Source organism: Phoenix dactylifera, chromosome 4 (genome assembly GCF_009389715.1).
Source record: "Phoenix dactylifera cultivar Barhee BC4 chromosome 4, palm_55x_up_171113_PBpolish2nd_filt_p, whole genome shotgun sequence".
Classification (NCBI taxonomy): domain Eukaryota; kingdom Viridiplantae; phylum Streptophyta; class Magnoliopsida; order Arecales; family Arecaceae; genus Phoenix; species Phoenix dactylifera.
This window is the reverse complement of record NC_052395.1, coordinates 31,328,335-31,395,639: the sequence shown is the minus strand read 5'-3', so window position 1 is coordinate 31,395,639 and position 67,305 is coordinate 31,328,335. Positions and strand designations below refer to the sequence as shown.

Here is a 67,305-nt window from a genome sequence, read left to right as displayed (position 1 = left end):
CCCTAGAAATATACAAGATGTGAATATTTATTAGAACCTCAATATTACTGAATAATAATAATTTTAATTTATAACAAATAACAAAACTTGTACAATTTTAAAATTTAATCATCCGACCAATATCAGTAATGGTTTCTATCTATTAATTCTTTCACCCATGATCCCAACCATAGCCAAGTACTAAATATCCTGCAACTCTGAAAGAAAAAGAGAAGAGAAGATATAAGCTTTACAACCTAGTAAGCATCTCTATACATCTACACCAACATAATAATATAGGTTTAAAAATAGAAAGTAATTGTTACACAAACATGATGAAATCATAAACCGATCATAAATCGACTATAGACAATGCTCGATTAAACAATATACCTATGTACATCAAATATCAATAAAAACCCAACCACTCGAGTGATATATAATTTGATATCTCATAAATCTTCAATAGTATTTTTAAACAACTTATAATTTCATTTTTTTTAACTCGATCTGGATTCAAAATCAATTATCTTTTCGACTTTGGGCCAAGTTTCGATCATATTTTCTGCACGTGATGGGGCAATCAATAGATGTCACACTTTCCGCCCGTGACAAGGTAATTGATAGTGGCACATTTCTAGCCTATGATGGAGCAATCGATGATAACGAGATCAGCCCAGGATCCTTGTTCATTTAATCAAGTTCATATCCGCATATCAAATATTTCTATTTTTGGCTTTAGATTAACCATGATTATATTTTTCGCCTATGACATGACAATCGATAAGATTCACATTTTTCGCCAGTGATAGGGCAATTGATAAGTGTCACGTTTCTCATCCATAATGGACAATCTATATAATATGGTTAATCCAGGACACCACATTCATTAATCCAATTATGTAAGTGTAAGTTATACTCATATATGCATCCATCATACTATCAATCATAAGTATACATGATCAAAACCTAATTTTATATAGAAACCATCATACAACTTACTTATCTTGATCATTAGCATATCATATGTATATGTATATAAAATATATATAAACATGTAGGCAGATTTATAAGAATTCTTACCTCTATGCCGACAACCCAGACAAACTAATTACATGTTCGCACTGCGATCTACGAACTAGGATGTACAGAATCCTGCTCGTCGTCCTCTTGCCCAAAAAATTGTTCTCCTATAAAGCCAATTTCACATCAAAATTTAGTCAAGATAGTCGACAACCCAGAACCCTCTACTGGTCCATAAGGGGTCCACAACTATGTACTAACCTAGGATCATCTATTGATTCTCTTTAACCAAAAATTTTCCCCAATGAAGCCAGAGAGAAAATACCAAGATAGAGAGAGAAAAGAGGAAGAAAGAAGAAAGAGAAATAAGAGAAGTAGAGTGAGGAGAGAGAGAATAAGAGAATAAGAGAGAACCAAGAAGGCTCTCTTTCTCCTTTTCAAATGGATGAAGGCTGCCTCAGGCGGCAGCGATCGCCAGTGGACGGTGAACCCTAGTGGCTGGCAACCCTTGGCGGAGACAGCAAGCTACACCCAACGACGGTCGGCAAAAACAAAAGAAAAGGAAATAAAATAGAGAAGACCCTGTTCACTATTAATCTGGTGACTCGCTAGCTAGATTCAAGGGAGAAAAAGTGGCCCAAGAGTCGAAAGAAGTTAAAGAGAGAGTTTTAGCAACCAACTCACCTTCGATGAGCTCTCATGATCGAATCAACAACAACAACTCCAAGCAATCCTGATGAAAAATCTAGAGATCTATGGCTCAATTCAAAGATCCTCAAGATGCATTACTAGAGAGGAACGTGGAGGTCTCTTTTATAGGTGGAATCAAGGGTTGGGAAGAAGGGAAATTACAACCAAGTTCTTTTCGCCCGATGGAGTCAGGGAAGGAGACGGACTTCGGATAGGAGTCCTCTTCCTTTCCGGCTCACGTACGACACATGTGAGTTAAACTCATATTAGGCTGATGAGCCCAATATGAGCCATGTTGGTTGAATTGACCAAGCCCAGGCCAAAAAGAGCCAAGTCTTATATATTAGACATGGAAACATAAGACTATTTTTGGATACTAGTTTGAAAGTAGATAACATAAGACTATACAGCTAGCCAGCTAAACACCAAAAAACTAAAAAGGATGTGAATAACCTTATCCACTCAACGGGTCAAAAAGGTCGATAATCAGGTTAAAGATATTTGAGAGAAAGGGTGAAATAACTTTAACCATTTCTCCAACCTGTATTTTCTCTACCACTTTTACACCTGGTTGCTGTCTTTTACTGTTTCTTTTTTTCTGGTTAATATCATTACTTTACTTTTTGCAAGATGACATTATTCATTTCTTCACTTTTAGCAAGATGACATTAATGGCAGGCAATCAGTACCAACTAAACAGCGAATAAATTTTATCCATTCGCTGGTTTTCTGGTTAAGGGGCGAATGCCAATGATTAAAGTTTTTTAGAGGTGATTAACTATTTAGTATCCAACACATGCTTGCTAAGATGATTTTTTTTTTTTTTTTGAGCAATCAAATCGCTCTTTCTTGAACTTTTTACAAGGCATGGAATTCAAAGAGTTTGTGTCTTCTGATTCTTTCCGCTTTCAAGTAGGGAGGAAGAAAGATGAGGAAAATAGTACAACAACAACCTACAGCCACACAATGTGACAACAAAACTAGGGAGATGGAGAAATAGGTATCTTATCCTAGTCGTCCTTCACAGAATGATGCCCGGTTTGGACCGCTAGCCAATTAGGTTCCAGCAATATGAAGCCCTCCCTCTTTTTCCTCAAGTTGTACAAAGGGCCAGCTGATCGCGACTGCCACCAAAACCATGTAGTCTTATGGAACTAGCAACATTGCTATTGCCAATGTAAAAAATCATAGAACTTTGGCCATCCAAAAGATGTTTAATTAACAATCACAATTCTGAATGCTATTGTCAAGGCTAGAATGCAACAATCATAAGTCATCTACAAACCCTCAACCCTATAAATATTATTGGCTAGATTTATAGACTATTAGTGTTTAACATATGCAGCGGCGCACTTACATGCAAGGAGAGTGACTTGGTCCATCCAGATAAAATGCAATAAATTTTATTGCAAAGCTGTGTCTTGCATGGAAGGTCATGTTTATGCTACTAAAATTCTAAAGGCAGCCTATATTCTCCTTAAAGAAATTCTTAAACGGTCGTTAGATGGTTACCTAGAGCATCATCATTAGATATTGATTCTCATTCGCTTCGTCAAGACTGCAGAAAAATGAGGGTATACCGACTGTATTTTGCACATATTCATATGGAGGCTAATAGAACCTATGTGGTCTTATATTATGTGCTATTTTCTTTTTATTTTCAAATCTAAAAGCTTCTAGCAGTGGAGAACTAGTGTTTGGTTTACTACATCGACATGAGAACAATGGTGGATGCCATTTGTCTCACTTCCCAATCAAAGGCTAGTTTGTGAGTGGAGAGACCCTTGGAATAAAGTTCCGACAAGGAACTTTGAAAGTCAAAAACCTATATCTTTAATTGTTCTTTATATAAGGAAACAAATTCACTATTGAAGAGACAAAAATGTTAAACTTTTAATAACAAAGATCTCATAATTAAGCAACAATTATATATGAATAACAAGGAATGATTCTGAAAATTTATGTTCTTCATATTCAATTCAATCCATTATCTTATTATATTTTTCCTTCTTTAGCAGACTAGAGTACGGATGTTAATGGGCTACGCGACCTGGTTTACGAATGCATAAATGACGGCGATAGCTTGCAAAAAAATTGCTCTTGTACTTCACTGTGTTGAATTGACCAATTTTACTTTGAAAATTAACTCTAGAAATTACTCACTTCTGAGGTGATTGATTTTTTGTGATTGACCTAATCTGTACAAGGCTGGGGGGGGGGGGGGGAGGTAAGTGTAAAAAGGAAGGAAAAGACGGCCCCATCGGAGCTGGGCTGCATGTCAGCGGACAAAGCCTTGCTTCGCAAAAAGGCGTGGCCAGAGACGCCACGTTTCGACACCGCATGGGCGCAGGCGATCTTTGGCCGCAATCACTGACCAAAAACGTACACTTATTTAACCTCGCCGGCCATCTCTTTTTTTTTTTTTTTTTGCTGAAATCGCCGGCCATCTCTTCGTTAAAAGCTCATACCGCGTAAACTACATGTGTATGGTAAAGTTTCAGGATACGTAGAAAAATATTTTTTCTTCGTGCTTTTGATGCACTACAAAATAATAATAATAATAAAATATAATAATTGTAAAATAAAATTTTCATGTTTTTTACTTCTTTTTTTTTTTTTTTGTTTGGGGGGGGGGGGGGGGGGAATTTTAAAGTGTTTCCTTTAAATTTTTCTTTGCTTACACATCTACACGTGTAATGGTTGTTCTATCATAGGATTCAGGCAGAATAAGAATAAATTTTTGCAGATGTTTCTTGTAGAGCTTGTCATATATTGTTGATCTTGTCTCTATGTTGTTAGATCGAATATATTTTGCCAATATTTTTGTATAAACTTAACGAGATTAACTATTTAATTAGTGTGGTATTAGAATGTAAGTTTAGTGGAGCCCACAAGTACAAATCAACTCCATACCAGTTATTTATATTTTATCGGGTTTTCATGCATGTTGCATGTGTGGCCAATTAGCTTACGAACGAGTGCTCTCAAATGGTGCTGCTAGATTAGGCGATCCTTTCTAGTGACAAAACTTAGCATGGCTTGGGAAGGTTTTGATGTTGTCATGCGCTCACTTTCTACTTCAAGTTGTTTGGTTGGAAAGGGATTCTTCCATTGTGGTTACATGGATCAATTGGCTACCTTATTTAGGCCTTAGATCATTCCTAAGAAGGACTTCTTCATGTGGAAAGGAAAGGTCCAAAGTTTGAAGGCTTTATTTACATCTTGGGAGGCAAATTTTGTTGCTTTCTGGCTTTCGAATTGGGACTCTTCTATATAGGGCTATGGTGAATGTGCTGCTAACTTTCTTTTTGATGTAACTCTAAAAGCCTAAGTTAATGCGGCAGAACCTCATATGAAAACTTGAAATTTAATAGCATCTACCTTTCCTCTTTTAAGTTGTGGGCTAGTGATTTTTCCTGCATGGCTTTTAAGTTATTCCGAGACCCAAACTTTAGGGAGCCATAGTGTTACGCCCCAAACTCATTAGTTGGGCTAGTGCTTAATTAGTTCCACTTGGATTTTTATATAGGGCTAAATAAAGTAAATAATATTTTTTAGCTAGCCTTTTTGGGTAAGGTCATATGTCATCCCCCAACCTATAGTCCATGTAAACTAAGAGACGCCGTAGCATGGGCTTATTTGGACTGACCACGAGCTGATTGTGGTGTTTGTGATTGGATTTAAATTCTTTGCCTGGCGAGAATGCTATGGCTTAAATGAAAAGCGTATGTGAGAATCCGTACAGGCATGTGTTTGGTCTTACATTAGCCATGTATTGGTAGATCTTAGATATTTATACAGGCCTAAAGAAACCAAATAATACCTTTCCAATCTTTTTGGATGAGGTTTAGATCATTATACATAGCTCTATTTTGCTTAATGCTTCAAAACAGAAAAGAAAAAACAAATATTTGATGCTTTAATCATGCTTGTTGTGATATTTTTCGGTAGGGGAAACAACATGCTATACAAATAATCTTGTTGTCTCTCTTGTTTCTTTATTAATAATATCTAGACTAGTCTAGCAAGTTATATCTTACATTTTTGCCTAGATAGGTTGCATGTATGTAACACCTACAGGACAATATATTTGCTATGTTTGTGTTCAACAACTTAAAAGGGTGTTATGCTTGTTCCCTTGTTTTAAGTAATGGCCAATGACACAGTTATTTATGGTGGACAGTTATTTTCAATTCCATCCCAAAAAATACAACTTTTATTCTGGAAATACATAGCAATTCAATATCTACTAAAAGATAATGTGAAAGGGTTGAGGTAGGGTTTACCAGCTGCAAATAAGTAAAGCCATGCTTTATTTATTTTTTAGAGACATGTAAAGCTGCATGGGCTCTTCTAAGCCATCTGGATCAAACCGAGATGGTATCATAACCATCCATCTAATATGCGCCTTTTTTATCATGCACGCACGGTGTACATAAGCAAATAGATTAGGCAGCTTTGTAATTCATGTCGACTCATAATTAAATAATCAACTGGCATCCTTGGACCCAATCAACTTTCCAGTTTATTGGACTCAATCATCTGCCATTTAATACTCCAATTAATTTCAAATAAGCAAGTGTAGTTTAATTGGAAGGACAAAATGAAAACATTATCCTGCATCTAAATGGCCACACGATATCATCCCTGTGCTCCATTAGTATTAGATAAGTGCTTACATTGTGTCAAGCTTACTCCTTTTCTTTCCTGCAATCGATTCTCGGATCACTTAGATAGAAAAAGAACATGATGCTGAGAAAATGTCTAGAAGAATTGAAACCATGATTAAGAATCTAAATGACAGCAAGATATCACATCCGGCTCCACGAGAACGGATAGAACCTTCTATTTGTGTAACAACAATCCACATCACGCTTCATACCTTTCAGCATTATTTTTTTCTTTTTTCTTTTTACCCTTTCCTTCTTAGGGCATCCTAAAACAAACACGACCAAAACGACTTCCTTTGAAGAAAAGATCTAAGAAAGGAAGTAAGATATAATTCTTACCAATCTTCGGTAGTATGATAGCGATATCCAGTATCTTTGGCAGGATATCCCGAGGGTAATAGAGAAGAACCAAAAATAAAAAACTCCTATCCGAAAATTACAACGACGTCCTCATACGTACCATATTCTTTTCCTTCTTTCCTGGAATGGTCTCTAAAATGGCACAATTGCCCTCGTACTCCCTGCACGCCCCTCCCTTCTTTCTAGGTGCGTCGGTCCGTGGAATCTTGCGTGTGACGTCTATTTCGGGGGGATGGATTCATACGGGTCTATGACCAACTCGTACGTAGCACCCAATAACCAATCGGTTCTCTGGCCCAGGGACTCTTGTATAATGGAGGGTCACGTCAATTTGATAAAAATACAGTAACAATCTTATCAAAAGGGTACCGAGGGGATCGACCGCACGGCGTTTGGTCAAACCGCCAGTTTGTTATTCTTTTTCTGAGATTGGTCAGTTTACTATTGCTTAAAACAATTTTTTTGAGGTAGTGATGCTATGTGACTCTCTCTATGCCCACGTAAATGATTTCCTGGCCACAAAGCAAGAAAGGGATTAATGTAACTTAGAGGTTTGTTGCCAGAAAATGATTCAATGTGAAACGGCCAACACTATAATAAAATTGAGAAGGAGATGTGCCGGTAATTTTAACTCTGACGCTAAAATTTGCTGATGCTTCTAAAAAGCATCGGTAGGTATAAAGAACAGGTGACGTTTAAAAGTGTCATCGGTGTCGTTTAACCTCAGATGATGTTTATAAGCATCATCAAAAATCTAGACTTAAGATGGCATTTAATCATTGTAGATTCGATGAACATTTTGGTGTGTGCTAAATGGTGCTCAACCGTCCATGTTTTGTGCGCATGAAAAATTTTCTTCTGTCTGCTACAAGGACTATTGTAACTTGCAAAAAGTGGTGCATTACAAACGAGATAGTCAAATATTGAGATTCCTCAAAAACCAAACAAAAAAAAAAAAGAAAAGAAGATGGTTAAATATAGAGCTGAGAAGCTAATATTTTATCATTAAATTTTTATCTGCATTAACTAAATGGTTACTCAAACCATTCGGTCTCGTTACTTCCAGCAAATTCTTAAACGCGTTTCCCTGGAAGAGACTACGAGATGTTGCGTGACTGACTGGGATTGAAACACCAAGAGTAGTAAACCTTGCAGGCTCCATTAAATCACCAGTCATTTCGTAATACAGGCTGATTGTTTTTTTCCCTTTTTTTTTCGAGAGAGAAACAGTAGCAGATTCAAACTTAGAAGGTAAGGGGATTACATGTAACAAAGAAAACCAGAGAAGAAGTCAGAGATCTCAATTCTAATTTTGCTACTCTCCTCAAAACCCATCCTTCCACATCAAATCCCGGACGTCGCGATTCTTATCATCTTGTGGAAACGTTGATTGGCTCTGGTCTCTTTCTCCGGAAGAAGAACCGGCCACGCCCCCAACAATCTCTTAATTTTCTAATCGATCCATCGAAGAGAGTCTGTATAAAGTTGCTGAAGATTACTGTTTGCTTCCAACCATAATTCTCAACACAAAGCCGCAACAAGCACAACCCATCCTTCTCCCGCTTCCCTAGACTTACTGAATGGCCTTGGGTCTCTGTCTATCTTAAGCAGAAACCAGAAGTGATTCTAAATCCTTGAGATTGTCCTGTAGGTGATAAATACATGCCCAGCAAATTCCTTTTTTTTTTTTAAGGGGATATAGAGGATCGAACTGAGAATTGAGCATGTATGTCATTGAATTTATAATAACAATATATGATTCTATATATCATCAAGTACTTTTATCCGGTCGTTCTAGTAGTAGTATTTTGTTTTTCGATTTTAATAGATGTATCCATACTCGTTAGGTATGATTCATCTGCTTTAGCAAAAAAAAAAAAAAATTAAAAGTTACAAAGAATCAACATGAGTAAGAGTATAAGGTGATTATACTCTCTTGTACTTCGCCATCACAAAGATTCCTCACTGTTGGAAGGCAAGAATAGTCTTTTGAAGGAACCCCGACGATGTGTATCAAAAAAAAAAAAAAAAAAGTGTATCAAAAAAGGACCCCCGATGATGAAGCTTTTTTGTCAAGAAAAATTCTAGCATTTCGTTCTGCCGACACATGTATCCAAGGTCCACTTCGAAAGATTGCATCTCTATTATTCCAAACTACAAAACCTCTTCACTTCTTCTCTAATTCAGCATTGTATTGGCAAGGTCCACTGTATAACTACAAGCGCTGTACAATGTTTGTGATTAAAAAAAGTCCCACCTTTGTACCAAAAAAAAAAAAAAAAGTCCCGCCGGGTCCACAGGACAGCTTTGAACGATGCAACGGGACACTTTCGAACCACGTGATATCGCGTACGGACCTCGTTAATCATGACCATTGCATAACACACAAGTGGCTGTGATTAAGGGAGAGGAATTTTATTTAGATTGGATAGTCCACTTGAAAAAGAAAGAAAGAAAGGAAGAAGCTGAACGTGAGACGGCACCGTGCTCACGTTTAGAGGAAATCCCTAAGCTGACCTATTCGAGTGAATGTCAAATTGCGTAATATTATCCGAAACAAAGGGGAGATTTAATTCGCAGCTATTTACTGTAGGGGTCTGGCCTTGTAGATTGTAGTACTCGCGCGCCGTCATCAAAATTAATAATAAGAGGGAAAAAAAGAAAAGAATATAATAAGAAATTCGACGCTGGGGGGGCTGTCTTTTTTTCTCTCTCTTCTCTTTTCCATGACACTCAAACTTTTAACGACGTCAATCCTCCTACAACCAATCACAGCTCGACAGCGTATTCCTCGATACCGCCTTGTTTTTCAATACCGCCCATCGCCTCCCCGCACATACACTCCCCCCTTCCCCTTCCCTTCTTAGCGGGCTCCTGCCTCCTCCCTCCATAGCACAAGCCCGGACTCTTCAGAAGACCCATTTCTCTTTCTCCGCTTTCTCTCTCGCTTCTTCTATCTACTATACTCTTACCAATTCTTCTCCTTTCCCTCGCTCGCGGGGTGGTGGTGAAGGAGAGAAGAGGAGAAGGGAAGGATGGGGAGAGGGAGGGTGCAGCTGAGGCGGATCGAGAACAAGATAAACCGGCAGGTGACGTTCTCGAAGCGCCGGTCGGGGCTCCTGAAGAAAGCCCACGAGATCTCCGTCCTCTGCGACGCCGAGGTCGCCCTCATCATCTTCTCGACCAAGGGCAAGCTCTACGAGTACGCCACCGACTCCTGGTAATGAATCTCTCCTTTTTATCTCTCCCGATCTGTTTCCTCTGTTGCTTAAGTGAATCTTAAATTTCGTGTCCTTTTCTGGGATGGAAAGTAGGAGAGTTCTAACGGTAACTTTTCTAGGATGCACGCTTTTTTTGTTTTGATTTTTTTTTTCTCTTGTAAATTAATCTCGGTTCATCATCCCATCAGATCTAGAAATTTAGTACTAATCTCCTCAGATTTCACAGGCGGAATGCTAAATTTTGCTTGCTTTTCTGGTTTCCGGGTAAGAAACTCTTTTGGTATACCAATTGTCATAAGTTTCTTCTTTCTAAGTAGAGCTCAAGTAATACCAGGAAAAAAAAAGAAATTTAAGACGGTGCCCATTTGTGCTGTTCGTATTTTTTCCGATCTGGGTTGGACTGCACTCGGCCTTCGAGAGCGTTCTGAAATCAGACGCTCCTTTTGGTATGTACGAGATGAATCCCTAGATATCACATGAGGATCACTTTGCTACTCCAGTGCAGGTCCGCAAGCTTACTATTTCTAGTTTTAACTCTTCGATCCATGCTCTGACGTATCCTGCCGGCACGTTGGAAATAGATCTATTTTTCTCCTTCTTCTCCTTCCTTTCCTTTTTTCTTCTGGTGGTGTTTTGCACTCCATTGATTGATAAAAGAAGCCAGGATCAGTCAACTCCAAAAAAATGTGGAGATAAAGGTTCTTCTCTTTCGTTTGTGATCGTTCATGCTGTTCTTGGTTCTTCACGTCTTATCTTTTCACAAGCCATCACGTATTTGTTCATTATCTCCGTGGAAACCTGAACAACAAATCCAGATGCTGGAATCTGTCTGAATGATCAAGGCATAATTTCTCCATTTGCATACAATCATTTGAACAGTAAGGATCACAGCATCGTGGTTATTGTCAGGAGCAGGTTTAAAACTTCATAGTAGGTGAAGCAAGAAGCTTCTTACGTTTTCACCAGCAACTTCCGGCCTCCTTCACTCATAGGAATCTCCTTGCAAAAATATACTGTCTTTGAGCTCAGTTTTTCTTGTTGCTCCTCATATGTTGTTGTTTCTCCTGCGCGCTGGAATATTTTCACGCCAGAAACTTGGAGAAATGGAGGAAACCATAAATTTTGTGTCCTCTCTTGCCTTTCAGATCATACGATCAAAAAAAGCAGCAGAAAGACTTCAATCGGAGGCACTAAAAACTATCCACCAGCGTCGTCATTATGAACTTTTAATAGCTGTTACGTCCATTAACGACTCGGTGTATAGTTCGGCTCGCACCAGATTTGCTTCAATTAGCACGCACGCGAACACGCGTGGCGACTGTACAGTGCCGCAGGATGACTGTTGGACGTTACTGGTAAGATGGATATTTCATGGCATAGAGAAATGTGGGTGTAGATATTTAACCTCTCGATATGTGCATCTTTGGACCTGGGGGATGGCAGTGCTGAAATTGGCTTTTAGCTTTAATTTGAAAATGCGAAGTTTGTTTGGGATCTGATAGCAGGAAATTATTTCCATTGGATATATTTGCAGAAGGTTTTAGATAGACACTGAAAACTTTTTTGGGTAAGGAGGTCAAACAGTTTCATTTGCAATAAATTTTTGTTTCATAAAGTGAGGAAAAGGAATAATCATTAGTTTTGTTGTTGATGTGATATTTAATATTATCAAAGAGCTTATGGCACATAGGTGGTCCAAGTTTAAGTATACCAATTCAGCCTAAAGTACTCCCCGGGCCCAATTTTGGCTTATTTTTGAGCCTTTTTCTTGCTGATTTTTCATTTGTGGACTGTTGTTTATTGTCAATTCTAGTTCCAAACTTCTCTTGAGTTAAAAAGGTGGGTGATAGTTGAGCATGTCAAATTACTTCTTGAACTTGCTTTCTGGAAAATGAGGTCATAGACTGGACACTTATTCTGATGCATGTATTGAGAGCGTGACTTTTTCCCTCCTCTGCAGGATGAAGTACTCCATGCATGTTGTAGTGAGTTTTTTTTAACTATCCAGTCTTGTCTTTTGGAGGAGTTTTTCTTGTGCAACTATCAATCTCATCCTTTAGGTGGATTCATTGAGGTGAAGAATGCTTATGCGAGGGTTCATTCTGATGCATGAGGCCAAGCCCTAACTGCCCTGCTTGCCCACCACCCCAGGCATAAAGGCCACCTTTTGAGGTTACAGCACATGTATGTACACCGCAGGCAACATCTTTAACAAATATTCCATCTAGGGCGACCGCTCGCCTTGGAAGCAGCTCTTTATCCCCGGACAGAAGAGAGCAATGCCCAAGTTGTCCCATACTTCCTAGCCCCAAAGTATACCTAAAAACAGCAAAACCCCATCAGAGCTCAACAGTCAACTTCAATAATTGACTAAAAAATTCTAATCATATTGGACCATTAGGACTTCAATAAAATAGGAAATATGCAGATGTAGACAAATGTAATAAAAACTCCGGAGCACTCCTATACTAACTATTACAAAATCCAGAAGATTTTTGCATGAGCAATTTTGGACCAAGGTGGCCGGTCAGATGCAGAGAACCCGCTGTTATACTGTAAATGACAAATCTGACTAGGTAATATTGCTTTCAAAAATCCTTAAGGTCTGTTTGATTTCAATAAGAAAGGTGTTAAAACTTGTTTCCCTTGCAAAAGGCTTTCTAGTTGTTTGTTTTGCAGGAAAATTTCATGCTCCATATTTGTTGGATATTTAACTCCGTTGCTTTATCAAAAAAAGCATCTAAAAGCAAAAGTTTCAACTTTCCAAGAGTGCAGCAGCGGCAACTTTTTACTTAACCCCTCAAATTTTCCAACAAACCAAAGTCTTACCAGGAAGAGGTGTAAATTCTTCCTCTCTTCGTGGATGACTAACTATTATTAACAACTCCTAATTCAATAATGATGAAGTCTTTTGTTTTTAGTAGTGTAATTGGATTTGATACATATCCAATTGCAAATGGGCCCAAAAGAAAATATAAATTGGTGTAATAATGAAACCTAATTAAAACAAAAATAAAGTATGATATTTATTGTTGTTGATTTTGTTTTGTTTGGCTGCTAATGTTTTTGGAGCCCCAGTCCACCCGTGAGTTCCTCGACTTTGACTTATTAATGCTTAGGAAACAGAAATACTTTATTTCACATAAAATATACATGGGATATTTTCCCTGATATATCCCCCCCTCCAGGGGAGGGCTGCTTTCTATCTTACCTTTTAAATATGAACACCAATTTTGGAATTTTTGTTATTAATTTTAAATATTAAGAGGTTTTATGGATTTGAAAGATGACTGTATAATGAGATTGTAAAAGTTGATGCTATTTGTATAAAGCATGGTCCATGTTATATTAATGTTCGTCTACTCTCTTTTGTAGATGCTTATTTACATGGGTATATATGTATATATGTGTATGCGCGTAGTTGAGCATGTTTGTATATGCTAAATGAATATATTTATTTTTTTTATCCATATTGGATCTCATTTATTGAAGATTTGCTATATTAACATATTTTTAGGTGCCGTATCTATATTCTCTATTCATATCGATGCATCTTAGCACAATCCAATTATAGAGTAAAGTAGATGTTTGAACCACAAGAATACACAAGATGTGTGTTGTTTAGTTAGGTGCCAATCTTCGAGGTAAGAAAGAGGTCATGAGAAATTAGCACGAAGTACTAGTTTTATGGATTTCCTTAAGTGATATATATTGGAAGATACCTTCTTTTTTCCCATTAGAAAAACCTTTTTCATTTCTTTGATAAAATAAGGCAATCATGGAGAACCATATTGATATGCCCATGTCATAGACTTGAACTCATGTGCCTCAAAGCCTAACCAGAGGAGCAAAAGGGTTCGGCATTGGATTTTGATCTAAGTTAATTCTAAAAAGCCACTACATATTAGATAATAATCCTAGAGAATCCTAGTACATTTGGAGAACCTGATATCTAGATCTTTCAGAAAATCTACTCAATCAAGAGTCATATTATGGAGAATATTCTTTATTCCTATAACTACTTTCATATTTGTACCACATAAAAACTTAGCATACTATAGGAAATACACTTTTCTTCCTTATGTGTAAAGGAGGATCAGAAATCCTGCAAGTACAAATAGGGGTACCTACCATTGTAAAGGATATCTTTGGATTGAATAAAATTTCTAGCTTTATTTTCTAATGAATTGTTAGTTTGCTAATTCTTTCTCTCGATTGTTGCATAGCTGATTTTTCTCAAGTAGATGGATCACCATGCACACTATTTTGATATTAGAACAAGTTTTGCATGCGGTGTTATATATCATCATTGAAGCCATAGTTTGTCGAAGTACCTTTAATGACTTGTGCTAGGGTGTGTTTAGTCGTACTACATAGATTTTGGGTGCTTATACAATACCAAGAAATCTAAAGTAATACATTATGATTAGCCTTTATGAGTGATGTCCTTGGTATTACAAATGGTATTAGAACATATCTGACCAATGATACATGTAAAGTAAGAGATATTGCAGAACATGCTCATTTGGGTTGACCACGAGTTGATTGGAGTATTTGTAATTAAATTTAAATAGATTTGGATCCTTAGCCTGACAAAAATGCTAGAACTTAAATCGGAAGAATATGCAATTATCTCATCCTAGACTCATCACCTAGAGTCGGCAGCGTGATACAGCTGCATACTTTTTGGGGCAAGGCCCAATAGAACATTGCAAGGCATGCTAGATAATTTTACATTATAAATCTCATTCTGGAACAGAACCATGGAACTCAGTAATAATAAAGATTCCAATAACATATTGATCCAATGGAACTAGATACATTTATTTCTTCTTTTATCTCTCTCCAGCAGAACCAACTTTAGCTGAGAGCTGGATCTTGAGGCTTTGAAAAGAAAAAGAATCAAGAGATTGATATGAGCTCACTAGTTCAATAAGAAGTCCTCTATGCAAGTACACCAATATACAAAATGCAGTAACATACGTGCAATAGTTAACATAGCTGTTGAAAATATCGAGCATAATGTCAAGACATGTATATATCATCACATGAGCAATAATCAAAATAAGTATGCCTTCTAATAAACCAAAAATGCATCAAAATATACCAACAGAAGTAATTATCTCAGTTATATTTTAAATTATCTTTTCATTAATTATTCCATGTGAGACTCGATGACAATCTCGAGATGTCCAAGCATCTTTTTGGTATTGAACTAGCGATGCCACACTCCTACTAATGACCAGTGAATTGGGTCATGTTCCTACTTGTCACTAGTTACATGTACCATGTTTCGTCTTGTGGTTGGCTATTCACATGTCACATTCTTATGTGTGGCTTGGCTATTCATATGCCATGTTCTTGCTGGCTATCCACAACCATCATGGTTAGTCCGATACCCCCTTTTTAATAAACCTTTATCTCATGCTAGATTTTAATCCATTTAATCAAATTATGTCATTAAAATATCATCATATTGTAATGCGTGCAACTCAAAAAAGTTCTTCAAATAATTTATACAAAATATATTTATAATTTTAGCTAACAGGAGAATATGCAAGGGGAATTCTTACCTTTGTTGACAACTAACGCAATATTACATCTACAACATCAGTTGCACACTTGTCAATTGTGAAATTCATTTGATCTTAATACTTAACATAAATAAAGAAATTGATTATCCTCGGCAAAATCCACAAGACTAGGCCTAATCTCATATTTTTCCTATCCAACCATGATCAAGATTGATTGCCACAATTAAGAAGATTTGGATTTTGCCTTAATTAAAGAATTTAAATACAAAACACCACTCCGAACCCTACCTTGACCAGATGATCGGCCTTCGGCCAGATGGCAGCACTTGAGGCTGAAAATCACTCAAATATGAGCAATAATTAGTTAGAACAAATGACCAGGATTCGATCTAGGTAGTAATAATATGATAAGGGCAGCAAATGGTGGAGTCTCAGACTTGGCGAAGATTAGCTGGTAGCCAGATGCGATAGGCACTAGAGCATGGGAAATCAAGATAGAAAGAAAACCAACTTAAATCTGATAAAATGGTGAAGGATCATTAACATCAAAAGAGGGGATACAAAAGATCTAGTGGTGGAGAGCTCGATTAATTGCAAATTAGCAACAAGGTCTGGCAAGCATACTGACGATCGATACATGGTGAGGGGGAAGAGATGGAGACGATCAAGAGAGGGCTTTGAGCATCTTAGATCTTCAAAAAAATGGGTCCATGGTTGCCGAACAAGAGCCTCGAGCATGAAATATGATGCGGTTAAAAAAGGATCGACTCGGCTAATAAATATGGTCATGGGTAAGAGGCTCACTCGGCCACCCCGTAATGGCAAGATTTGATGCACATGCCGGTGCACAAGCAACAGTCAAAAGGGAGATGGCCCATGGAACGTTTGAACAGCTTGTATCCCAAAGACAAGGAAGGTGAAGGATATTTGTTTGTGTTTGTTCTATCCCGTCCGAACAAGCGATAGGGAACTCGAGGTTCTAGAAAATTTGATTGACTAGTGGAGAAAGATATTGATCCTTCGAGGTTGTAGTATTTGATTTGCTGGAAAGATGATGATAGAGATCAAAGAAAAGATAGAGAGTAGCGTGAGTCTAGGTGCCTTGACCTTCAAGATCTTTCACCACTATTTCACTGTTGTTAGAAGGTGGATAAGTAGATATAATAGTGGGCTACGATAACTGGGATGTACATCCAGATTTGGATAAATTTGATTTTTTTTGGATTTGGATTCATATATCTCTATAATAAGGTGCTTCCTTAAAGGTATTTTTTTTAAAATTGAATAACAAACCTTTCAGTTAAAACACAAGCACCCAACCTCCAAACGAGAACCCTATGTCTAATTTTTATGGTTCGTTGTTTTAACTTATTGAAAAGCATTCAGGTTATTATGCAAGTCCTTCATGTATATTGATATATTTCATATTTTATCATATTTTCTATAAAAATTGATTTTAATTTAAAAAAATAAAAAAATAATTTTAGATATTTTCATATCTTTATTGAGTAAAAGTATTTATAAATATTAGTAACTTCTATATACTACTATATTTATGTAGATTTTTTCTTACAAGCTCTCTAAAAAACCAGATAATTCATGATTACTTTTATTTATGTTATAATTAAAGAGTAATGATAATATTTTATATTTTTTTAAAAGCAAAATTGAGATTAGCCAATTATTTTTCTAAAGAATTTTCTTTCCCATTTTGAACATGTAAACTAGAGCTAAGTCATTGCAATCAACTATACTTAAGTGTGTGGCATCTTATTCATATCTTACTTCCCCTCTCAAAGTTTTAGGCAACATCTTAAATATCCAATCCTTGTGTTTAAAGTGTAGCTATGAGTTTGATTGTCTCCATGTGTTTGTTGTCATCTCACGTTGTAAAACATTCCCCTATTCACATATCTTAGAATGTGTTCCTAGTACATTGGCAAGGTTAGGAGAACCAAAATGTGTACATCAAATGGAAGGGAAATGGGGCCATTGTAGAGATGCTGCATTGAAGTGATCAAGACGATCATTCATGAGGAATATTGTTTCTTGTGAATCATTTCTATTAGAATAATTTTAAAAATTTCGTAACAACCTGCATCGCTTATAATATTTTTTTTTATTAGTGTGATTTTGCAATCAACCTATATTATTATTTTTTATTAGGATGATCTTGTCAGAGTGATTTTAGAGATAACATAACAACTTATATCAATCAATAATATTTTTTATTGTTAGTGTGATCCTATATCAGCTTATATTATTTTTCTTATATGGAGTATGTATACAAGTGTATATAACCCTTGAGATACACCGAATGTGACGAAATAAAAAAAATAAAATCACTTTTTTCTTTCTTTTTTTCTTGTTTTTCTCTTTTTCTACAAATATTTTAATTTGGTATTAGAGCCACCGATCATGTAATATGCTGTTGTCATCTTTTCCGCCTTTGAAGACCTAATATGCTGATTTATCTATCTTTGTTTCTGGATGAATCGCCACCTAAAGATCCTTTATTTTTTGGTGGATCTATAGTTTCTCTATTTTTTGGCAGATCCTTTATTTACTAGTGAATTAACATTCAAAGATCCCATATTTCTTAGTAGATTTGCATATCCTCTATTTTTAATAAATTAATATCCAAAGATTTTTTATTTTCTATGGATCCGGAACTCCTCTCCACCATTTTTCTTCTTAGCTTCAGATCTTCGATCGTTTCTCCTCACCATTGCTTGGCCCCTTTCTCTCCATATTTGGTTTTATTTGCTACCTTTGGCACTTTTATCTTCTAGTTCGAGTTCTTTTGCTTCTCTTCTTTGGTGCCTAGATCTATGAGTATCATTAATCTTCGGTTGCCTTCTCAGTGAGCTGTCCTCGCTGCAACTATTATCTTCTATGTGTTTTGTTGTTGCCATATCATCAAACTCAATCAGCCATTTTGGCAGACATACCAGTCTGTCATGTCAATCAGACATATCGACAGATACACCAGTTTGTTATGTTAGTTAGTTATATCAGTAGATGCATTAGTCTGCCATGTTAGATAGCTATATCAGTATTGCCAATAGTTCTGATCTGCTGCATCAATTTTTAAACTGATATACCAGCTTATATTCTGCCATATTAAATTCTATATTGTTATATCAGCTTGATACATAATCCACCATATCGGATTTTGAGTTGCTATGTTTACTCTTGAGCTGCTACATCAGCTTTTGTAAGCTTCTACTCCAGCTTTTCATCTATTACGTTAGTTTTTCGGTACATTCGTGATCTAGTTTTCAAACTCAAGTTGACACCTGTAATACTATATTTTATCAATCAATAATATTTTTCATTGTTAGCGTGACCCTATATTCGCCTATATATAACCCTTGAGATGTACCGAATGTGACTGAACAAAAAAATAAAATCATTTCTCTCTCTCTCTCTTGTTTTTCTTTTCTTCTCCAAATATGTTAACAACCATCAATTTTGGAGGACTTTTTGATTTAAAGTAACTGGTCGTTCCAGTACCGGCTTGGTTGGTTCTTCCACCTTTGAGATAATACTCTTCCATTTTGATCTAAGAAACCTGATTGATCTGGAGATGGTGCATCCAACGATGACGGGCTTGTGATCTTTTAGCCTTGATTAAACTAGTCATAATTCAACTTGCAACTATGCACTATTTTCTCTTTCATCTGCTATGAAAAAATCATAGCCATGTAGCCTATCTTCAAGGAAATCAAGCTATTTTTCTATTGCACCAGGCCAGGCTACCAACATAGACGGATTATTCCTAATACAAGATGAAATCATCATGTAGTATTATTTACCAGGCTTCCAGACCTTTCGCTTCTTTTTGTTGTCAACATTGAGTTGCTCCAATGAACTGTAAACCAGAAGGAAATGCCCCTGAATATGCTTTTAGAAGTAACTAATGTATCAAGAATAAAATGTTTATCATATATTAGCAAATAAACACATCTTAATAATCTTTTATTTCTTGCACAGCATGGAAAGGATTCTTGAACGTTATGAACGTTACACGTATGCTGAAAAGGCACTAGTCTCGTCTGGTCCAGAATCGCAGGTATAAACTAAATTGTTATTCAGATTCATGCATATTTATCCCTTGGTGCGTTACTAAAACATTTTGTTGTTTCATGTATAAAATATTCTCAAATTATGGGACATATATAATTTTTATTTATATATTTATGAGTATATGCTTGTAGTGTACACAGTTACACGTTTATTTTTATTAAAGATAATATGAGATATGCTGTGTGTCATGTGCATTCTTCTTTTTCCTTCAGCCATCATTAAATTCGAGCTTATTAAAATAATTTTTGTTAGATTATATTTTATTATTGGATAATGTTATTAGTGTTGCTTTCACAATTTATATTCTATTTAGAAAAATAGAAATGATATTTGATGAAAATTTTATATTGAAATACCGATAACAATTATTTCACATTCGGTAAAAATTAATGCATACTTTTGAGGAGCACGCGGCAATGGGCTCTTCAGCTTTGAAGGTGCTTGAGGAGCACTTTCCAAATGACATAAGTGAAAATGACTCCACTTCATGCGTCCAAGCGTAAGTAGGCATACAATTTGATCACATTTTTGGTTTTGCATCATGGCTAGAAGCAATTTGGCTTAGAGGAAACCAAGTAGGCTTACTAAATAGTGTCACGTAACACTATCAAAGGGCATTTTTGTCGTTCCTTCACATTAGATTTCCTTATATCGCGGACTTCCATTATAATGAGGATATGCCCTTCTCTTCGTAGTACATAAGTTTCAGAGAATCATGGAAAAGATTAGGGACAAAGATTTGCTCACTTTTGCATGCTTCCAAGTTTATGTCTGTATTATGACATTATTCCCTAGCTTGCTTTGTTGTTGGATGCCTCAAAACAAGCGTCAAATTTCTCATGAACACCTTATTAGTTACTACACAGAAAAAGGGTGCATCCCGACGGTGCAGACTAAAATATTTAAAAGAAGATTGCCAAGAGCAGCCTTGTGTCGATAGGTTCTCTGAGCGTATGAGGCCTGAATATCTGTTGCCTTATTGCTTGGTAAGAAATAATGTAGATGTTGGTTGGCTTAGTATTATTATGATACCTAGGCCCACCGATTGGGCTCTCCCTTTGTGCGTCTATAGAAGGCAGTGCCTTGCACTAATCCAAGGCGCAAAATAGGAGTGTTCTCCCCCTAGTTCGCGCACTGACAAATTGCACCCCCTTACCAACCCCATCGTCTCTCTTCTTTATTCTCTATTTCCACTTGTCATGCCTCAAACACAACATCCGGATCGACCATGTGACATTATCACATGAACCCTAAAGTGATGCTTTAGAGATCATGCAAGACATAAAATGAATAAATATTCAATAGCTCAACTGTCAATAGCCGACTAATCCAACTAAGTAAAACCACCATAATCAATTAATCAAAGTTGATTCAATTACAAGATATTCAATTGTTCGTTTGGCATTAGAAAATAGACTACAAACTCTATCACGTAAACTCCATGCTCGATCCATGCGAGACTAAGCATCCTATAATTCTAAATGACAAAGTAAAGGGGTTGTGTAATCTTTACAACCTAGTAAAAATTCTACACACTCACAGCTTTTTAATAATAATAAATAAAATATTATCAAATTTTATAATTTATTAAAATTTAATGCCACAACATACCATAACCATAGAACGTGTATAATAAATACACATCTTTTAATGTAATAAATCACATCAAATAAATATCTCAAATTGTCATATATTAGATATGATAATATTTAGGTTCTATTTTTAAACTACCACAACCATATTATCCTCCCATGGCGGGGCATCAAAAGTACCACATTTTTGGCTGGTGGTGGGTCATCAATAAGTACCACGTTTTTGCTGGTGGTGGGGCATCAACAACATGCTTGTTATGTGAATATAACTCAACATTATACTCTTTTACATAATTCCATGCTTGCAAGTATCAAAGTCCATATGAGTCAAAATCAATAATGTATGATACATTCTTTCATAAAGATCCATATATACTTAATAAATAATTATATAATAAGTAGCCACCATATAACTTACAATGCAAAATCATTGATCCACAAAATAGGTTATATATATAGATGATTAATGTTCTAGAATTCTTACCTCAGATTTATTTACGCAAGCCGCATAACGCAACTAAGGCTGCATAATGCAGATCTGGGATACCCGCGACCCCCTCTGGGGTCAAAGGTCATCCATAACCATCAAGATGTCTGAACCTCAATAGGTCTGTAGGATTTCTAAAGAGAGGAAGAGTGGTGAAGAGAGAGAGAGAGAGAACGAGATGGGAAAAAAGAAAAGGGAAGAGCGAGGAGAGAAAAAGAGAGAGAATTCTCTCAGAACCTAAGACTCCGAAAAGCGCTCTACTGAAATCTCTGGTGAGCACTATGAGCCAAGGCTGTTGGACACCAAAACAAGAAGTAGAAACGAATTGGCGGTGGTTTAGCGGTGGTGATCGACAAAACCTATCAATGGTGAGGCAAAAGATGTTGTGGAGATTTTTAGATAGCTATTGGAGGCCAAGTTTTTTAACTTTTATAGAAAATTGGGATATAGTCTATCTCCTACTTCGAGTTAAGTAAAGCTCGATCCTTTTTTTCGTCTCGTACTCCAACTTTTATATTTGGATTGGTCAAGTGGACTACCAAACCATGCCTCTCATCTCTCTCTTATGAAAGAATAGATGACCTACAAGCCAATCGCAATATGAATTGCGAAGGATTTTCTTTTGATTTTCCAAATCATGTACATGACATTTAAATATGAATAAAGGCATTGTGTTTTATCATATGCTTTTGATGATATTTGTGATAAACCCCTTAGATTAGGGCAATAGTTTTGAGGCTATGATGAGATCATACTAGTGAGACCTAAAATCCTAAAATCCTAATCTTAAATATTTCCAGTCGTTGGTACATTGAGTCGGGGATCAATATTACTGGAAAGACTGGCACATCTTATGTATGCTCGATGTGGAGGGTGATTGATCTCACAATTACTTGTGGAAGACACTAATACAAAGATGTGGGTGCTCATTAGAGGAATGAGTTCACTGAATTGACCTATAAAGAGAAATCTTATGAAATTTTACTTACATGTCAAAAGATGATTCTCTTAGTGGGAGTTATGCAACTGATCCTTTGACCTGAGATCACCGTAGTATCTTGTGCACATAAATCCATATTTTGGTTAACACTCATTCATGACAATAAGTTGTGTATGAGGTCTTCTGGATATGGTGGATTGTGTACAAAGGTTATGAGTAGGTCAACAAGGAATTAATCACTTCTAGTAAGAGAAGATCGTATCCTATTTTAATCACTTCTAGAAAGAGTTTCTAATGTTTCATTATTCGAATTATCATTAGAAGATTGAGAAATATATGAATATGAAATTGAGTTTAACATATATTCATACTCATATACATATTTTCGGATTGAATTGCACGGTAACTTGCCACTGAAGGGTATTTTTGGTATTTCTACCAAATTCCATATTTTCTGGGTAGACATGACACATTGCTAGACGTAAATATTGTCTTATAGGTTTGATCGAATTAAAGAGTTTAATTCGATCACCAATTAGAAAGGATTCTAATTGTTAAGTTCGGATTCACGCAGTTTGGACTTAAATCGATTAGAAGAGTTCTAATCAAATTGGGTCAACTCGCACTCACACCTGTTGCTGGCTAAGTATGGAACCCAATGGGTCACACACAAGAAAACTTATCAAGGGTCTAATTGGATTAAATCATGTTTGCAAGATAGACATTCTAGCAGGTGTTGCAAACCCTTAGCTCCTGATTCGAATTGGATTCGAATCTGATTCGAATTGGATTCGAATCTGATTCTTAATTGATCTAATTTGATTAGATCATGTTCTAATATGGGTTAGCCAAGAGTTGGCACCTAATTGGCTTGGTTTGAGTCTAATTGAATTAGATTTGATAAATCATTCAATCTAGACCGTTAGATCTACCGTTGGATGAAGACATAATGGAGAGTTGGTTTAACCCAATTGGATTGGGTTAGAGGATGGCTATCATAATTGACCATTGGATCTTAATCCCACCATTGGATGAAGACATAATAGGTCAAGTGAATGGCGCCTTGCATTGGAGCCCTTGGATCATCATCATGAAAGATCAAGAGGTGATGTGTGATGGACATGTGATTGGCATGTGATGTTGACTTGGTCAAAATATGGGACCACATGAAAGGACATATCATTTGATACACCTCTTCACTTGATCTGCGCCTCCTCTTATTTGATATGGCTCTTTAGATGATGTCTTTTAATGAGAGGATGTGTGGATGGGATGCATCTCCAAGATGCATCCCTTGGAAATGCATCCCTACGCCTATTATAAATAGGCTAGCGCTCCATGGGTTTCATCATTCCAACTCCACCCCACTCCTCTCTTCTTTCTTTCTTACATTAGTTTCTTTCTTTCTAGCATTGCTTCTAGTGTGTCCTAAGCCAAAACAAGGTGGTCTTCTTTAGGACAGCAAGCCATTAGAGTTCTTTAGAAGAATTCTGCAATAAGGATCAAAGTCTTTGGAGCTTAAGACTTGAATCAAGTTTTCGTGTGGATCAACGTTGGAGGGTGAACACTTGGGCACCAAGTAGAAATTCTGCACATTGATTAGCGTTAGAGGTATTCTTCTATTTTTGCATTTATATTATGTTATTTGATATCTTCCATTAAGGTGATCTTGGCTTATAAGGGTTTCATGTTAAGAAACTTTATCAAGAAATTTTTAAAATTCCTAGCTTCCGCTGCTCATTATAGCATGCTAGAACCCTACATCTTATGCCTCTTCCCTCTCTCTAATGTGCTCGAGTCCCCTTATGATCTCTCTCTCTCCCCTTGTTTTATACGGTGCATGCTTCCTATTTACCTTTCTCCTTCCACCACACCCAACACTCTCTTCCTTATCCATTTTCTTCTGTTGTCGCCTCTTGCATCTCCTCTCTCGTGTCCACCAATACCTCTTGTATCTCCTTATCTGCTCCTCCATTATCTCTCTGTCATGCCTCTTTCTCCTTGTTTTGCCTAGAAGGGCAAGTATTGTGCCGCCTCTTATCTCATGCTTTGGAGAGAAAATGGGGTAAGGTTAGAAATTGAATATTTTGGATTTTTTAAAAAATAAAAAAATAAATTTTACATATTATCGTAGAATTGATTCAATGTATGATTTTGAGGTGATTAGGTCGCAAGGATTCTTGTGAACTAATTATATTACTTAGGTATTAGCACTTATGAGGTAAGTGACCTAACACTTCACAGTATGATTTTTGATAATTTTGAAAAATTATTATTTATATTGGTTAATAAAATAGTTTTTATGATATCATAATAAAATATGTATTTTAATATTCACGTAAATAAGTTAATCGGGTAATTGATTTGTTTTGCATTATGCTTTTGAAAAGTTTGACCGGGAAACTTGTGATTATATTTATATTTATTTATATTCAATATAGCTATAACTTGATTAGCTTGCTCCTGGAGAATATACATTGCTCTTGTCGACTTGCAATATGAAAAACTAGTTTTGACATCGCACCATCCGAGAAGAGAATAGTGGTATTTGGATGCTATTACTTGGTATAACCGATGCTGCTGGGGTATGTCGTCGTAGCCAAATGCTAGATTTAGTATTAGTTCATGAAAAGTATGCTTTGCAAAAAAAGAGTATTATTCTGTGATATTTAATAAGAATGAAATCGTATATGTTATAGCTCATTATTCTTCTTTCGTTTCGTTTTTCAGATTCTAGACTTTGGGGAGAGCGCTAGATTATCTGGAGCATTTTTAAGATTTTAATTCTCGAGGATTGAGATTGTGTCGTGATTGATATAAAATTATTATGAAATGATTAGATTTGTTGTTCGGGTAGCGTTGCATGTTGGTGGGGCTCGCCTTGCCTGCATGCGGCCTTTATTACATGCTCTGTTTGGCTCGTTTCCATTACGGCCAGTCCCAGGGACAGAAACCTAATTATTGTGGCAAGTAGGCATAGAGGCATGTTAGCAAAGAAATCAAACAATAGAGTAAAATAGGAATCCATTATCTATTACAAGAGAAGGGGAATGTACCTTGCCACAAACTTTTACAAGGTCCGAGCTATTGATATTTCTAGTCTTTGAAGTTTGAGGCAAAGAACAAGGGTGGCAGATGATCTATGAAAACAAAAACCAATCAAATTGTAGTTACTGAGAGTTTCAAGTGTGCATAATATACGTAATTCTTTATTATCCATCACTGCCAATTCTTGTTGAATTGGAAAAAGTAACATTAGAGTAACTTGGTATATGAATTGTCAGTCGGTTTAATATGATTATAGACTTTGGAGGTGGAGATGACCATGTTCTTTTCTAAAACCCACTCATCAAATTTATCACTGTAGTAGAGGAGTAGGCTCTAGATATGGAATCGTGAAATTGAAGTTTTAACTTTTTTCATTGGTGAAATAAGACGTCAAGTAGCAGTCAGTAAAGCATATAGTAACGTTTTTCGTTTCGGTACTAGACTCCGTTCCGGTGCCACACTGGTACAACGTTGATACGATACAATATGAATTTTTTTTTTGACGTATCGAAAATCGGTATGCCATCCATACTATATCCTAATACCAAACCAATATGGTATGGTACGTCCTATACCATCTAGTTTGGACGGTCACAGTATACTATAGCACAAATCTTATCATGAATAAATATTTTGCAAACAATGATGGAATTGTTCTCTCGCTCTCCTATGAACAACTATTTGAAGAACTGCTTTCCTAACATGCAAAAATATCTAGTTCCTGAGATACTAAAGGCACTGACAATTAATGGCCTTAGCTAATTTCAGATTCAGCCTAATTCATATTCACCCTGTTCCTGCTATCATCTCCTTGTTAGCTCTTCTCATCTATTTTGTTGCCTTGTTCAATTTTAATCTATAGTTTCCGCCTTGATGTTCTCAGTTTTTAATTTTTAATTTTTACTGGAACATCCTCGTGGTGTTGTATTTCACCATATCTGCGCCTTTTGGGATGTCTTGCCCCCTTTTTTCTGATTATTGGGGCATCTTTTACAATATTATGAACCAGTCTTGTGACTTGCGTTCAAAATCTATTTTTATTGCCTTCCTGTTGCTTTCTAGTGTCCCACAGCTAGTTGTTTCCCATCCTCGATTTTGGGGCGAACCGGGGCCTGTCAAAGGGGCCATACCCCTCTGCCTAGGAAACAGGTGTTCTGGGTTCAAATTTTGAGTTGAAATATTTTGACGGGGTTAATTGCATGCGAGTGGGTCTTCTCACTTTTTCGACCCTTTGCTGTGCTAAACATTGAGACAATCTCAGTGACAAGGGACATATCTCAGTTTAAGTTGCTTCAAATCTATTTTCTCATTAGATTCCAGATTTACTTCAAGTTGACTTAGTACCGCGTCTCATTGATGTTACCAATTATCATATTAACTGCTCAATTTAATTTTACCTCAATGTCTGATGTTTTCTCATTCTAGTTTTGCCTCCATGGTTGTTTCTTCCTAAAAATCTACCACGGTGCATCCATTATGCGTTAACTTTATCATGAAATTGCATCCTAGCAATGATTATTTCTCTTATTAAAATTAAAAGATACTTCACTACAACTACTTCTGAAGCTTATAATTTTGAGCTTGTAACAATTAGGATCTCATCCAAAATAGCTAGCTGAAAATATTATTTAGATTCTTTAGCTCTGTATATATACCCAAAATCTACCGAGTGTATTGTTGATGTGGGGCTAAACAGATGCATATACTAGAACTCATTTACTTTCATTATTTAGACTCTGCATCCTCTCTAGACTAAAGCTGAAAATCCATTCACAAATTAAGTGTGGCAAAATATGACCCGACTTGCCAACCCGACCCATATTCGATCCGCCATAAACAGATTTGGATATGGCCTAAACAGGTTCGGATTATAAACAGGTTGACCTGTTTAACTTGTTTATTAATTGGGTGAGATACATATTTTAGATGTCTGACCCGTTTAACCTGTTTAATCTGTTTATAATTGGATGCGCATAGTTTCTCTTTTTTTTCTTTGCTAAGACCATAGTTCCTTTTTCGTTTCCCCATTTTTCCCTTTCTCTCTACCTGAAGCTCCATGGCGGAAGATCTCTACCCCCTCCGAGACCTATTCCCTCACCATCCTCGGCCCCGACGACCCCTGCGATGCCCCCGACTCACCGCCGAGGACAAGGTCGTCCTCCCAGTCGACGATATCTCGGTGCTCGTCGTCGTCGCGATCCGGCGGGGGGTCTAGGACGCCGAGGCTCAGCGGGCCGTTGCAAGGCAGGTGAAGTCAGCCTGGACTTCCAAGTTCGACGAGGGCACGGACGCTGCTGACCTAAAATCGAGCGGCGGAGAGGATGTTGGAGATGAAGGGTACCAGGAGTTTGAAGACCTCTAGGGGGGAATCCTAGAGCACGAGGCCACCGGCGGGGTTAGGGTTCCGACGTCGACGCGGTGGCGATAAGAAGGTACGAGTTCTGCAGCTCCTCAAGGTACGCTTTCTCCACCTCCATTGGATTTAGGTCGTCAGATCCATCGAACCACTCAGAGCCCAGCCCCTTATGTCCTCCGCTGCACAGCTCGTCAAACACTTCGCTCCTCTTCGTCTTTGAGACTATGGTGATGTGATTGAAGCTGAAGGCTATCCAGTTCTATTGATGGATTGATCAGGATGAAATGCATCCTGATCACTTATCACTGCCTCATCATTACAGAAATTGATTTTATGTTGGGTTGGGCAGGTTAAACAGGTCGGGTCAAAATGGGTTGGGCTAAACAGGTCAAGTCGGGTTAGGCAAAAAATGACCCGACCCGTTAACCCGACCCATGTTCGACCCGCCATAAACATGTTCGGATTTGGCCTAAACAGGTTCGGGTCATAAATAGGTTGACTCGTTTAACCTGTTTATTAATTGGGTCGGATACAGGTTTTAGTTGTTGGACCCGTTTAACCCATTTATAATTTAATGCGTGCAGTGTTTTCTTTTTCCCGTGGTCGCCACATGGTCCGCGTCCTCTTTCGTTTCCCCATTTCTCCCTTCCTCTCTAGTCTCTACCCAAAGCTTCATGGAACATGGCGGATGATCTCCAACCCCTTCAAGCCCTACCTCCGTCGCAAGCAGTAGAAGATCTCCTCCTCCTTAGTCAGCAATCACCCCTGCCACCCCCTGCCATCTAAGGACCCTTGGAAGCCCCCCTCCAAGACCCGTCCCCTCACTATCCTAGGCTCTGATGACCCCTGCGACGCCCTTGGACACCGCCGACCTGAAATTGAATGGCGGGGAGGATGCCGGAGACAAAGGGTACCGGAAGTTTGACGACCTCCGGAGGGGGAGAATTCGAGAGCACAAGGGCGGGGGCTAGGGTTAGGATTTCGGGCCCTCCCCTATCTTCGTTCTCCTTCTTCAGCCCTCAAGACCCCAAACCCTCCCTAGCGGCTTAAGGTTAGGGTTTCGGCGTCGACGGCGCCTCCTCAAGGTACGCTTTCTTCACCTCCATTAGGTTTCCATTCTCCTCCTTCAGTTTAGGTCGTCGGATCCATCGAACCCCTCAGAGCCCAACCCTTAGGAGGAGTGGGAGGAGAAGAGATGCTGGGAGTCGGGCCCTCCACTTGAGTCGTCGTCGTCCAGCCAAAGATCGTCATCGTCGAGCAAGAGATCATCGTGCTAGATATCGTCTTCTTCTTCCATGGGGAGTGCAGGTTTGTGGAAGGATAGGAGGAAGAGAGTAGGGACGGTAGATTAAACGGTGGAGAACGAGATTTTCTGACGAGTCAGTGGGGTCTGGGGAACGAGATGATAGAAGTTTTTATTTATTAAATGGGTTAAACAGGTCGAGTTGGATTATCCGTTTAATAAACAGGTCAGGTTCAAGTTGTAATTTTCTGACCTATTTAATAAACAGGTCGGGTTCAGGTTTATGATTTTTTGACCCGACTTACATCTGACCCAACCCATTTATGTCTGACCCGACCTGATTGCCACCTCTACCTGTTTATTAAACAGGTTAAATGGGTCGGGTTTAGGTTGTAATTTTTGATCTATTTAATAAATAGGTCGGGTTCAAGTTTATGATTTTCTGATCTGATCTACATCTAATCCGATCTGTTTATGTTTGACCCGACCCGATTAACACCCCTATCACAAATACATCAAGTCTAATCACAAACACTATGATCAGCTCATGGTCAATCCTAATAAGCTCATACTTCTATATTTTTTAATCTACACTAGTTATAGCCCAGATCTGCTCTGATACTATTTGTAATAACTCAGAACCTCATCCCAAAAGGCTAACCAGAAAGGGTCTTTACACTATCCATTTACTGCATCATCAACTTTACAAGCAACAACTTGAACTTCTCTTTATTAAAATTTAATAGGATGGTAGCCATAGAATGGCAGTGGTCCAACTATGTTTTTCCCTTCGTATTTTTCAAATTTCAAATTTTCTTTTTAGTTGAGCCTTCAATATCCTTCTTCCTTCTCACTTAACACCCCATGTTTCACTTGTTGATTATTTTTAACAAGTCAAAGTATTTTCAGATGAACTCCCCATTTTTGGTGGTCAAATCTAAGTCCCTTATTATTTATTGAAAATTGTCATCATATATTTACGGAGGAAGTTTGAGACTCATAACATCTATAGATCCTCTAATTACCTTATCCAATGATTCGTTTCCATCTTGTTTTCTTTATTATGTTATTTTGTTATAGAAGTTGCATATTTTCTCAAATAGCTATTTCCTATGATATGGGCTTAGTTATTTTTTGTTTATGGATGATGCATATTTTTGTTTTTCCAACCCTCGCATGTTACAGATTCGCAAGCACTTGGTCCTCTAATTCACCATCTAGTTAGCAATCTACATTATTTTACTTTGTTCAGGCTAGACATCTCCTATACCGTTAATCAAGCTCGCCATTTTATGCATGCTCCTATTTCTAAAATTCTTGTTGCTATTTCTAAACCAGACCCGTTTCAAATTTTTGTGTAAGGTTGCCACCTCTTCTTTCATTGGAGCTCACCAATAAGCGTATGGGACAATTAGGAGCAAATCAGATCTTTAGTTTCTATGCACCAGTATGAATGTGGGTGACCATATGTATGGCTTCAAGTATAGAACTCCATATCAGTCGGTATAGGTGCATATTGTGCTAGTACATAGTACGCGAGACATAATAAGTGTTGGTATGCTTAACCGACTGCTATTGCATGTATTACCATTGTAACAGAATTGTACCGGTATAGGACCTAGAATTGAGATGGCAAATCTTGGCTTGAAAGATTATGCAATGGAACAAAAGTTTGATTTATAGTATTATTAGATGGTAGGGAAATAGGTGGGGGGATTGAGTTTGAGGCCGTTGGAAAGGATTTGTGGTGATGGTAGAGTAGGGGAAGAAAGTGGGCAATTTTTGATGCACTAAGGCTCCCAAGCCTAAAGATTCTTAACTATAAATGCAGCATTGAGGCTCTTAAGCCTAAAGACCCCTAACTATAAATGGATGGAGGCCCCTAAAAACTCTTAGCTATAAATGCATTAAGGCTCCCAAGCCTAAAAACTCTTAACTATAAATACAGCACTGAGGCTCTTAAGCCTAAAGATCCCTAACTATAAATGGATGGAGGCCCCAAAAACTTTTAGCTATAAATGCGTTGAGGCCCCCAAATAATTTCTAAATATATTTGTTATTATTATTAGTGAGTTCGTCTTAGGCCTCCAAATCTATTGAGCCGCTGGTCATGCACCCAGATGCTGTCTTTAATCTCAGTGATGGCGATGGTGGAGGTGATAGCAGCATTGTCGTCTATGGGAAGGCAACAGCGTTGGTGGCAAATTTGGGACCATTTTGTTTAGCGTTGGTGACGGTTGGTAATTTGACTCTTTTTGTGCTAAAGGAAAAGGGATTTCATGAAAAACCACATGGTGACTCAGAAAAATTCATTTGGAGGGATCAAGATTCTTGTAACCCTTGTTTTTGATGGTATAACCAATGAAAAAAAGGCAAGGTTGAGATCAAAAGTTATGGTTGCAGGGTCGAAGAAAAAGTAGGATCAAGATTCTTGTAACCCTTGTTTTTGTTGGTATAACCAATAAAAAAAAAGGCAAGGTTGAGATCAAAAGTTTTGGTTGCAGGGTCGAAGAAAAAGTAGCATCGACATCCAAAAGCCCTCAACAATAGAATCTTTTTCTTTCCTTTCACTTTTCATATTGAGGTGGTGACATGTAGGAGCTAGGAATTCGGCCATATCATCAGGTTTCTTGTGGAAGTGCTTCTTGTAAAGAGAAATATTATCTAGGATTTTGGTGTGAAACGATTAATATCAAAAGTACTAGTGGTAAAAGTTTCAACAAAGTTTTGGACATCGTTGGGACACCAGGGCATCCTTTTGCCTTGCATGTTCCTACCCGAGTGTCGGGATGGGACATGATGCATGGAAGACCCGAATGATGTTGAGGTCTAATCAAGAAAAGATAACCCTGTCTCCATAATGTGCAGTGCTTTCACTCTGTCAATCCATTATGTTGAGGTGCATAAGGTGGCAAGAGTATCACTGAGAAGGGTCCCGAAATTTGCCTCCGCCATTAGCTTGAAACATAGTTTAGTTTACATTCTGTCAAATTTTCCACCAAAACTTTAAATTTCTGAAAATTTGAAAGCGTGATTTCCTATGAAGAGGATAAATTCATCAATATGGAGAAAAATCATTAACAAACGGAAGATAATAGTTAAACCATTATTCAAGGTAACAGGGGAGGGTCCTCATAATCAGCAGTACCAATTCTTGAAGAAATGAAGCTCTTAATTTAGAAAGATTTAGTGGGTATCCATCACTCTTACTAGCCATTCTAGTTGGTCCACCTCTATTTGGTTACTGGCATGTTAGCAAGCTCTTGCATGTCTTATTACTTGATCTATAAGCATTTGACAAGCATAATCTCCATTTTTGATTGTGGGTTGGTTGCAAAATGAACAATTTTGTTTTACTTCATGTTACCATGTCCCTTTAACCTCTACTTGTTCAATCATTATCGACCACTATACTACCCATTTTCTTACCATTTTTTCCTTCTACAAGCACACTCATGCAGTTCCATTTTATGTTTTCCAATCTGCACAAAATTGCCTAAAAATATGCAATATAATTGATTACCATAATCTTTTAACATAATGGCTGAAGCACCCTGTAATTGTAACAATCACTAGCATCTTGTTGAATAATTTGTAGGGTGACTGGTGCCATGAATACGGCAAACTTAAAGCTATGGTTGAGGCTTTACAAAAAAGCCAAAGGTAATGTAAATTAGTTCAAAAGTATAAGGTGCAATTTTATATGAAGGCATACTGTAAGTTGTTCATTGCTATAATTTCAGGCATCTCATGGGTGAGCAACTTGAGTCCTTGAATCTCAAAGAACTCCAGCAATTAGAGCAACAGCTTGAAAATTCATTAAAGCATATAAGATCAAGAAAGGTAAAGCTGTCCTATCTTTCCCAAGTATTGATGCCGAACCAGTTATATTTACAAGCAACAGTCTGAAACCATATTCTCTGTGTTCAATTTTCAACATAAAGGTTTCAGAAAAGAACTAGAGATCCTCTAATTTAAGTTGTTAAGTGGAATGTAAGCTGTGGTCTCATCCTTGACTTCAGCTGTACCGTGAATGCTGCATCCCATGATGCTTAAATCTGTAATTTTCATGTTATGATTTACCATTTGTTAACTTTTGAAAATCTATTCTTACAATGGGAGGTAAACCAGTCTGCTCATAATGTGAATGTAATTATTCGAATAATTGTATAATTGCTTAAAGAGTTTCTTTGCCGTGCAGTGCCAACTCATGTTTGACTCCATCTCTGAGCTTCAGAAAAAGGTAATCCCAACAATCTTTATTAGTAATAATCATGTCTCCGGAGGCACATTTTCCATAATTGCAGCCTCATCATGAGTTTCCCAATAAACCTTGTACTCTGGAAAGTTACATCTCCCTGATAGTTAGACAACAGGAAAACTACCTTTTATGGCTTTGCAACATATGACACAGTTATAGTTATTGAGGAAGGGTGATACATGAGGCAAGAGGAATATTAGTTGATAAGACCTATGAGAGCAAATTAAAGATGAAAATTTGTGTGCCCTGACAGATGGAGAGATGCTTAATGGGTCATGAAGTGTCTTCAAGTTATGCTGCACTACCAGCGTCAAAATATTTTGCTAACAGTGAAAGAATGTTCGCATTGTACGACAAGCAACTGGGATCTTCAAGAGCTTTGGTTTATAGAGTGCATGTTAAAAGGGATGCGAATTTGGCACTTAATTTTTCACTGCTTCTGATAAGATGTTTCCTCTAAGTCCTTGAAATTACGCAGTCTTGGATCACTTACATGATATCCAGATCAGTATTAAATCATTTGCCTGGTCATGTCTATCTTTCATATTTATCTAGTTTATTCCCATGACCGTTAACCATTATTTTAAAATGGAAATGATCCTTATACTGCCATATGCGCAAAAGATGAAACTAGATAAAGGAGGGGAGTATGAAGCTTGTTTAAGCAACATGGTGACCTAGGCAAAGATATTTTTCCCTTTTTTTAATGCTTTTAATGTATCACTACAAAATCCCCTACTTCTATAAATAAGCTATCTAATGCGATAACAATTTTTTGTCATTAACATGCTTGTGCTCATGGGTACAGCTAACCACTCTTCAGAGCACTTGGTTTGTTGTAGTAGTTCTGGAAATCATTTTTATCAGTATTCAGTGGTTGTTGGGGTCAGTTAAATGGCTACAGATGGTCTGTCTGGTACAAAATGCCCATGGATGTTTAAGGAGTCAGATAGTTAGCTACAGGTGATTTTATTTGGTACAGAATGCCCTAGATACCATGGGTGTGTGTTGTAGAGGGTACTGAAAATTAAATATCCTTTTGCTGATGACAATTCTGTTTATATTATGCTGTAAAGTTATTGCATTAGATTCAGGAAAGCAGGTGAATCACCAATTGGACTTTGGTGCAGTGGTTGGCATCCTCCCTTTAACAGCTTGCTCAAGTGAGAGGTCGAGGTCCATGTTTAAACACCAGACACTGAAAACTTAGCTGCTAGAAAAGGGATCAATAAAGTATATCTCATTTTAACAGTTCAAACTCTACTGGTACCCATCATATTTCTCAAAAAAAGAAGAAAAATAATTTTAGATGAAACAATTTATTTTAACTTTGCCTATAGGGCCAAGGTATACGATGCAACAATATTATCTGGATACTCCACGTAATTGTGAAGATCTGATGTTAATATCATAGGATTTCTTAAAAAAATGTCTCAAATAGCTACTCTGACCATGGTGTTTTGTACAGGAAAAGTCACTGCAGGAGCAGAACAAGATGCTGGAGAAGGAGGTGAGCTTCTATCTGTGGAGCTAATAATGCAGTTCTTTGCGATATATCCTTCTCATATGAAGGCCTGATAGTTGAGCACCATTTGTTGCTTCTGAAACAGCTCATGGAGAAGCAGAAGGTGAAGGCACTAAACCAGCAGGCACACTGGGAGCAGCAAGGCCTGCCACAGACATGCCCATCCTCCCCACCCTCTTTCCTGATCGGAGACTCTCTCCCCACCCTGAATATTGGGTTTGCTCTCACGCCATAACTCCTATTTCTAGCCATATAGTTTGTCCTGATACTGTAGCTCGACATGCTTTCAGAAAGTATGATCCATCTGTTAACCTAGGCGCACAGGTGAATAAGTATTTAGTCATGATGTACAGCATGCAAACAATGAATAGCATCCATTATCTAGCATCAGTACACCAGCAACCAATTCACATTCTATATTCAATTCTAGATTGGGTTTCAATTAGATCGCAAGTAATCATCATTTACACCAGCTTGCTTTCTAAAAGTTTTTCAGCAGATATTCTAGCATTTAAATTGGGCGATCAATTTTTTTGCAACATGACTGGTTTTTATGTCTCTAGTTTTGTGCTAAAATTTGCTCATTGATCACGTGCCTGAAGTATCTGCTATGGCTGCAACAGAGGTACATAAAGAGGAAACTAGGTGCAATTCTAATAAAGTTTTTCATTTTGATGCAGGACTTACCAATGTAGCGGGAACGAACATGGGGAGGAAGCAGCACAACCCCAGGTTCGTATAGGAAACAGCTTGTTACCACCTTGGATGCTCAGCCACCTGAATGGATAGATTGCTACCATTCCACAATCGACTTGAATGGCTTAAACATTTCATGAACTCTTTAGATTATACTGTGTTTGGATGTTCGGAACACTCTCCAGTTACATTAAAAAATGCATGCCCAGATATCTCAGGGAAGTGTTGAGATTGGGGTTTTCCTGTATGTCCCCATCTGGAAGTAGATGGGACTGTCGGAACCAGAAGTGTCATGATCCTGTTAGGTGTATCGTGTACTAATTTGCTCTTGTTTATCTAGACTCAAGTGCTAAAGTGGCTACAGCTAGCATGTAAAATGCTGTCGGTAATTTAATGTACAGGAGATAATGGTTGTACTGAATCAAAAATCCTGCTAGTAAATATCCAGATCTTATTTTCTTTACTATAATTATTACAGCCCTGCCAAGAACAATGCTGATGCCTGTCCTCTTATGTAGAAAGATGCAAAGTGGCAAGATTTTGCTATACATGCTACACCATCTACCCTTGGCAAGCAGCCTGAATCCTGTCAATTATGATACCACCATCCGAGGCATATATGCTTGATGAATCTTGGACTTAAGAATTGCAAGTATTCTATACCAGGTTCTTAGTCATCATGCAACTTGGTAATAAAAGAAAACGAGGTAATGTTTGCTTGCACATCCTTCTAGCTATCAATATGTTTTAAGTTTCCGCGGAAACTTATAATAAAAAGGAGAGGAAAACCATGCAAAGAATAGCGTCACTCTTGTAGCCACGATTACGCTCCCGCTTCTGTACTTGTTCTACCTGGAAAACTTTGAATTTTCTGCGCATGAGTTCAATTAGCCACCATGGGTAATAATAGCTGCTTCATAAACCAGACAGGTGCTCTTGCAACCTATGAATGTTGTTTTTCTCAAATAAATTTTACATAGGTAACCTTTCATGGTTCAGTTTGACAAGATAATAAATTATGACTGTTCATACTTGGCTTATGCTTTTCTTTTTCTTTTTCTGATTTTACGCAAGACGCTATGCTCTTTGAATAAGACAAATATTACATAACACAAAGGAGAGTTAACTTCACAGGCTTTCATCTTAGCCTTCATTGCTGTCCTCTTTTTCTTCACAGTGACAATTGCCTTGCACAAACGAATGCTCCCTACAAAAGCCAAACTACCAATCAGCATGTTTTATACCAGGAAAAAAAATGGGCAAAAAAATATCCCACGGGGACCTTCCAACAATGGGATTGTGCGTGTGTGAGAGGGAACCCTGGTAGTAGTATTTTACATTGCATGCACCAATTTCAGTAAGAAGTTGGTAAAGGCCGGGTGTGGAAAGAAGAGGCCTAGGTTGGTTTACCAAACAGACATGCTGTAACTGACCATACCATTGTTCCATAATGCATGTTGTACAAATTGTTCAAGCTACTAGGTTTGAATTTGGCAACTGCCATTGCTTAGAAATCACCTAACAGGTAGGTTTTATCAGTTTTTTTTCTAATTTAGCAGAGTGCCTTGTTATATAACTTCAGAAGTAATTCAGTGCTAGTTCAAGTTCTCAGGTTAGACCATACCTCAATCTTTCACACAGCCGTGCCAGGGCATCTGCACCAATTCGAGATGCAACATCCTCAATTATATAAGAATTCGATAGATTCACATTCTCTGCAAGCCTGAACTCACACAATTCTTTCAGAGAGCAGGCATCAGTTAGAACAGCTGAATGACCACCACCAGCTGCCAGTCTCGTAACCTTTCCCACACACCTTAAATAAAATATTTCAGGGGTTTAGACTTTAGATGGTCTACATAATGAGAGAGAGAAAATGTGATAATTTGACAATAGCTTACCAATCAACAGGTGAAGGGAACCAGGCATATGTAGATTTAGCATTAGCTGCCTGACCATAACTGTTGTAACCAAATCCATATATCCTTCCATCTCTCATAGAAATAAGTGTGTGAGAATGACCACAAGTAATGAGTTGCACTCCATTAGGAATAACCGACACCGGAATATTTCTTAGTAACATATCAGATGCATTAGCAATGCAAGAAAACAAATCATTATGGGGGCCGAGCCCTAACTGCCCGGCTTGCCCACCACCCCAAGCATAAAGGGCACCTTTTGAGGTTACAGCACATGTATGTACACCACCGCAGGCAACATCTTTAACAAATATTCCATCTAGGGCGACCACTCGCCTTGGAAGCAGCTCTTTATCCCCGGACAGAAGAGAGCAATGCCCAAGTTGTCCCATACTTCCTAGCCCCCAAGTATACCTTAAAACAGCAAAACCCCATCAGAGCTCAACAGTCAACTTCAATAATTGACTAAAAAATTCTAATCACATTGGACCATTAGGACTTCAATAAAATAGGAAATATGCAGATGTAGACAAATGTAATCAAAACTCTGGAGCACTCCTATACTAACTATTACAAAATCCAGAAGATTTTTGCCTGAGCAAATTTGGACCAAGGTGGCCAGTCAGATGCAGAGAATCCGCTGTTATACTGTAAATGACAAATCTGACTAGATAATATTGCTTTCAAAAATCCTTAAGGTCTGTTTGATTTCAATAAGAAAGGTGTTAAAACTTGTTTCCCTTGCAAAAGGCTTTCTAGTTGTTTGTTTTGCAGGAAAATTTCATGCTCCATATTTGTTGGATATTTAACTTGGTTGCTTTACCAAAAAAGGCACCTAAAAGCAAAGTTTCAACTTTGCAAGAGTGCAGCAGCAGCAACTTTTTACTTAACCCATCAAATTTTCCAACAAACCAAAGAATGAGGAAAAATCAAAATTTCCTTTTCCACTGAATAGATTTTCTTTTCCTTTATCATAGGTTCCCTTGCAACCAAGCAGACCCTTAGAAAACTTAATTGATTTGAAATTTGTTTGCTATTCACTAAATTGTCTGACAGTCTTTCCCTATACACTTGCTAAATTACACTCGAATCCTATTTTCATGACTATGCTTCATAAGATGAAAGATAGGTCAGAATGGACATGGATATGTAGAACTGGACAGGAGATAAATGAATAGGTATTAGAAACAACAGTTGTTATACTGGTATGAAGTGTTCAACAAATCACTGATAAAGGAAAAACAAGTATTTAAATGACAGAAATTGTAGAAAATTTATGTTTCCATATGTTAGGGGAAAAAAACATGGAGAGGAAGATTTTCTACATAGTTGAGGTGGTAAGTAATAGCCAGCTCTTATATTTACAGAAATACACTTCCCATCTGAGCTGTTTTTGAACCACAATTTAGAAGGCAAGACAATGAAATCTGATGATGCTTCTAGACGTAAATGGAGACTCTCAAAATATCATGCAGTAGCCTAAGTCTCAGCAACAAATCAAAATTCAGCATCAAAACATTTGAAACCGATCATCTTAAGCTACATGAGTAATTAAAATACCTTGACATGTGCAATCTCAATGATATCAGGAACCTTGGCGTGAAATATATCGAGTTGGCAGATCAAAATGGAACTTTAATTTATCAAATAGTGATCAATGAAACAAGGCAAGCATTGCAACCTATCATGTGTTGCACATATAAAATCAAAGAATCACCGGATGGTTTATTGTTGGATTCAAGGAAAGAAAAGCTCTAACCTGCAGTTCTATTTCTGTGAAATCTGTAACTAACATTTGCACAAAAAAAGGAAAAAAACCACGATTCCTGATGTTATATTCTGATTATCATCTTTAATTAAGAAGCAGGAAATGCTGTGTAGGATAAAGAAACAGACTTGAAATATAGCTATTTGACCATCACTTGGGGAAATAGTAATTAAAAAGAGATCCTCATAAATAATAATCAAGCAACTTTTCATGTATACTCATCTATAATAGGTAGCAATGAATCCATCTAGATCAACATCCAGAATCAGCACCTCAAATTGTTTCATACTTTAAACCAATTTCATAATCGGATATCATAACTTTTTGCTAGATGCAACATTCTTGAAATAAATGTGCCCAGTTGTAAAATCAACTCACTAGAGAAACTTTATAAAGTAACCATCACCTTGGTACAGAGCAGGCTCCAATGGGAGTAGGAGTTTCGCAATAACAAGATGCCAGGATGAACCCAAAATTTTGAATAACTTGTGTTCTGGAATTACTGTATATGAACTGACAAGGTCAAGTCTAGGAGATGTATGATGACAACTTATTAGCAACTCCAAGAACTACTGGCTTTTCAAATTTTTGCGTATGATGCTATCTCTTGGCACTTCAATTGAAAAGACTGTTTTCAAGGACAATTACACCGTTTGCATAGAATTCCCAGATCAGGTGCTGGATATTTACCAAGCAATCAGGATCATGAATTAAAAATTCATCCTAAATATTTTACTTTTCTAACCACTGAAGTACAAGCGATATGTGAAGCTAGCTTATCCCATTGCAGCATGTCCTATCCTGTTTTGATGAAAAAGCATGATTGCATCCAAAATAGACGGCGCATGTGCTATGATCTAGAAGGATCACTGGGCTCGATATAGACCACCCTAGCCCACTATGAGTATCCAAGAGAATCACCATACTCGATGTGGAACACTTAAAGATACTACGAGTATTCAGGAGGATCACCAAATTCAATATGAACTACTTTGGCCACTACGGAAATCCAGGAGGATCACCAAACTCGATGCGGATCACTTTGGCCACTATAAGTATCCTAGAAGATCACCAAACGCAATGTGAAATATTTTGGCCATTATGGATATCTAGGAGGATCACCGACTTGACGTAAATCATTTTGGCAATTACGAGTATCCAAAGGGATTACCAAACTCGATGTGATATACTATGTCCACTACGAGTATTTAAAATGATCACTAGCCTCAATGTGGAACACTTTGGCCACTACGAGCAGGGCTAGACAGAGTTCGGGAGCGAGATCTGCCACATCGGAAAGTCGAGTCGCAAACCAAACTTCCGAAGGCCATAACTTAGTCATACAATGCCCGATTGAGATGATGATCTTTTTTAAAAAAAATGGATAACTTATCGAAATCTACAACTAGAAGGTTGAATTGGGACGAAATTTCATTGTTTAGGCCTCGAAACGGGATGGTCAACCAAAAGTTTCCTTTTCGGATAAGAATTTGACCAGACGTAGCTCTCTATTTAATAAAAATCAAGCGAAGAAAGAAGAGGTAGAGTTGACGTAGAAGTCAAGATCTACCTCCTTAAGAATTTAGTTTTTTCTATAATATTTCTAGAAATTTTAGATTTTTCTAGAATATTTCTATTATTCATATTTATTTTGGGATACCTAGTCCTATTCGAACTAGGAGAGAAATTCAATCCAAATTATGAAAGAAGAAACCTCGCTAGTATTATAAATAGGGGCTATGTACGTCAGTTTAGGAGGTGTGGAGAATCAATGAAAGAAAAAAGGACTTAAGCCCTACTTTCGCAATTCTTCCATCTTCTAGTTTTCTTTTGAGAGATCTGAGCGGTCGAAAATAAATTTCTTTCTTTCCATTCAGATCAGGTTGGTATCAGAGCCATGCTCTTACCTTGTCAAATTCCAACTTGAGCTAATCAGATCAAGTTGGTATCAAAGCTCCAATCCTCTATATCTATGAGAGCCTTTGTTCATGATCTAGACGCATAAGCAATATAAACAATCACGAGAAGGGTTATCCGTGCTTCAAGCATATCAAAGGAGAAAGGCGAGTATGACAGCTAGTTCTTCCTCGATGGATGATGAGACAAAGAAACTTCTCATACAACTAGAGGAGAAGATTGCCCAATTCAACAAGATCATCATCAAATTGGCGATACCTTCAGCACAAGCATCAGCAACTTCTGTTGTGAAGCTGTCACCCACGTTTTGAAATGAAGATCTACCATCCAGCGAGCAAGATGAGGATGAGCAACCTATGGGTACGAAAAATCTCTTTTTTCAGTCGTTTAAAGTTGAGGCTCGAATCGAGATCCTTATATATGACTAAATTGTTGATGCGGAGAAGCTAGATAACTGATTAGACCAGTTAGAGACATACTTTACTATCTATAGATGCTCAAGTATTCAGAAGATAGCTTTCGTCCATCTTAATCTTTCTAGCCATGCTCTTACTTGGTGGAATTCGCACATAAGGAACAACGTTTCAAATCCGATATGGAACAAATTCAAGAATATAATCAAGAAATAGTTTACCAATTGACCATAAGAAGGATCAGTGGATCAAGTGGCAGTACCTACGATAGAAGTATGATCAGTCTGTTCAAAACTACACCACCGAGTTCTACAAGCAAACAATCTCATTTGGAATATCCATCGACGATCATGTAGTTTTCATGAAGTACGTCAGAAGTCTCACGAGAGCATCCAAAAGAAGCTGAAACTCTTTAAAGTTGAAGACATCAGCAAAGCCAGCATGAAGGCCATAGAAATCGAGGAGAAAAATCAGCCTAAGAAAGGTAAAAGGGACGACAAGTTTAAAAAAGACAGCAAAAAATCAAGCCATAAGGGGAGCAAGATAAGAAGTAAGCCAACACGACTCAAAAAAATTACTGTGATCATTGTAACCTCCGTGGACACAGCAAGAAAAAGTGTTGGAAACTTCACGCCAAGCTGCAGCCGAAGAGAAAGACACAGAAGGACAAAAAATCCAAAAAGAAGAAAAAGGTGGCTCCCAATCTTGTAAAAGTTAAGAAGCTGCATGAGCTTGAGCAAGCAGACTCCAAATTGAGCGTGATGGCGAGAAAACTCGAGGCAGCAATTGAAGCAGATCTAGAGGCACAAGAGAAACTCTTCCGCCTGATGATTCAGATGAAACAAAGCATCATTGAGGCTATTGTAGATCCTAAAGCTAGAAAAACCTCATCTCTAAAAATCTGGTTCAGAAGCTGGGGTTGCAGACTAAGCCTCATCCACATCCCTATCCTCTTGGTTGAATTCAGAAGGACATCAAGTTGAGAATCACCCAGTAGTGTACCTTCAAATTCGCCATAATTGAGAGGTATTGACAAGATAACTTGTAAAGCATTTTTTTTGGATGTTTGCCAGGTTATCCTTGAAAGCCCGTACCTTTGGAATCGAGACATAGACTTCTACTGGCATTTGAAGAAGTATCCTGTAAAAGATGAGTTCGTGATCAATGCCTCCAAAACACAAGATAACATTGACCTTGCAGTTGCTGCCCAAGCAAAACAACTTGTTAATGCCTGCAACAAATTTGTAATAATAGCAGGAGAACCTGATACTATTTATAAGAGGCCAAGCTCTCGTTCCTTGGTTCCATTGACTAATTTATTGAGATTGAGATCAAGGAGTCACTGTAGTCATCATCGACAAAGGATAATAAGAAGCGTCCCTACCACGAAGTCCAAATGTAGGAGCAGAACAAGTGGTTCGCTGAAACTCGAGAGAAAAGAAGAGCCAGGGTAGAAACTATCTTCGAGCAATGCCAGGTTGTTCAATCGCGAGACGGAGAAGCGAACATTTTTTCATCTTTAGTTCTGATTTAGCAAGAGTTAAATCTCTTAAACACGAGGAACTCTGATTCAGAAGAATCATCAAACTCAATATGGATCACCTTAACCACTACAAGTATCTAAAGGGATCACCATACTCGATGTAGATCACTTTAGCTACTATAAATATTCATGAAGATCACCAGATTCAATATGGACCACTTTGGCCCCTACGGATATCTAAGAGAAACACCAAAATCGATATGGATCACTTTGGCCACTATAAGTATCCAAGAAGATCACCAAACTCGATGTGGAACACTTTGGCTATTACGGATATCCAGAAGAATCACGAGACTCAACGTGGATCACTTTGGCCATTACGAACATCCAAAAGAATTACTAAACTTGATATGGAACACTTTAGCCACTACAAATATTTAGGAGAATCACCCAACTTGATGTAGAACACTTTGACCACTATAAGTAGGACTAGATAAGGTTCAAGAGCGAAATCCACATTAGAAAGCCGAGTCGCAAGCTAAACTTCTGGAAGCCATAACTTATTCATACGATGCCCGATTAAGATGATCTTTTCTTTTTAAAATTGGATAGTTTTTCAAGATCTACAACTAAAAAGTTGAATTACAATAAAATTCTATCGTTCAGGCCCCGAAATGGTCTAGTTAAACCAAAACTTTCTTTTTAGGATAAGAATCTGACAGTGCGTAGCTTTCTATCTGAAAAGAACAAACGAAGTAACAGAAGGCAGAGTTGATGTAGAAGTCAGAGATCTACATCAAGAATTTTAGTTTTTTCTATAATATTTCTAAAGTTTAGCTTTTTTTAGAATATTTCTATTAGTCATATATTTTAGGATACTTAGTCCTATTCGAACTAAAAAAAATCCACCCTAAATCGTGAAAAGAGAAACCTTGCTAGTATTATAAATAGGGGCTATATACCTTAGTTTAGGAAATGTAGAGAATCAATGAACGAAAAAAAAAACTTAAGCCCTACTTTTGCAATTCTTCCATCTTCTAGTTTTCTTTTAAGAGATATGAGTTAAGCGGATTGAAAAAAATCTTCCTTCTCCCCGATCGGATCAAGTGATCGGCTTTCAACTGGAGGGGCTTAGTTTACGTTTACCAATGAGGAGGCTGCCAGGTAATGGCGAGAGGATTCAAAAAGGGCTTCAGATTCGGCTTGAGTACTATGCTGCCTTTGGCCCTGCGCCTGGTCTTTCTTCTTTATTGCCTTGGCCTTTGCTAGCATACCAAAGTATGGGTTTGATTTGTTTGAGACAAGGAAAACAAGATTTGCAGATAGGGCCTTCAATGTCGGCCCATTGTATTTGTTCGTGCTCTAGACAAACATGCATTACAAGACTTATTTCCTCGTATTTCTAGATCTATGTACTGTTTCCCTGCCCAACCTATATTCTAACTTGAGCCAACACAACAATGAATGTACCTTAACAGAGCTGTCATCAGATTGTCCAGTTGGGTTCAAGTCAATTCACATTAAGTCTAAATCAGACGGTACATAGGTCTAGCTATTTGAACATTTTAATCAGGTCTGGGATTATATCAAGTATTAGTAGGCCAAGTTCAAGTCAAGCCCTATAACTATTGAAGCAATCCTGATCTGTAACCATCAAACCTGAACCATTTGGTAACCAGTTTCATGGAACACAAACCAATATTGGCAAAGTATGGTTCTGAAGGATTATAACCATGGATTAAAGTGCCAGTTGGCAAAGCGTGCTACATGCTCTCCCAATGCACATGACTGGCACAATGCCAGCTTAATACCATGAACTGGTATGACATGGCATGTACTATGCCAATGCCAAGTTGGCGCATCACTTGCATGCATAAAGATGTTTTAATCCTTGGTAATAATTTATCTTTATATACATATACACATATAGATATATATAATTTACATAAGCATGTATATAGACATATATTCATGTATTTGTGTACACTCTTTACATAGAGATATGAGTATGTTTATGACCCCACGAAGCCTGCTAATGCACTATTGGAGGTAAGTTCTTCATGACCTAGGCTTCAATGTTTTAAAATGTGGTTCATGTGGCCGCAAACACAGCCACATTTGTGTATGAAGCCTGGTAACTGCATTGCACCAGGGCTTGGCTAAATAGTGGGCTGTCACTTCTAAATAGGCCCAAGTAGCTCTCATATGCAGCCTAGACACATGGATTGTAACAACGATGAATGATAAGTCACTTCCTCAAGAAAAGCAGATTGACTTTTAAGTCTTTTAGAAAATTAGTAGCTTAAATACTATGCCTCTTGTTTATTAGACATGTACTTTAGTCTGAATTATAACTCCAGCATCCCTGTTGCTTGTTTTTTGGTTGATATTTGTTAATTTGCCAATTTGATCATAGTATTAATGCACCTGAAATTTGAGATAGCTCATAGAGAATATTATTATCATTTTACATTAGCATGTCATATTATGTTAAATAAGGCTCTTAAATAAGTAGGGAAGTGTATGCATGAATTTCCTTCTTTTCCATTGAAATTTATTTCTGACTTCTAACCAACTTTTATCTAATATTATGAATTCTTTTTATTTTTAAATATTTTCACAGATGCCCACATATGCACCCACATGCCGCAACTTCACTATGCATCACCTCAACCACCCACATTACATAGTCCTTTTAAAAACCTTTCTAGGCTTGAATGCAGAAAATGCTACTGTTGGTGAGTGAGCACACAACTAAGTTAACACAGGACTAGTTAATCAACTGAACTCCTTTCCTATGCAGTGTCTCATCTACCAACTAAATTGGGTATCCACTTAGGGAGCTTTCAAGAGTCTGATAATGCTACTCGTGTCATGCGAGAAAACCACATGATCTCATCTCTGACAGCAGGGATAACTCCAAAAACCAACATCCTTTCAGATGACTTACACCTCGCCATTTTCTGATATTGCTGCTGTATGGTACTCCCCGCATGACACTTGTGTGATCTTCAAAAGCTCGGGGGCTTCATCGAGGAATCTCGCATATGCATTCAATACACGAGCTCCTTGTAGTCCTTCAGAAGTAAAGCCTCTGCCAAGCTGACCATACTCATTGTAGCCTGGTTTGTCAGAACAGGAACACAAATCTAGTTAATAACTCAAATGAAATTAATAGTAAGGATACACAGTGTTTTTCCCTAAATTGGCTTTAAAAATAGAAAAAAGAAAAGCAAATACATGTACATCCTTGTGCAATATTACAGCCTAGAAATCTGGGCAAATGAGGAGGTGTTTCAAAAGTATCTAGCTACAAAGCAGTCATTTCAGCATTATGCTCTAGCATAAATAGACTATTAATCAATGAAGAGGTATTATTTATCTTGAAGTGGTAAAGCAGCTGTTAAACTCCAAATGCCATGATAAGTTAAACATAAAATCCTACGAATATTTTCATCAATTACCCCATGCTTGCAGAAGACCATCCTCAGATAGAGCCACTACGTGAACTGACCCACAAGAAACTTGGCGTATTATCTGCATGCAAAAGCAAGACAATAAGTACTCATAAAGGACAACATCTCAGTACATGCAATAAATAATCAGTTATAATTCAGCAGTCCGAAGATTTCATGCACAGCAACCAGGAACCTTCTAATTTTGTGGACTGTGCACAAAGGGTCCAAAATATAGGTGGTAATAATTAAGCAATCCATGCATCTCTCCATATAGATTTAGCAACCATGATTAACCAGCCTACAGATTTAAACTAGTCACCTGGCATGCCAAAAAGCAAGTATTCGCAAAAAAATATGCAATTTGGAAATAGGAGACATTTTTTTTATAGATCAAAATATGTGACAACTTAATAGATCAAAAGATCAATGAAAAGAGAAAGGAATATGCAATGATAGAGGAAAGATGTCAAGTTCAAAATAATGGCATTGTGGCCCATTCTTAGAGGATGTACAAAGAAACACTGGGCAAAATATGGAAAATAAAAAAATGTGAACTTAGTAGCCAGCTTTCTGGATATAATGATAGTAACAAAATTGCCATACAACAAGCATAAATTACATGTGAATACTCCTCCATGTTTTAGTGAAGCACATTGCATGTTATTCAGTCTGATATGTCAATGGATATTAAATGTTTAGTACAGTGAATCCAAGAGGTGTACTTAAAGAAATCGCTTACTGTGTTTGGAGTAAAGGCTCCCCAAAATATACGTGGATAGTTTGACCCCTGATAGGAAAGGAATAAATTTGTTAATGATCCACAAAGCTTGTGGAAAGGCTACATAAATCTAGATAAAACAATATAAAATCCTTCAAAAGAATGGTAAAAGTCAAGCACCTGATTTTGTCCCCAAACCCAAAGTCTACGATTAGAACTTGTGCCATCATTCTCCCGCGGTTCTGCAATAGCAGCTGTACAATGTGCTCCACAGGATACAGATTTCACAAACTCTGTCTGCAATAACTTAACCTTTTTGGGGTGCTTTCTACTCTCCTCAGTTCCATCCCCTAACTGACCAAATTCATTTGAGCCTATTTTTTTGAAATCGTTAACAAAATTAGCCAGTCATCTTCAGCCAAACAAGTTTCAGTAATATATTTATAGTGTAATCCAGCAAACTCAAAGAGAGAGAGAGAGAGAGAGAGAGAGAGAGAGAGAGAGCGAGAGAGAGAGGCACCAAATAGACCCACTTCATCATAATTACCAAACTCCTCTCTGGAGACATATATGGGGTGCGTAGAGTAACTATTGAAGCCAAGGTTTTGAATATGTTTGGTCAGATTCCTATGTTCTTTACATATATCAGTGATAATTTTTCTGCTTTTCATATCATTTATCCCTTCACAGTATTTGTCATAGACCTCTCAGTTAAAAGCTTAAACATAATATGCACATTTTAAAGATAGAAAATGCTTCCTTCGTTTAGGTTCATTTACACCTCAAAAAAGTGGGTCACAACAAATTCCCTTTAGTTCTCAATGACTAATGGCACTTGCAGCATATATAACTTCATAAAATTGAATCATAGAAGTAACATTAGAGTCAAACTTCAAACAGAAGTTTGCATAAGAGACTAGACTCACCCCATGTAAATAGTGACCCATCAGAGGCTACTGCTGCAGTATGTTCCTGGCCACATGCAACATCCAACCATCGCAGGTTCTCTCCTCCCGTACCCTTGAAAAGCTTGGATGGAAGACTCTTCGGAATTCTCAAATGGCACTCCTTACCCTTCCTTGCTGTCTGCCCACTCTGGTTATAGCCCCACACATATATTGCACTCCTTGAAGGGAGGTTTATGATTCGCACATCACACAAGACTTCATCAATATCCATTTTCTTCTATAACAACCACCTAAATTCCTGAAGATAGAAACGCAATCAAATTTCCACCAATGAAAGCACCTTGCTTGGATAAAAACAATACCATCCACATTAGAAATTTATTAGCAACCAAAGATTAAGAGATGATTAACATGCCAAATCACCTTCAAATAATTATCATCAAACATCAGTCAACCGACAAGAAATCAGAGATCTGAGAACCAAGAAATTATCCACCAACCATTTAATCAAACCCCCAAACCCCCAACGTTTATCATTCTTTTAAATTAACTTACGACCTAAAAACACTAATATGTGAAATTAATACGAGGACCGAACAAAATCGCTGATTAACATGCAGCAATCAAATTAATTAGCATTTATCGCTTTAGCTAAGAATCCATGAAAAGAAGAAACAAGTCATAAAATTTATACTGACAGAACAATGAAGGCCAAATAAAATCGCCAAAATCAAAAAACAAAATCTCTTGTAGGAAACATACAAATTAGGGTTTCTTTTTCAAGGAATCAAAGAAAAACTAACAACTCCATCAGAAGGACGAACAAACCCCACCACAAGCAAAGAAAACGATTCGAAGCACGAAATGGCGGCTAAGAAAATAGATCCAGCCAAGAAAAGTGCCAAGATTAGGGCTCCAATCAAACAATACGAATTTCAATATGAGCAAGAGGAATTCGACAACCAAAAACAAGTAGATGCATTGAAATCTTACCGAGAATTGAGCGAGCGACGAACGAATTAGGAAAATCAAAAGAGGGATACGAACGTACTTTGAGAGATGGAGATCTCTCTCCGAAGGACTGAAAGCTCCGAGTCTTGGGCCGAATCGCGAGATAATACGCACGTAATTGTCCAAAGTATTCCGAAACCACAGGGTCCGTCCCCTCCCCAAGGCCCACGAAGATTCCAGAATCCCAGAACGCGCTTTTAATAAAATTAGACCAAAATCACATGACAACAAACCATGAGACAGATACTACTCACTACTTCTCCATCATCGAATCGGAACACAATATTATGCTGCCACCTGATATTTGTGACTCCTTCCGTTAACTTATTCGTCATTATAATGGTAGGTCCGGGGATTGCCGTCGATGGTTTGTTGTGTGCGTATGCGGACCGGAAGATCTACCGTTGGGTTGGCTCAAAGGCACGTTAGATCGGATCCCGCATAAAACTTCTGTGGAGACGTTAGGAGGTAAAAGGAGCCATTCAATCGACGGTTGACATCGGCCAATTCCGTGCTTCTCAGGCGCGACGGGTGGATCGCGTCAATGACTCCTCAGCTACCGCCACCATTTTTTTTTAATAAATCCAGTCCTGGCTTTCATCCGAGCAAGGATCGTGCGAAGAGCTTCTCTCAGGGTTGCGGATTTCGCCGCAAACAGGTATGATTTTTATCTTCTTATTATTCTCTAATCTCTATCTCTGATAGTTTCTCTCCTTCTATCCATGACTATGAGGTATTTTTTTTTATTATTCTTTCTGGTGATTCTAATACGAGAAACCTTTGTATCCGTACTGTTATGCTCTTTAGGAACTTGAGAAATTTTTACGGGTATTTTATGAGACTTCTGGTTAGTTTTGGAATCTTTTAATGCGAATTTATAAGAAAAATGGGATCGATTTGATTAATTAGCACCATGAAGAGAGAAGCTTTCTGGTTTTTCTGATGTAACGGAGGCATGTCTGATCAAATTCGATGTTGTGGAGAAAAAGAAAGATCATGAATTCCTTTTTGCGTGCGTGGGTGCGCGCGCGCGCTTGTGGTATGAGCAGCGGGCACTTCTGGGGAACTGTGGAACTTACTTTTCTTGTATACTGTATTGTATACAGAACCCTGAAAATTAGGACAGCAAAGTCGTTAATCTGGTTGACAAGATTTTTGTTTACCTCTACCTTCTGTTTTTGTCTCTCTCTTTTTCCCCGGTAAAATATTTGGTCGATTTTGGAGAGACAAACATGTGGTATTTTTGATTGTTTTAATGTCCTTTGTCTGTTCTTTTCTTCTCTGAAAAAAAAGAGCAGGTAATTTGGCATAACTGAAAAAAAACTTGTTGTGTAGAAAACGCGGGGTTTGATTAGTTACTACTGCTGTCTTTTCCATGGATAGAACTTTGTTGCGTTGTGTCATTTCCGGGGAATCATATCAATTATCTTTTTCCTTTGTTAAGCCAGGAATTATAATTCAGGTTTCATATTAAATAAACAAACAATTGTATTGGTCCTAGGGGGATAGATAGCCAAACTCTTTAAGCAAAAACTTGCCTTTTTTATTTCTTTTAAGTTTTCCTTCCTTGTTACCTTTTTGGATTTTTTCAGGGAGCATTGCGATTGCCATTGGATCAGTTGACAAAGGGGATACCATTTAATAGGATCAGTTGTTTTTGAAGTAAAACTACAAGCATTTGAATATATCTATCTATGATAAGCATATGTGGGTTGTCCTATCCAAATTGGGACTCTTTTGTTAAAAATTGGTTCATGCAGGATAAATTTGTGGAATTAGTTGCTACTCTAGATTGTTTCTGATAGGTGTAACCGACCCCGACGGGTTCGGAAGCCAAACCTAAGATATCTGGCGTCTCTAGACCATGCCCCATGGACGACAACCACCGCGTCGACTAGCCATGCACGTGGAGAAGGAGATGATCGAGAAGAAGCTGGGAGTGTTAGGAGGAATGGGTCTACTGAGGAGTCCGTTGCGAAGACGGGGAAATGGAGAATGTTGGAGCGAAGGGCGGAAACCATGCACAACGCGTCGATGGGTGAAAGTGGGAAGCATAGAGCCGAAGTGACAACCCCATCTTTCGGTGGTCAGTTATCAATGGGCCACTGTATGAGAAATCAATGAGAGTGGGAGCGAGGGGAGGAGGGTGTGAATTTATCTATGTTTGTTTTGGTTTCATTGGGTTGCTCTCACCCCAAAGTAGAGCTAGTAGAGGTCTCATCCGAGCTATTGAAAATAATATTCTTCTTTCTCTTTCTTCCTTACTTCAACTATCACTTCTCCTTCCTCGTCTTGGGTTGGGATGTGGAGTATAACTGGGATCTATCAACTGGTATCAGAGCCTGGTTATGTCAAACAAGGAAAGAATAGAGCGGTTGGAAGCTGAGACGAGTACCATGCGGGAGGAACTGTGTGGCTTGGAGGCGCGGGTTGATGGGCGACTCGTTGAGATCTTGGAGGCTATTCGACACCATCAGATCATTGCCCAGTCGCCGACGCCGTTCGAGCAACTTATGTCCCCTCCTCTTTCACCAAGGGGGGTGGTTTCGGACGGACGGAGGAACTCGCGATGGTCCAACGACATCCACGAATGGACTTCCCGCGGTTCACTGGAGATGATCTGATTGTTTGGTTGGATCGAGCCGAGCAGTATTTCGACGGCCAAGGAGTCCCTATCAATCAACGGGTAGCAACTGCCTCGTTCTACTTAGACGAGGAAGCTAACCACTGGTGGCAGTGGTTACGAGGAGCATACCAAGATAAAGGGGCCACCATTACTTGGAGGGTGTTCGAACGAGAGTTGTTGGCTCGGTTTGGACCCAACGAGTATATGAATTTTAACGAGAAACTCTTCCGAGTTCAGCAACAAGGCTCGGTGAGAGAATATCAATAGGAATTTGAGAAGCTGGCTAACCGAGTCTGGGGCTGGCCACAAGACACGCTCATCGGAACCTTCATTGGAGGGCTAAAGGAAGAGATCGCGAAGGAGGTACACATGAGGCAGCCACACTCACTCCGAGAAGCAATCACGGTTGCTCGCATGAGGGAGGAGAGATTGGAGCAAAAAAGGAAGGCCACCCGAAGCGTTCCTCCACGACTTACCGACATCCCACGGATGCCCAACCCGAGTTTCCTTGCACCGCGGCTACCGACGCCGATACCGATCTGGCGCATCACATGGGAGGAGATGCAGCAACGGCGGGAGCGAGGACTTTGCTTTAAGTGCAATGACAAATTCACTTCAGGGCACCGGTGCAAGACTCCTCAAGTGCACTTAATCGAAGCGGACCGAGAGGAGGACGCAGAAGGAGTTGGTGATGGTGAACTCGACCTCCATGGCGAGGGCCAGACCGAGGAAGGAGCGCAACCAGTGATCTCTCTACACGCTCTCTCTGGATGGACTGGACCGAAGACGATGCGGGTGATGGCGCGAATACAAGAGCAACCACTGACGGTCCTCATTGACAGTGGATCAACTCACAACTTCGTGAGTGACCGCATTGCCAAGCAACTTCAACTCCCCATTGACGCCACTGTACAATTCGGAGTCCGAGTTGCGAACGGAGAAATTCTTCAGTGTCGGGAGATGTTCCGGGCAGTGGAGGTTGAGCTGCAAGGGAAAATATTTCTGGTGAACTTCTACGCCCTGCCGCTTGTAGGGTTGGACGTTGTCCTCGGCATCCAATGGCTAGAAAAGCTGGGACCCGTGCTCTGCAATTGGAAACAAATGACTATGAAGTTTTGGTAGGACGGACAGGAGTGTGGGCTCTCTGGACAACCGGCACGACCCGCTCGAGCCTTGGGTTTTCAGGGGATACAGCGAGAGATAAAAGAGGGGACTCAATTTTTTGCTGTCATGATCAGAGGCTCCGAGGTGCAACCATGCGGGCCTGACATGAGAGAACGCCCCAGTGATCTCCAGAAGCTGCTTCAGAAGTTCTCCCCTCTCTTTGAAGAACCTCGAGGGCTTCCGTCGGAGCGAGCTTTTGTCCACCGGATTCCACTATATAATGGAACCTCAGCTGTCAATGTTTGGCCATATCGATATGCTTGCTGCCAAAAGAATGAGATCGAGCGACAAGTCACCAAGATGCTGGATGTCGGGATTATCCGGGAGAGTCATAGCCCCTTTTCTTCTCCCGTCTTACTCGTAAAGAAGAAGGATGGCAACTGGAGTTTCTGCACGGACTACCGAGTGCTGAATACTGTTACTGTTAAAGACCGGTTTCCATCCCTACCATCGATGACATGCTGGATGAGTTGCACGGAGCTAGCTTCTTCACCAAGCTGGACCTTCAAGCAAGATATCATCAGATCAGAATTCACCCCGACGACATCCACAAGACGGCTTTTCGCACGCACAACGGCCACTTTGAGTATCTGGTGATGCCCTTCGGGTTATGTAACGCCCCATCGACGTTTCAAGCCATCATGAACTCCGTTTTCAGAAGGTTCTTACGCAAGTTCATCCTGGTTTTCTTTGACGACATCCTGGTGTATAGCGCTACGTGGGAGCTCCATTTGTCTCACCTCAATACTACGCTACAGATCCTCACAGATCATTACTTTTATCTACAACCATCCAAGTGCTTGTTTGGGCAACATCAAGTTGAATATCTGGGCCACATCATCTTGGCTGTAGGAGTACAGGTTCATGCCAACATAATACAAGCGATGAAGGAGTGGAGGCAGCCAACCACCGTAACGGAACTTAGGGGATTCCTTGGGCTTACCGGGTATTACCGAAAGTTCGTCAAGAATTACGGGATCATCGCTGCCCCTTTAACGGCCCTGTTAAAGAATGGGAAGTTTCAATGGAGTCCACAGGCCGAGCAAGCATTCCACCTCCTCAAAGAATCCATGATTACCACCCCGGTACTAGCCATGCCCAACTTTTCGAAGATATTCGTAATTGAAACCGATGCTTCAGATAAAGGAATTGGAGCTGTGCTAACCCAAGGGGGGAGGCCCTTAGCTTACATGAGCAAGGCGTTGGGTGTGTAAGGAAGAAAGGATGGTCCACTTATGCCAAAGAAATGCTGGCGATCATGGAGGCCGTGCGAACATGGCGACCTTGCCTGTTAGGAAGAAGATTTCAAATCCGCACCGACCAGAAAAGCCTTCGACACTTCTTAGAACAGTGTGTGAGTACGCCAGAACAACAGAAGTGGGTCGCAAAACTCCTAGGATATGAATATGAGATCATCTACAAACCCGGAAAGGATAACACCGCTGCAGATGCTTTGTCTCGACTACTAGAAGAAACCTCTCTTCACGCCCTCAGTTGGCCGATTTTTGACATTTGGGAGGAGATACGGACTGCCAACCGAGAAGCTCCTTACCTGCAGCTCAAGATTCGACAGCTCAGAGACGAACCTGACCGCATGAAGAATTACCAACTCAAAGGAGGGATTCTATACTACAAGGATCGGGTTCTCATTCCTTCCAAGTCAGCGTTAGGAGCAAGGCTAATGGAAGAATACCACAACACAAAAATCGGCGGACATTCGGGAGCTATGCGAACCTACAAACGGGTTTCCCAAGCCTTCCACTGGGACTCGATGAAGAATGACATAAAGAGATTCGTGGCCGAGTGTGTAGTCTGCCAACAGCACAAACACGAGACGCAAGCTCCGGCTGGACTGCTACAGGCTTTGCCGGTAACTGTTCAGGTGTGGGAGGATTTTTTTATGGATTTCATTGAGGGCTTGCCTTGGTCCCGAGGAAAGAACGTGATATTGGTCATCATCGACCGACTCACTAAGTATGCGCATTTCCTAGAGCTATTCCACCCGTATACCGCCGGGGAAGTGGCTGAGCTCTTTGTCAACCAAATTGCACAGTTACACGGGATGCCGAGGTCCATCGTCAGTGGCCGAGATCCGGTATTCATGAGTAACTTTTGGCGTGAGTTATTCAAACTTCAAGGGACAACGCTGAACATGAGTTCAGCTTACCATCCGCAATCCGACGGTCAAACAGAAGTCGTCAACCGGAGTGTTGAACAATATCTTCGGTGCCTGAGCAGTCAGTTTTCGAAGACATAGGAGCATCATTTAGCTTGGGCAGAGTACTAGTACAACACTATCTATCATGCCACTGTAGGGATGACCCCCTTTTAAGCATTATATGGACGAGCTCCGCCTACAATCACACGATACATGGAAGGAGTATCAGCGGTGGATGAAGTAGATAGAGCCTTGATTGACCGTGATCAGTTGCTAAGAGAGCTAAAAGGGAACTTGGAGAAAGCACAGTGTCGAATGAAGCAGCAGGCTGACAAGAAGAGGAGAGAAGAGGAATTTGCCGAAGGGGACTGGGTGTTTTTAAAGCTTCTACCTTATCGGCAACAGACTATCTTCCAGAGAGCTCACCAAAAGCTTGCCCAGAAGTATTTTGGACCTTATCAAATCACTAAATGCATCGGGCCAATGGCTTATCGCCTGGCATTACCCGTGGATGCAAAGGTACACCTGGTGTTTCACGTATCCCTTCTTAAACAAAGGATGGGCGAAGGGCAAGTACCCTGTAACGGACCACCTCCCATCTGAGAAGACGGAAATCCTGCGATGGAACTAGCAGCCATCACCGATTACCGTTGGGTTAAACGTGGAGGGAGGATCGTAGAAGAGGTTCTTGTGCACTAGCGTTCGTTACCAGAGGAAGATGCTACTTGGGAAGAATAAGACCAGCTGAAGAAACAATACTCAACCGCAAGCCTTGAGAACAAGGCTTTGGCTGAAGGGGGGAGGAATGATAGGTGTAACCGACCTCGACGAGTTCGAAAGCCCAACCCAAGATATCCGGCGTCTCTGGACCATGCCCCATGGACGACAACCACCGCATCAACTAGCCATGCACGTGGAGAAGGAGATGATCGAGAAGAAGCTGGCAGTGTTAGGAGGAATGGGTCTACTGAGGAGTCCATTGCGAAGATGGGGGAAATGGAGAATGTTGGAGCGAAGGGCAGAAACCATGCACAACGCGTCGATGGGTGAACGTGGGAAGCATAGAGCCGAAGTGACAGCCCCGTCTTTCGGTGGTCAGTTATCAACGGGTGTGAATTTATCTATGTTTGTTTTGGTTTCATTGGGTTGCTCTCACCCCAAAGTAGAGCTAGTAGAGGTCTCGTCCGAGCTATTGAAAATAATATTCTTCTTTCTCTTTCTTCCTTAGTTCAACTATCACTTCTCCTTCCTTGTCTTGGGTTGGGACGTGGAGTATAACTGGGATCTATCAGTTTCTTCTGATCCTAAAAGTCGAAGAGCCATCAAAATGGAATGTTAAGCAGTTCCTTTGTTTAAGGCAACCATTCTTCCATGAGGAGAGTACTGGTAGACAACGACTCCCTCAAAATCATTGTATGTGCTAGGGCTTGAAACCCACCTTGAAAATTCAAGCTCGAAATTCTTAATCTCAAATTTATGCAACTGGGATGGGGGATCTTTCATTTTGCACATGTCAGTAGTTCTAGACATTTTGTAGATACACTATCTAAGGAAGGCATGGGACTGATCTCACATCCTTTACAACTCCTTTCCCATCTAATAAAAGCTAAAAAGTATGTGATTCTATAATTATGGATTCCTCTATATGAAAAGTTCCTGGAACATGCAATTTTGTTCTTGCAAGATATAATAGCTGTCATTGGCAATTTAATGGCTGCAATAATAATGAGGATATAGGAAAATTATTCAAATTGTATGGTTTGAGTTATATCGGTACTAGCTTTGGAATGTATCTTTACTAACTAGTTTAGTACCGTACCTTTTTTGGAGGGTTGAAATGTGGTGGTGTGTGCTACAATTGGCAGAACGAACAGGCACCCTGGTACTCTAGAGATTTTGTTTTTTCGGTGGCACTAATCATATTGACTGTCAACTGATACTGATAACTTCTTGAAGTACTTAGGTCTCATCAAAATATTTTAGATTATCTAAGAAAGCAAAAGATAACAACTGAGATATAATTTTACGAATCTTGAGGTACTTCAGGTGCATAACAGCAATGGCAAACACATCGGATGCAAAGAAACTCGTGCAAATTGATGTTAGTTCAGACACTGTGTGCCCATGGTGTTTTGTGGGTAAGAAGAACCTTGAAAAAGCTATGGAGCTCCCAAAGGAGCATTTTGATTTTGAGGTTGTCCTTTTTCCTTTTTGAATATGCATAGTTGAACTCTGTGATTAACATGGATACTTCTTCCCAATGCTTGGCTGTTCGCAATTTTTTTTCTTCTTTTGTTCCAATTGGCAGGTACGATGGCATCCATTTCTCCTTGACCCTTCTGCACCTAGAGAAGGTATAAAAAAGTGTGATAAGATAAAGCAGAAGTTTGGAGCTGATCAATATGAACATATCATATCCAGGATTACAAAGGTCCTTTTCACATGCCTTGGATTGGTATTCATCAGAAATACTTAAAAGACTGGTCAATACATGGATTTCATTGATTGAATTTTTCAGGTATTTCGGGATCTTGGCCTTGAATATGACACTTCCGGACTAACGTAAGTCTACTGCATATTGGTTCAGAGCTTCACGAGTATTGAGTACAGATCGATCTATCAATTTTGCTGATAGAGATATTTGCTGCAGTGGAAATACACTGGATAGTCACAGGCTCATAACATTTGCTGCACGTCAGGGCTATGATAAGCAAAATGCTCTAGTCGAAGAATTATTCTACAATTATTGTTGTCAGGGAAAGTATATTGGAGACCGGTAGGTATATACAGGATTAATGTAGATATTTTCTGCCGTACAGGGGAACCTGTTGTGTGGTTGCAAACTTTTCAGTATTTATAATATGTTTGGGCTATTATAAATATATCATTACAAGATAACGAAAATAAAATGCTGTGATGAGCCATGAATAAGTTCATTGCTATTCAAACTTGTGACAGATATTGCTGCTTTATTGTGTGGCTAACCACTTAAGAGTCTATAACAGTGTCAAACATGCACATGCTTATAGAAGAAGTTACTCAAATTCAGTTGGTTATTTATGAGCTATTTTTCACAGATATACTGAGCATGTCGCTTCAATGCTGTTAGAAGAGTTAATATTGGGTCTTGATGCATCTCTTCTTCTCTTCTCAATGATAATTTCCACTTGAAGTTGACTTTTACACTTCCAATTGTGCCAAATTGCTTTTTTTTTTTTTCTTTAGCAGCTTGTTAAGCATGAGATTTCTCAATGATGCAAGAAACTAGTGATCGCTCTGTGAACCATTACACGTGCACCAAAGGAAGCACATATATGCATGTAATGATGGTTATGATTATATTCATAGGAGTGGGGAATGACCTGCAAGTTGAGGTGTCATATAGTGGAAGCTGATCGCCTTTTGAAAGAGCTTTAACATTCTCAAAAACCAACTAGAAAATAGAATGTCATTCTGAATAACTATACTTGATTATTAAGGCCTCTCTTCCTCTCTCTACAAAAGAGGCTTCTTATTAAGCAACATTAAGATGGTTTGCTCATTTAAAGATTTATGTTGGTTTGGACAAATTGATTGTGACATCATTTATTACAAAAGAGTGTAATTATGGAACTGATGTTTTAAAATAATCTACTGTACTCACAAAGGTTTATCATCAAAAATGATGATATGCAGGGAAGTTCTTTTGGATGCTGCTAGAAAGGTTGGCATAGGTGGGGCAGCAGAATTGCTTGAAGACCCCAGGAAGGGGCTTGAGGAGGTTTTTTTTCCATTTCTCTAATGACCAATTTATCATCAGCATCTATAATTTTTCACTTTGTGTTTTCTTCTTTATCCAGTATAATTATCCTAATTATCCTTATTTGATTAACTTTTACGAAAGGTTTATGAAGAACTAGAGAAATACTCTTCATGCATTAGAGGAGTCCCACATTTTGTGGTATGGACGAATCTTTGCATTATTTTGTGTCTACATAATGTCGCTCTATCTGTTCAATCTTTTCTGATTTGTTTCTTCCATCAGATTAATGGAAAATACAAGCTTAGTGGAGGCCAACCTCCATTAATTGTGGAGTAAGCCGGAGATCCGCATTTATTGTGGAGTAAGCCGGAGATCCGCATTTATTGTGGAGTAAGCCGGAGATCCGCATTAATTGTGGAGTAAGCCGGAGATCCGCATTAATTGTGGAGTATTCCTGAGAGCGTTCCAAGCAGTTGCAAATGAAATATGAGATCATACAGCTGCTGTTAATTATACTAGATATGGTTGCTCCAGGAATACTTTTCTTGAGAACCCCTCAACGTCTGCTCCATAACTTGTATTAGATATTTAAATCTCCTTGCCTACCGCACTATTTATTTAATAAACTCTGTACCCCTTAAGTTTCATTCAAGAATAATATACATGAAACCTAGGTTTCTTCTGCCATTAATAATGCATGAAGACATGGAGTAAGACATGTTAAATCATGGATGTGTTTTATTGAGAAAGAAATTTTGTGCCTATCTTTCATCTTGGATGGTAATCTTTCTTCTTTTTTCTTTTCCCTTTTTGTTTTTTTGTTTTTTGTGCCTATCTTTCACATTGGATGATAATCTTTGCTTTTTTGCTTTTTTCTCTTTTTTTTTGCCTTTTGTTCCTATCTTGAAAATGCACTTCCATGTTCGTGCTAACATTATGTTCGCTTGAGAGCGTTTCTTGTCCTTCACAATCATTTTGTGTTTGATTATGGTAAGTTGTGATCTTGATGTTTGCAAGAAACTATTTACGATTATTTGTTTTTAAAAGGGAAATAAAGGTGAAATAGAGGAAATTGCTAGCTTAACCTTTAAATTGCCCTGGTTATTAAGTTTGTTTAGAGCCATAAGATGAAAGGTCTTGCTAGTGAGGACAATATTTCTTTGAAGTAGATTGTTGCCATTAGGATTGTGACGATAAAGCCATGTGCTGAATATTTAATGTTGGCTAAATATAGATGTTTCATCAAATTTCTTATAAAAGGCAGCATTCAATTGAGGGGGCTAGGGGTGGATATGTTGTTGGGGTATGTTTGTATTAAAAGAAAACATCTTGGAAACTTATTTTTCTTGAATGGTCCAGTTTTTTGGTCGGGTTGTTCATTAGAAAACCAACGAATTTGAAATCCTTATAACTAGTTCTTATGAAATTTTTTTTATTTTCATGGAAAGGTCTTCAGTTCTTTTTTCCTTTTTTTTCCCTTCTTCATGAACTTCCTTGCAGCAGATCAAAATTTCAAATGATTTTAGATGATAAAGTTTATCTAGGGTTGAAAATATCATATTTTCCACATAAACATTCAATATGTTGAGAGTGGTAGTGCATCTCTATGTATAGGCAACTTTTATTTTTATGTTTGTGAACTTTCTGTTTGTGTAGAAGCAAGTTAAATGGAACACACAAATTGTGAGACAATGTATAAAGTCATGGATCACAGGTGTGTTTGATTTTGAAAAGAACAACTTGGGATTTAATTTGAATCTGTCATCAAAATTTAAGCATGGATGGTATGATGCACTCCATAAAAGAGTGGCCGGAGAGCTTGAAATGACATGATCTGAAAGTTATGGACTAGAACAAACTGTAACAACTCAGGACCTCACCCAAAATGGCTAGCTGAAAGATTTTTTTGGATTCTTTGGCCCTGTATAAGTTCTCAAGATCTATCTAGTGAACAACCGATGTGGAACTATTACATGCTCGCACGGATTCTTACATATTTTCTCAGTTTAAGCTCTAATGTCCTCATTAGGACAAGGGTTTAAATTTATTCAAATCTAATCATAAGCACTATGATTGGCGTGATTAGTCTCAATGGATCCGTGCTGCAGTGTTTTCTAGTCCATATAAGTATGGGCCAAGTTCGCTATGATACGATTTGTAATAACTTAAGACCTCAGCCAAAATGGCTAGCTGGAAGGTATTTTTTTGTTTCTTAGTCAAACTATCAATAACATAGTACTATGTCGATGGGGACAGCAGGATAAGAGGTATTTGTGTAGAAAAGGCTGAGTAGCTACTGGGACATTTTACAATTCAGGATTCTCCCTATTTGCTGTCTTTAGAAAAAGATAAAGCACAAAACCTTCTTGATTGGAACATTATGGAGGACTATATGGAAATCAATGGCCATGACATAACCCCCAAACATTCTATACATGATGACCAAATGGCATTCTAGCTTCAAATCACCATACACTTTTTCTCTAAAGGCCCTATTTGGAGAGGGGAGGAGATTATTCCCAGATAAATCCCACCATTGAGGGTTGTCTTGGAGAGACGTGAAAAAGGGAGGAGTTTTGAATATGATATGCTAGCTAGCCATTTCACCTTACCCCAAATTTTTTGGTATAAGATATTTGAACTCATGGGCGATTCAGATTATCCACAAAAAAGCAAGGATTGGGAGATTGATGGATTGACACAATCCCCTTCCTTCTTTTGGTTTTCTTGAGAGAACTCCCGCCAGACAAATTTTATCAGTAAATGATCTAGTATCAGCGAGTGTCCTCTCTAAAAGCCTTCTATTAGTTCAGAGAAATATGGAGGTTGTGAATAGCAATGATTAAATATTAAACTATTGGTTTTATCTGCTCCTTGCTTTGGCGAGACTCAATTGCTTCTACTAGACATTTCCCCTGATGACACTATGACTACACAACACTAACATTTACATCCTCACTCCAAGCTATCCCTACATCACAAGAATGTGATGGAGCTTCAAGCTTCACCAACATCATTAGCTAAATCCCCATTGAGGTGTCTCACCCATCACCTTGTATCGTTTGCATCTCACTTGTCACAGTATTTTGACCCATCACCCTATGAAAACAGTATTTTAATAAATTTTGAGTACAAAAGTTTGATTAGTACTTTTGCATCTCAAAAAGTTAGACGAATTATTTTTAAATAATTTTTTAAGGTATTTTGCACTTATTAAAATTTTTTCATCATTTTTCAAAAAAAAAAAGCCGCTCCTTAGTGAGTTTGCTTTAAACCCTTAAATGCATTGGGCCGCCCCTGGCCAATTTGGATACCATATAGGATTAGACTGAAAATCAGACTCTATCTTGCATTTTCTAAAAGTCTATTTAAACACAGTCCAAATCCAAGCCTTTGGGCTATGAGAAGAAAAAAATATTTATAGAGACTTTTTTTTCTTCCAACGGAATTTGGGATGGGTGATATTTGGTTGATATAGGGCCATGCTTAAATAGACAGCCCAATTCATGAATCCTACAAGATTTTCAGCCCAACCCTATTGGAATGGTCAAATAGACCCTAAAATAGAAAGTTTGGCTAATCTTTCACCAATGCATAAGATAAAACCATTAGCAGATATGTTGGTCCATATATTAGGAGAAAATTTCGGGCTTCGGGTCGGGCTTAGGCCCAAAATTTTTTTTTGAAAGCCTTGGCTCGAGCCCAGCCCAATGAGACTCGGTATTATGCTTGTATAACATTTTGTTTATTCAGGCCCAAGCCCAAATAATCTATATTTGCCCCGGCCAAACCTCCAGCATCCGCCACGGCCAACCCCACCAAGGTGGAGCAACGACACCATCAGCAGCAACAGGAACAAGGTGATGCTTATGGAGGCTGTGGCAGCGGTGGGGATGGTGGTGGAGGAACGATTGGCTTAATGAGAGGGTAGCTAGGCTAGGCCAATCACGGTGAAAACGAAGATAAAAGAGAGAGAGAGAGATCAGGGTACCTTAAGTTCTCAGTGATTTGCAGTCAGCTGATGATAGGGGGCTCATCTTCACAACTTTACCTTACTTGGACCGACGATTGGCGACTAGTAAACGACGATGAGGAACAAGCTTTAAGGAAGATTAATGACTGGAGACCGGAGAATGGCGATGAGGGACTGCCAGATTAGATTCTGGAGTGGCCGTGGAGGCGGAATGATGAGAAATCAAAGACAGAGAAGTAGAGAACAAAGAACCCTAGGCTTCGATTTGAGAATTGGGAGTGGGGAATCAAGAATCGCCAAGTCAGGAGTTTGGGACTCTTCTGAGAGAAGCAAGCCCAGCTAATCTACTTTGAGCCTAAATTTGGGTTGAGCCTCAGGAGAGTAGACCCACTTTGGAACGGAACCGGGTCAAGTTCAGGCTTAAAATTGGGCTCCGTATTGGGTCTTATCCAGGCTCAGGCTCGGGCTCGGGTCTGGGCCAAGGATATACCCGAGCCCAGCTTGAGATATAAATAGGCGCTATAATTAAGCCCATACTCGACCCAAAACTTTTCGGACTTAGCCCATACCTTGACTCGAAGTCGGCCCGCCCTGATGGGCTTCAGGTTGGCCCGAGCCCATTTCCAACCCTAGCAGGAACAAATGCCATCACTAAAATGATGAAATCATTCAATATCCCTAACACTCCCTGTGAAAGATACTTGAGGAGGCAAACTTTATATAAGAACAATAGTCCTTATCAACTTTAGGGGTATTGTTTGGTTGGCAGGAGCTGGACTTTAAAATCAGAATAGGAATGAGCGACTCCCATTTCAGCATTTCATTGGAAGAAGTTCCATTTCCATTCCAATTCGAAAAGAGAATGGGAATGCTCCAATCCTTCACAACCCAATCCCTACTCTCTTCTAGTATTCAAATTATATTCTGATTCCGATTTCAATTACAAACCAAACACGTCGGAGGATATGACCATTCCAATTTTCATTCCATTTCAATTCCAATTCCGATTCTGGTCGCGAACCAAGCACATCCTAGGATTCTTATCTATCCTCATTGGCATCTTAGAAGGCAAGTTAATTAATGAGATCGAAAGGAAGTAACAACTTCCCACCATGGTGCTTCAACAGCTCCTTTTGTTCCCCCCACACACCATGAAGATCATATATTCTCAGTTTCACAAGACAAATTCTGGGCTCTCCAACAACTGAAATTTGAACTTTGCCCTTAACTTCTATCCAACTCTTCCCTATCTCCTTTTTTTTACGCAAACCATCCTTCATAAGCTACTTCCTTGCCATTGCAACGTCTCCCCATTTTATATTGGCAGCACATCTTTGAAAGCAAAACAAGATTCCCTACCCTATTGGTTCAAGCTCAGAAAGATTCTTTAGCTGCAATTTTAGCCAATTTGAGATTGCCATGGATCCTGCATGAATTGAGCAGCGATCCCTACGTAGAGGTGGTAGCCTTAAATGGCATTCTCTGGATAACTCCCAAGCTTCAGCAATCTAACCAGCCTGGCCATAAACGTCAACCATGCAAGAACACTGGACGAATTGGGTTGCAAAATGACCACACTTTTCAACCAAACCGACATGGTTGCAAGCAGAGAGCACTGCCCAACAAAATCTCCCTTTCGTCCACACCACCCACGCCTCCTCCACTCCCTCACCCCCACTGATCACTGCGCCACCTAGCTTGTCGACGTCTGCGCCTATTGGGGTGCCCTCCCACGATGGCGTGGATCGTGAGCTTGGGTCATATGGACTGGTCCAGTATTTTAAAATGCAGCGCCCCGTTTTGCCTTTCTTTCTTGGGTACCCCCACCCTCTGGTTATCTCAAGGTGAACTTCGATGGTGGTATGTCGGTGGATAGTGCCTTGGGAGGAGTGGAGTTTGTGATCAGGGACTATTTTGGCAGGTTGATTGTGTTGAAGCAGGAGGAACTTTAGTATTTGAAACCGGTCTTGAAGCGTGAATTAACACTGTCCTTAAGCGAATTTTGCCCCACTATGTTGCTGTTGGTGATCCAGCAAATTTGCTCCAGGATACAACAAAACCAAAATAAAATCCTAGCCAACAAAACTAGGATTCTCCAGAACAACGAAATGAAAAATTTTGTAGAAGAAGTTATCTTAATCTGTAAAGGATATTGGCAATTTATAACCATGAATTAAACTCTGAACCAACACAATCTTTGAAATAGTGCCTGTTCAAAACATAACTGCTAGTGCAGTTATTTTGTGCAAAATGGATAAAAACTGCCAATATGAATTTTATTTTACACGTGCATGTGCCAATCTTTGATAATATAATATTGGCTTTTCCTCCGCAACTTCCCACCAAAAAGTTACTTTAACATGTGTAGGATATGAATGCTTATAAAGCTATCTAAAAAACTCTACACAAGCAATGTGGGACTAAAACCCCTCTCAACATTACAAATTATTAAAGAAAAGAGACTTCCAACAATCCCCCACTTAGTTTGTAATGCTAATTATTCGAGTGAATGCATCGAGAAAGTTTCTTTCAAATTAAACCTCCTCTTAGTGTAAGCACTTCAAAACTTCGACGAAATCAACAGTAACTTAAGTTTTAAACCGTGATTCCTTATTATCAAAGCTGGAAGTACCACACACACAAACTCTACCCTTTTTTCATTCCGAAGTATACCGTAAGATTTAGCACCGTATATGGCCTTGTGCTACATCCTGGATTCATGAACATGTACAAAAAATTAAGATCCAATTTTTTGTTAGAAGCGGCACCACTTTTATGTTCATATAGGTGAAGTTTCTTTGAGCCTTAGTACATGGCTCCTATGTTCAAACCGAACAAACAAACTTCATTAAAGGCAATATCCATACCTACCCTCCTTTAATAAGTATTAGCCTCTAATACTTGAAACCGTCACTAATCAAAAATTTGTTATTACCCTTTAAACCTTTAATATTAACAAAGAATAGAAAAGGTTGGGTTCCCATTACTGGTGACAAAAGTTTAAAATGACTTTAGACCCATACCTGTGGCAGTTTTCTTAATCATATCTCTCGAGAGTCCTTTGGTTAATGGGTCAGCCAAATTATTACTGGATCTTATATAGACAATTGTTATGATCCCCTCAGATATAAGTTGCCTTATGTACTCGTGTCATAAACTAATGTGTCTAGACTTGCCGTTATAAATCTTGCTAAAAGCTCTAGACATCGTTGCTTCACTATCACAATGCAAAGAAATCGCTGGCATCAGTTGTGGCCACAACTTTATATCTAACAACAAATTTCTTAGCCATTCCGCTTCTTTGCCTGCTGCCGCTAAAGCTATAAACTCTGATTCCATAGTGGAATGAGTTATGCAAGTTTGCTTTTTCGAAGCCCACGAGACAACTCCTCCACCCAAATTGAAGATCCAACCAGATGTAGATTTGTTATCACTAATGCTAGTAATCCAACTAGCATCAGTATAACCCTCTAGCACCCCTGGAAACCGATTATAGAACAACCCATAGGATTTAGTCCTTTTAAGATATCCAAGAACTCTTCCTATAGCTTTCCAATGTCCAATGCTAGGGTTGTGAGTAAACCTTGAGAGTTTGCAAATCGCAAAAGCAATATCCGGCCTAGTGCAATGCATGGCATACATTAAGCTGCCAATTGCACTTGCATAGTCAATTGGACTAATAGACCTACCTGAATTCTCAATCAACTTGTTTGAAACATCTAGGGGTGTATTAAATTCTTTTATACCTAAATGATTAAATTTAGTTAGCAACTTCTCAATGTAATGAGATTGACATAAAGCACAACCCCCACTATGTTTCTTAACTTTGATTCCCAAGATAGTATCAACTTCTCCAAGTTCCTTCATTTTGAATTAAGAAGTTAAATACTTTTTAGTTTCATTTACTCCTTTCATGTTGGTCCCAATGATTAACATATCATCAACATAAAGGCATATAATCACACCATATTCTTTAGTAAACTTTGAATAAACACACTTATCTGCACTATTGTGATTAAAACCATCTGACAGAATTACTGAATCAAATTTTTCATGCCACTGTTTTGGTGCTTGTTTCAAACCATACAATGATTTAATCAATTTACAAACCTTTTTCTCATTTCCAGGTAACACAAAACCTTCAGGCTGCTCTATGTAAACCTCCTCATCTAAATTACCATTTAGAAATACTGTTTTAACATCCATTTGATGGATATACAAATTATAAATTGATGCTAAAGCAAATAATATTCTTATGGAAGTTATTCTTGCCATCGGAGCATATGTGTCGAAATAATCAACACCTTCCCTTTGCTTAAAGCCCTTGGCTACT

The 67,305-nt window shown here is 38.7% G+C and overlaps 3 protein-coding genes across 6 annotated transcripts; 2 read left to right on the top strand and 1 right to left on the bottom strand.

Annotated features, from left to right (window-relative positions):
• Positions 1–9,555: 9,555 nt before the first annotated feature.
• LOC103710313 (MADS-box transcription factor 14) lies at positions 9,556–36,183 on the top strand. Its single transcript, XM_008795981.3, has 8 exons — positions 9,556–9,942; positions 19,474–19,552; positions 32,831–32,895; positions 32,976–33,075; positions 33,434–33,475; positions 34,962–35,003; positions 35,104–35,234; positions 35,699–36,183. Exons 1-8 carry the CDS (start codon positions 9,758–9,760, stop codon positions 35,805–35,807), a joined length of 753 nt encoding a protein of 250 aa, XP_008794203.2. The 5' UTR covers positions 9,556–9,757; the 3' UTR covers positions 35,808–36,183.
• Positions 36,184–36,613: 430 nt separating this feature from the next.
• LOC103710314 (ultraviolet-B receptor UVR8) lies at positions 36,614–49,563 on the bottom strand. Of its 2 annotated transcripts, none has more exons than XM_008795982.3 (9): positions 49,350–49,563; positions 48,317–48,596; positions 47,571–47,764; positions 47,412–47,459; positions 46,679–46,751; positions 46,165–46,336; positions 37,616–38,047; positions 37,339–37,530; positions 36,614–36,921 (listed from the first exon to the last, which is right to left on the bottom strand). In XM_008795982.3, exons 2-9 carry the CDS (start codon positions 48,567–48,569, stop codon positions 36,858–36,860), a joined length of 1,428 nt encoding a protein of 475 aa, XP_008794204.2. In that variant the 5' UTR covers positions 48,570–48,596; positions 49,350–49,563; the 3' UTR covers positions 36,614–36,857. The 2 variants fall into 2 exon arrangements, with proteins under 2 accessions (XP_008794204.2, XP_008794205.2); XM_008795983.4 differs by having other exon boundaries at positions 49,292–49,461.
• A 93-nt stretch (positions 49,564–49,656) lies between these two features.
• On the top strand, positions 49,657–59,770 carry LOC103710315 (uncharacterized protein YwbO). Of its 3 annotated transcripts, none has more exons than XM_039126113.1 (9): positions 49,861–49,967; positions 57,304–57,451; positions 57,566–57,688; positions 57,776–57,819; positions 57,908–58,033; positions 58,933–59,017; positions 59,141–59,197; positions 59,282–59,319; positions 59,444–59,770. In XM_039126113.1, the coding sequence occupies exons 2-9, from the start codon at positions 57,317–57,319 to the stop codon at positions 59,487–59,489; spliced, it is 654 nt and encodes a 217-aa protein (XP_038982041.1). In that variant the 5' UTR covers positions 49,861–49,967; positions 57,304–57,316; the 3' UTR covers positions 59,490–59,770. The 3 variants fall into 3 exon arrangements, with proteins under 3 accessions (XP_038982040.1, XP_038982041.1, XP_038982042.1); XM_039126114.1 differs by having other exon boundaries at positions 49,869–49,967; positions 57,295–57,451; XM_039126112.1 differs by lacking the exons at positions 57,304–57,451; positions 57,566–57,688; positions 57,776–57,819; ... (3 more) ...; positions 59,282–59,319; positions 59,444–59,770 and adding an exon at positions 51,115–53,166 and having other exon boundaries at positions 49,657–49,967.
• Positions 59,771–67,305: the final 7,535 nt, after the last annotated feature.

Excerpts from the sequence above, each read along its gene's own strand:
- LOC103710313 (XM_008795981.3), top strand. The coding sequence starts at position 9,758 with ATGGGGAGAGGGAGGGTGCAGCTGAGGCGGATCGAGAACAAGATAAAC. Across the intron at positions 19,553-32,830 it reads CGTCTGGTCCAGAATCGCAG|GGTGACTGGTGCCATGAATA; the intron begins GTATAAACTAAA and ends AATAATTTGTAG. Across the intron at positions 33,076-33,433 it reads AGCATATAAGATCAAGAAAG|TGCCAACTCATGTTTGACTC; the intron begins GTAAAGCTGTCC and ends TTTGCCGTGCAG.
- LOC103710314 (XM_008795982.3), bottom strand. The coding sequence starts at position 48,569 with ATGGATATTGATGAAGTCTTGTGTGATGTGCGAATCATAAACCTCCCT. Across the intron at positions 46,337-46,678 it reads TGGTCTTCTGCAAGCATGGG|GCTACAATGAGTATGGTCAG; the intron begins GTAATTGATGAA and ends CTGACAAACCAG. Across the intron at positions 36,922-37,338 it reads CGGCTGTGTGAAAGATTGAG|GGAGCATTCGTTTGTGCAAG; the intron begins GTATGGTCTAAC and ends TGGCTTTTGTAG.
- LOC103710315 (XM_039126112.1), top strand. The coding sequence starts at position 52,305 with ATGAGGCAGCCACACTCACTCCGAGAAGCAATCACGGTTGCTCGCATG.